This window comes from Leucopleurus acutus (assembly GCF_964270905.1).
Source record: "Leucopleurus acutus genome assembly, chromosome: 1".
NCBI classification, from domain to species: domain Eukaryota; kingdom Metazoa; phylum Chordata; class Mammalia; order Artiodactyla; family Delphinidae; genus Leucopleurus; species Leucopleurus acutus.
In genome coordinates, this window is record NC_139142.1 from 73390979 (window position 1) to 73459563 (window position 68585).

The 68585-nt window shown below is 53.5% G+C and overlaps 4 protein-coding genes across 5 annotated transcripts; 1 reads left to right on the forward strand and 3 right to left on the reverse strand.

Annotated features, from left to right (window-relative positions):
• Window positions 1-8940: 8940 nt before the first annotated feature.
• Window positions 8941-10608, forward strand: NRL (neural retina leucine zipper; the record flags this gene model as incomplete). The annotated part of the gene is given in 3 exon segments (XM_082857470.1): window positions 8941-9339; window positions 10277-10577; window positions 10580-10608. Coding segments are annotated over 3 exon segments (711 nt in total). The 5' UTR covers window positions 8941-8958.
• Window positions 10609-14048: 3440 nt separating this feature from the next.
• CPNE6 (copine 6) lies at window positions 14049-20153 on the reverse strand (the record flags this gene model as incomplete). Its single annotated transcript, XM_082850135.1, has 16 exons — window positions 20065-20153; window positions 18613-18813; window positions 18007-18186; window positions 17579-17653; window positions 17353-17427; window positions 17110-17193; window positions 16930-17019; window positions 16479-16583; window positions 16168-16254; window positions 15870-15929; window positions 15471-15604; window positions 15340-15394; window positions 15196-15247; window positions 14734-14867; window positions 14385-14621; window positions 14049-14186 (listed from the first exon to the last, which is right to left on the reverse strand). Exons 2-16 carry the CDS (start codon window positions 18778-18780, stop codon window positions 14049-14051), a joined length of 1674 nt encoding a protein of 557 aa, XP_082706261.1. The 5' UTR covers window positions 18781-18813; window positions 20065-20153.
• Window positions 20154-22750: 2597 nt separating this feature from the next.
• On the reverse strand, window positions 22751-39216 carry CARMIL3 (capping protein regulator and myosin 1 linker 3; the record flags this gene model as incomplete). Its single annotated transcript, XM_082836303.1, has 39 exons — window positions 22751-22881; window positions 23053-23227; window positions 23319-23437; window positions 24860-24949; window positions 25054-25132; window positions 26087-26215; window positions 26548-26863; window positions 27493-27596; window positions 27992-28200; window positions 28305-28368; window positions 28648-28785; window positions 28927-29014; window positions 29803-29978; window positions 30429-30542; window positions 30732-30860; window positions 31294-31392; window positions 31481-31574; window positions 31785-31853; window positions 32082-32254; window positions 32335-32389; window positions 32538-32634; window positions 32763-32844; window positions 33285-33354; window positions 33449-33565; window positions 33633-33709; window positions 34270-34347; window positions 34473-34582; window positions 34793-34879; window positions 35107-35201; window positions 35648-35736; window positions 35817-35892; window positions 36126-36199; window positions 36303-36373; window positions 36603-36700; window positions 36904-37019; window positions 37105-37164; window positions 37269-37319; window positions 37630-37724; window positions 39177-39216. 39 exons carry the CDS (start codon window positions 39214-39216, stop codon window positions 22751-22753), a joined length of 4134 nt encoding a protein of 1377 aa, XP_082692429.1.
• Window positions 39217-40076: 860 nt separating this feature from the next.
• LOC309971860 (dehydrogenase/reductase SDR family member 4) lies at window positions 40077-51761 on the reverse strand. Of its 2 annotated transcripts, none has more exons than XM_082855261.1 (8): window positions 51627-51761; window positions 50378-50555; window positions 45965-46066; window positions 43574-43644; window positions 43427-43478; window positions 42989-43123; window positions 42488-42543; window positions 40077-40620 (listed from the first exon to the last, which is right to left on the reverse strand). In XM_082855261.1, exons 1-8 carry the CDS (start codon window positions 51755-51757, stop codon window positions 40506-40508), a joined length of 840 nt encoding a protein of 279 aa, XP_082711387.1. In that variant the 5' UTR covers window positions 51758-51761; the 3' UTR covers window positions 40077-40505. The 2 variants fall into 2 exon arrangements, with proteins under 2 accessions (XP_082711387.1, XP_082711388.1); XM_082855262.1 differs by having other exon boundaries at window positions 40496-40620; window positions 42936-43123.
• Window positions 51762-68585: the final 16824 nt, after the last annotated feature.

The window sequence follows — 68585 nt, forward strand, 5'->3', positions numbered from 1 at the left end:
ATCTATGTTGGTTCAATACTGTGTACATACCTATATTTTTGAATTAATCACACTTTATTGTAGTAGTTTTTGTATCTCCGTAATCCTCACTGGAGTGTTAGCTACTTGAAAAAAGGACCCAAATTTCATTTTATTTTTTAAATATTTATTTATTTAATTTTGGCTGCATCGGGTCTTAGTTGCGGCATGTGGGCTCTTTGTTGTGGTGAGCAGGCTTCTCTTTAGTTGTGGCACACAGGCTCCAGAGCGTGTGGGCTCTGTAGTTGCGGCACGCAGGCTCACTAGTTGTGGCACAAGGACTTAGTTGCCCCACGGCACGTGGGATCTTAGTTCCCCGATCGACCTGGGATCGAATCCACATCCTCTGCATTGGAAGGCAGATTCTTAACCACTGGACCACCAGGGAAGTTCCAAAAGGACCCAAATTTTAGTCTTCTTTTTATTCTAGCTCCTAGAAGAATCTGGCCCATAATAATTAGGCACTTAATCAACACTGGTGGAGTGAAAGAATGAATTAATCCCACATTTCTTATCTCCCCCCATTCTTCCTTAACTTTAGGCAGACTGAACAAGGGGCTCCCTTGAGGGTTTCCTTATCCGATTCCCCTTATGTGCCTCACAGTTTTGCTCCGTTCTCTAGCCCTCCTCCTAGCCTGGTCCACCAGCTGGCCTAGTGTCTGCGGCCACCACCAGGGGGCAGGGTGTGACCAGCCTTGCCTTGGTCCGCGTTTTCTGATCCCCAGGGCCCTCTGGATCAGCCCTTGGATGTCTCACAGACCCGCTGCAATGGGTGCTGGGGAGTGTGGCCCAGATCCTCCCCTTCAGGATCAGGGCATTCATTGAAACTGAGCAGAGCCCCGTGGAGCCCTCCCAGGTACAAATCCTTTTTGTGTCCCTGGTTTCTTAGTTGTAGGAAAAAGGCTTCAGCCTCATAGACCTTCCCCAAAGGGCAGATTCAAACAGTTACTAATCAGGGAGGGGAGGTAAGGCAGAAACAGAGGAGGAACAGTCAAAAAACAATAGTGCAGCGATCAAGCAGGGCCCTGGTTCCTCCTCAAGGGATATCCATAACAATATCTTTGAGCTCTTCTGCAGGAACTAACGCCCCCACCCAGGTGGAGAATGGTAACTTCCTGCTGAGCACAAGATCCTTGGAACACTGCCCTGTTATCTCACCACCAACCAGCCAGAAGAAAAGTCACATACCCTGCAGCTCCCACCCCAGATTTTGCCTATAAAAACTCCCAGAAAACCACTGGGAAGTTTGGGGTTTTTGAGCACAAGCCACACTTTCTCCTTGATTGGCCCTGCAATAAACCTTTCTCTACTCCAAACTCCAACGTTTCAGTTTGTTTGGCCTCACTGTGTGTTGTTGGGCACGCAAACTTGTGTTTGGTAACAGGGGCAGAGTGTGACCAGTTTTGCCTTAGTTTGCATTTTGTCCTCCCCAGGGCCTTCTGGGCTCAGCCATTGAACGTCTCACAGACCCCCTGCAGTGGGTGCTGTGTTGTGCGGCCCAGATGCCCCCTTCAGGATCGTGTCCCAGAGGCTGAGTGTTGGCTGCTGCTGGTGCCAAGCTGAGCACTTCCCTGAGCACCACCTGTGGCTGAAGGGAGCTGTCTTGCCAAATGCCCCCTTTCCTGGTGCAGCTGGTATCCAACGACTGGTTGATGCAGGGCTCCAAAGTCCTGGCCCCCTTGCCTAAATTTGGGACACTCTGAAGGTCCAGCCCAGCTTCAGAGCTCCTAGGGGGTCAACTGAAGCCTCTGTTTCAGCTGTAATGCTTTTCAACTCTTCCCGCTGCCCAGTCCCACTTCTCTCACTGACTTGGAAAATCCTCCCAACAAATCACCTGTACACAAGTTTCCATCTCGGAGAGTTTTTTGTTTTTGGGGTTTTATTCCAGCTTAAGATATCCCCCCAACTCGACTTGGATAACTGCATTAATCCCCTAATCTGACTCTGATTCCATTTTGGCCATCCTCCACCCTAGATCCAAAGTGATCTTTTCAGACACAACCTGATCATTCCACATCCCTGCCAAAAATCCTTTAGTAGCTTCTCATTGCCCTTTGAGTAGAGCCCCCACATCCTAAACTTGGCCTACAAGGCTCTGCGTGATCTGGCCCCACCCTCAGCTACTGCCATTCTTCCCACTTTCCCTGGTATCTGCTTTCTGGTTACACTGGGTCTTTTTCAGTTTCATGAATGTGTCTACCTCTTCCCTGCCCAGAGCCTTTGCGTACATTATTCCTGTGGCTTGGAATCTCCATCTTCTCCACACCACCAGGCACGGTCACTTCTTACTCCCCTGACCAGTCTCAGTTTAATGTGACTTCTTAGGCGAGCTGTCCCTGCAATGCTACCCTCTCCCCTGCCCCCACATTAGATTAGGTCCTCATGAAATAAAGTCTCATAGCCCCCTGCCCTTCTCCTGCATAGCACCCATCTCATTATGTTAGGGGAACCACTGACCGAAACTGCCCACCCTGGCCAGGCACCACACTAACCCATTTGCATGAGCTGTTTTATGACAGGAAGTCCTGGTAAGGAACATGGAACAAACAAACCATCACCAACCAGAAGAATCTGGGAAAGGTGAAAAGGTGACGCCAGTCCATATGTCCTACCAACCTCCCAGAATCCTCCTCGCTGGAATCCATCTTGGCTGAGTGATGCGTGCACCACCAGGAAGGACCCTGAGTCAGAATGATTGGCCAGAGACAGCCCAGGAACTAATCCCATCACCGTAAAACTCGAGACTGCGAGCCACGTGGCAGAGCGGTCCTCCTGGGTACCCTTACCCTCCTGTTCTCCACCCAGGTGCCCCTTCCCAGTAAAGTCTCTTGCTTTGTCAGCATGTGTGTCTCCTTGGACAATTCATTTCCAAGTGTTAGACAAGAGCCCATTCTTGGGCCCTGGAAGGGGTCCCTCTTCCTGCAACAGTTATAATGGTTTTTTTTTTAATAGATTTTATTTATTTATTGGCTACGTTGGGTCTTCGTTGCTGCACACGGGCTTTCTCTAGTTGCGGGGAGTGGGGGGCTACTGTTCTTTGTGGTGTGAGGGCTTCTCATTGAGGTGGCTTCTCTTGTTGCAGAGCACAGGCTCTAGGCACGCAGGCTCAGTAGTTGTGGCGCACGGGCTTAGTTGCTCCAAGGCATGTGGGATCTTCCTGGACCAGGGCTCGAACCCATGTCCCCTGCATTGGCAAATGGATTCTTTACCACTGCGCCACCAGGGAAGCTCTAATGGTTCATTTTTATGCAGGCCCATCCCTAGCATATGTAGGGCCTGGGGCAAGAGTACAGATAGAGGCTCACAAACCTTGTGTTTAAATATTTTAAATGTATGCCTCAAGCTAACAAACTATTAAATAAAATATATTCTATCCTTCTACCTTGACAAATATACACACAGTGGTCTGGAATTTTGTTCAAATTTGGATTTTGTTTGGAATCCTCAAGATTCCACAGCAGAATGTGGTGGTGTGGAGAGAAGCAGCTTTCAGCCACTGGTCTTCGGGCTCACTTCTTTTCCCACCTCTGACACTGTAGAAGTATTCTACTTCTACACCTCATGTGCATGCACGTGGACCTCCTGTCTATACATCCCAAATCTGTACACAGCCTCCGGCAAACAGCCACCCCTTGGCCACCCACTGGGTCTAGAAATGTGTGTACAAGTAGTGTGATCTACCCTCGGGAGGGCAAACCCAGGAAAGAGGTCCATGTGGGCCCTAGAAGTGGGCTTGGGGATCTTTGGACAAGGAATTCCTAAGTATCTGGAGTGTGGTCCAGAAGGGGTTTGGGGTGTGGGCAGGGGATGCCTGGACCCCTCACTCCAAGGGACACAGCCAGAAGAGGGCCAGAGTGGAGCCTTTCAAAGCACAGGGCTTAGGGCACGGGTCACTCCTGCCTGGGCCTAAGGGCAATAAATTGACTTTTCTCTGGTTCATCAGTCTATAAGCTCCATGAAGACAGGGCTGGTGTCAGTCTGATTTACTGAGGTGTCCCTAATGCCCAGCACAGTGTCTGGTGCGTAGTAGGTGTTTAATCAATATTTGTCCAATGAATGAATGTATGAGGTAGACCAGGAAGAGGTCTGAGGATTTGAATCCATTACTGAAGATCTGGATTCCATAAGCCAGAACTAGAAATGAGAATGGGTGGTATGGGGCTGCAAAAATGGGGGTGCAGACAAAGGAGAATGGAATCCTGGATTACTGACTCTGTCTCCCGTCCTCTCCTTCCTCTTTGTTTTCTACCCCACTTCTCCAGGCCCTTTACCTGCCTGGCCCTCTCTCCCCATGATCCAGCATCCCTCTGTCCATATCCTTTGACCTTTTTGTCCTTTGTCCATTGCTCTTTCTCTATGGCCTGACCATCTATCTGTCTGTTCTTCTGTATTTGGTTTTAGTTCTCGGTCCCCAATCTTCTTTTTATTTTTAAATTTATTTAATTTTATTTTTGGCTGCGTTGGGTCTTCATTGCTGTACGCGGGCTTTGCCTGGTTGCGACGAGTGGGGGCTACTTTTCGTTGTGGTGCGCCGGCTTCTCATTGCAGTGGCTTCTCTTATTTCAGAGCACAGTCTAGGTGCGTGGGCTTCAGTAGCTGTGGCACGTGGGCTCAGTAGTTGTGGCTCATGGGCTCCAGAGCGCAAGCTCAGTAGTGGTGGCGCATGGGCTTAGTTGCTCTGCAGCATGTGGGATCTTCTGGGCCAGGGCTCGAACCCATGTCCCCTGTATTGGCAGGCGGATTCTTAACCGCTGCGCCACCAGGGAAGCCCTCGGTCCCCAATCTTACTTTCCTCTCTCCCTTCTTCTACCACTTTTGCTCTTCTAGTCACTTGTTCCCATCACCTCTTACTCCCTCTTGATCCCCTTCCAGAAGATTTCTTCTCTCTTTTAGTTCTCCATGGGCCTTTGCCCATCTCTTCCATGTGCCTATGTCCCTCTGTCTCCCTCAATCCAGATTCTTGGGGAGCCCCTGACTAGTTCTGCCCTCTCTCCCAGGTCTACACCTACAGCCTCCTTAGCTAAGTCTTCTTGCCTCTCTTCCTCTGGTTTGTCCTTCACAGAGTCCACCTGGTTTCAACTTTTTCATCCCCATTTCTCTGTCCCCAAATGTCCTTGAGCCAGTCAGTCTCAGCCTGCGTCCCCCCCCTGCCAGGAAAACCCATGAACCACTTCCTGGGTCCTCACTGACCAATGTGCTTCTCCTCTCTGTGTCCTTGGTCCTTTCCCCTGGTCCAGCCCTCACCCCTCAGACTCCTTTCCCTGGTCAGTGGTGCCTGGTCTGAGCCCCGAGTGGCTCAACTCGCCTGAGCTTGTTTAGTCTGACTCCTTCAGCCCATTAGCAGCTTAGCCCTCCCACGTCTCCTCTGAGCGCTCCAGTAAACAAGAGGATCAGTGCAGACCTGACAGCTGCTGGGGGGCCAGTGTCTGGCTAGACCAGACCAGGCCTGCAAAAGGGGCTGCAGTCAACACTTGCTATTCCTTCTTCACCGGGGAAATTCTGAGGTCTCTTTCCTGGGTATTTACCTTAGAACCACATTCTGTGCGCATGTGTTGGGCTCTGGTCTCCATGGTCCCCATTCCCATTTTGTGGCCTTGTTCCTAGGCCTTGGGCTTTTCAATTCTTCTGCAAAAACAGCACTAGATTCAGGCAATCACACCGAGAAGCCTTTCCACTTGAATGATGACAATGGTCTCTGCTCTATAAAATGGAGGCCAAGTGCGGGAAGAGAGATGTCCTCTGACGTTGGTCTTCTTATATGTGTGTAGAGAGCATGGTAGGAGAGACCAAACACACACATACACACACACCAAAGGAATCTGAGTTGACTATAGGCACTCTGTAGATCAGGGGTTCTCAAACTTCAGTGTTCATCAAAATTACCTGGAGAGCTTATTAAAACATAGATTTCTTTTGGTCCCATCCCCAGAGTGTCTGATTCAGTAAGTTTGAGGTGAGGCTAGAGAATTGCATTTCTAGCAAGTTCCCAGGTGGTGCTGCTGGTCTGGGGACCCCGGGCTGAGAACCACTGTCTTAGATCATCTGAATCTACCAGCTCTTTACCTAACATCTAAGGCTGGGACCAGGTTAATTTTTATCATTGATCCTTGGGGCTGATGGACACCCAGGTCTCTCTCTGGGTTGGGAAAGAGGACCTGTTAACCCCAGGGGAGTGTTTGGATGTCCTTAGAATGTAGGAAATAGCTTTTAACTCCTGGAGTTCTATTCTAGTACAGACCCTATTTAAACAGCTTCAGACAGGTTTAAACATCTCCTTGGCTAATTCCTAGTATCTCTGTTCCAACTTCTACTTGGGGATGATAGCTCTAAGAAGTGTTAGGGGATTAGGCTGAAAATGTAGGTCACCCCCCAGCCATCTGGGAACCAGGAGGAGTGAGAGAGGAAGAAAGAGGGACAGAGACACACACAAGGAAAAGGTGAGGGGAAGCAGGGGGCAAATGAGGACAGTTACAAAAGTGTCTCTGATGGATTGGTGGTGATTGGATTTCAGTGTCCCGAGGTATCCTGGAAGGAAGGGAAAGTGTTCCTCATTCCCCCTTCTGCTCCTGAACCCAAGCTGGCCTGCCTGTCCTGGGGCTGGGTCCTCAGGAATTAGAGAGGCTGAGACTAGGATGGGCAAGTTCTGGAGGGTTGTTTATCTTTCTGATGCCATAACTGTGAGGGGCATGAGGCCAGATAAGGTGGGAATGAGGCAGGGAGCAGAAATGTGAACGTTCCTGAAAACAGGAAACAGACCCAACAGGCCAGGTGAGAGTGGGCTTAGGAGAGCTTATACTCCCCTAAAACACCCACAGGATGCTGCGGAGCCTTGGAGGGTAAAGGTGCTGGAAGCTTGTCTGGCCCTCTTTTCCAGTCCCGGGCTTTCAGTCACCAAGGGCTGAGGGTTGTGTCCTCATGAGGGTGCCGGCAGGGGCCAATGTGGCACTCTGTACTGGGGAACTGAGAACGGTGAGTCAGACCATCAGTGAGGCGCTTTGTTGGGGAAGACGCCCCCTTGCCTTCCTTGAGAACAGGCAGACTTGTCCTCTCCTCTCATTTCCTGCAACCCCTCAGGCCAATGAGATATGCAAATGATCCCCTTACCTCATTGGTTGGAGGCCTGAGAACCATGGATGACCTCAGAGAGCTGGCCCTTTAAGAGTACCCAGTGGGCTGTGTGCCCACAGCCCCCTGTTCTGAGCACAGAGGCACCAGACCCTGCTCAATGGGGCCTCCAGTCTCTGGGGAAGTTGTGCCTGCCTGGCTTTGACACTGACCAATCATCTCTGCCATCCCTAAAGTGAGTATGTCTGAGGCCTTCTTGGGTGCCAGGCCTCTCACCTAGAGCCCCCTCCTCTGACACCTGCTGTCTGCTTTCTGTTGTTTGTTTTCAGGAATCTTCACACTTCGGTCCCCTGCTCTACTCCCACCCTAACTGGCTTTATGTCCCTCACTGCTATCACATCACAAAGATAAACAGCCCTCCTCACTTAGCTTTTCATCCAATTCTTTCTGGACACCTCTCTCTATGTCTCACCTTCTCCTCCCTGCCAAAGATCAATTCCTTCAATTTGTGTTTTTGTTCCCATCCCCTCTGCCTTCTCAAGGGTGAGGGGCTCAATAGATAGGGCAACACCTGGGACAGGAAGAGAGAGAGGACCTGTCCTTCCTGTCACCTCTCTGGGCAGAACCTGGGGGCCTGAGATGTGGTTGGAGAGTGGGTTACCTAGGTTTGGACATCGAGATGGAGCCAGACTCTAAGCCCTGGGGACGAGCACTTCCTGCCTTGTCCCTCTTGGGGTTGTTGGAACTGGGAGTTGGGCTCAAGCTTGGGACTTCCAGGCTGGGAAGGCTCTCCAAGGTCACGTAGCCAGAGGTGACTCAGGTGGGCACATGCTCCGTGGTTGATAACAGGGAGGAGGGTTCCTGGGTGACATAAGTTTGGGACACTGTTGAAGTTGAACAGATGGTTTACCGAAGGACTGCTCAGATTACTATGCTGCGGTGCTCTGTGAACCTGCAAGAGGCTCACAGGGATGGGAGACAGCATTTCTAAGAATGATCTGCACATAGACCCCTTCTTGGATATGTCTCAGACTTCATGTTTCACAGAACACTCTCTGAGAAATGTTAAAGTCTAACTACCTTCCTTGAACAGAAGGGGAAACAAGGGTCAGAAGGGGAAGGTGACCTGCTCAAGTTCATACAACATCGCAGGTCCTGGATGGAAGGAGGAAAACCAGTCTCGGTTGGTTTCCCTTGAAGAGATTAGACTTGGGGAAAGATGGTCACCACTCTGTCCTGCTCTTTCTAGAACTGATTCTTGAAAAGTCTCTTGCTTCTAGAAAAGGGATTCATTGATTAATCCATAGAATGAATGTGCATTGAGGGTCTACTATGTGCAAGGCATTGGCCTGGGTGTTCTGGGAGAGAGAGAGAGATTACAGCATGTTATCCATCTATTTTAAAATCCACAGCATGTGTGCCTTTCCATTGCCTTAAAATATACACATACTCTGTCACAGTTAATTAAGCAACATTTTTTAATTGCTTGGAAATGAAATGATGCCTCTTGAGATGACAGAGACGCTCAGCATGTCCCAGCACTAGAGTTGGGAGTGCTGCCACAGTCTTCTTGTTTTTCGTAGATCCCAGAGGCACCAGTGGGCCAGAGGCTCTGCTATCCTCTTCTTCACTCAGGCTTTAAGCTGCTTTCCCCCTGGTCAGGAGCCCCTGCCACCTAACAAGTTGTCCCTCAGCCCGGAGGTGACTGTGCAGGGAGCAGGCTGCACCATCACCCCAGCTTTCCAGAACTCTGTCCCCAGGGCACTTGGGCTTTGGGGGAAGCGGATTTTGGTCAAGGAGGCTGGCAGGCAGCCTCCAGGTGCTCCAAACCTGTCCCCTTTTTTGCAGGTGCACCCCTCCTAATCCAGCCCCAGAATGGCACTGCCTCCCAGTCCCCTGGCCATGGAATATGTCAATGACTTTGACTTAATGAAGTTTGAGGTAAAGCGGGAACCCTTGGAGGGGAGATCTGGCCCCCCGACAGCCTCACTGGGCTCCACACCCTACAGCTCAGTGCCTCCATCACCCACCTTCAGTGAGCCGGGCACGGTGGGGGCCACCGAGGGCACCCGGCCAGGCCTGGAGGAGCTGTACTGGCTGGCCACCTTGCAACAGCAGTTGGGGGCTGGGGAGGTGCTGGGTCTGAGTCCTGAGGAGGCCGTGGAGCTGCTGCAGGGTCAGGGCCCAGTCCCTGTTGAAGGGCCCCACACCTACTACCCAGGGAGCCCAGAGGAGACCGGAGCCCAGCATGCCCAGGTGAGTGATCAGCGAGCTGGTCTGGGGGGTGGGTAGGGTGAGGGAGGAGGCCAGCCCAGAGAGGAAGGAGAGTCCCCGGAGAGGGTTACTTATTGGGAAAGGGGTAGAGGACAGGAGAAGGGAAGAAGGACTTTTAAAAGATATCAGATAGAGAAAACTGTTTTCTGGCCCTTCTTTTTTTCTTTTTTCCAAATAGAGAGAAATGAGTAGGCTGAATCAGGAGGAAGAGGGAGAAGACAAGGTTAGAAGAGGATCGACCAAAAGGGGAGAGCTGAGAATTAAAGGGCGTCAGGAATGGTTGATTAAGGGAGGTATATAGATACTCAGTCTGGGGAACCACGGAAAGGGTTGTGCGTGGAATGGAGCAGAGCTGAGACTGTAGGAACCGGAGTGAAGTTGGCCTTTTCAAGACTTCGTGCTGCCCCAGCCCCCAACCTTCTCAGGAAGGATTGGGACTCATCCTATTAATTATAGACACAGACAGGGGTGTTGAGGGCATTAAGATGTAATCCAAATCCTTTGAGGGTCACAGGGTTGCAGCCTTCAGGACAGGGGAGCGAGGTGTGTTGGAGGGGAAGGGTCTGTCCGGCCCGAGCCCACGGGACACACGTGGGCCAGGAGCCGGATGCTCATGACCCCTCTAGGTCAATGTGGGGTTCAGGGGCGCGACTGGCTCGCCCGACGGTGGGTGGGACACGCAGGGACCACCCAAAGGGGTCGGGGACCCGTGGCGGGGGTGCGGGGCAGGGGAGGGCGTGTTGGGACCTGGAACGGGATGTAGACTGCGGGACAGATTCAGGGGAAGGCGCACATTCAGGTAAAGGTGGGAGCCGGGGGCGGAGCATTCCCGAGGGCGGGGCCTGGTGGGCGGGGCCACCCGAGCTTGGAGCAGGGCGGGAGCCGGCGCTGACTCGGGCTCTGCCCGTTCCCTCTGCAGCTGGCCGAGCGGTTTTCGGACGCGGCGCTGGTGTCGATGTCTGTGCGGGAGCTAAACCGGCAGCTGCGGGGCTGCGGGCGCGACGAGGCGCTGCGGCTGAAGCAGAGGCGCCGCACGCTGAAGAACCGCGGGTACGCGCAGGCCTGTCGCTCCAAGCGGCTACAACAGCGGCGCGGGCTGGAGGCCGAGCGCGCCCGCCTGGCCGCCCAGCTGGACGCGCTGCGGGCCGAGGTGGCCCGCCTGGCCAGGGAGCGCGACCTCTACAAGGCTCGCTGTGACCGGCTGGCCCCGAGCGGCCCAGGGCCGGAGGCCACGCCCCCTTCTTCCTCTGAGCCACTGGCCGCGGAGTGGTGGAGTCGGTGGGCGGGCGGCGCGCACCACCCGGGAGGCGGCTGTACCATTCACTAGATGGTTACTGAGCGCCTTCTGGTGCCAGACACTCCTTTGGATGACCACACAAATATCCCCAAACTTCCTGGACCCTCAAGGCATGCTCTGAGGTTAGATGCCGGTCATTTTCTGGAAGAGAGGTCCCCTTCCCTCACGCAGGACGTGCACAGAAACCCTTCACCTTCTGCTCCACTCTACATGACCAGGTCACTGAAGTCTGCAGGAGTCAGTGCCAGGCACTTGGGGGGGGGGGCGGGGCGCAAGGAGGTGTGGATGATGCACAGTGAATGGGAGGTGAGGGAATGGTGCAGCTCCCGGCTCAGCTTAGATTTTAATTCAAGGTTTTCAACCTGTAGTGCACTAAGGTGGTAATTAGCAATGAGGCTATGTTTTCATTCCAAGGCTTGTAACCTCCCCATTTGAGGACTACTGCATTTTCAAGATCTCAATTCCCAATATCAAGACAGACCAGGAACTCTATTCAAGAGGCTTTCTTGCAGAAAGCGCGTGGCCTCCAGGGCCCAGAGCAGCAAAGGCCTGAGGAGCTCTGGGGGTGGTTGGTGTGGGCTGGGAGAGAACCCTGGGCAGGAGCCTGAAGCCAGGGCTGCTAGTCTCAGCTCTGCCACAGGATACCTCGCAGTCACCTTGAGCAAATCACTTGCTCCCTGGGTCTCGATTACCTCATCTAATCCTCCTGTGAATTGGATGACTTCTGACACCTTTCCAGTTCTGGCCTCTCCTTAGTGTGGGAGCCCTAGTGGTCTCCCCAAGAAGCCCCGAATTCAGCCTCACCAAAGGGACTTTCCGTCCTGCTCCAGGTTGCTGACTGCAGCATAGGCCCATGCACTGGTCCTCTGTTGCTCCCTCCATGCTGCCTTGGCCTCCAGACCTGCATAGGGTGCCCCTGCTCCCTCCTGTCTCTGTGAGGGCTGAGGTGAGACTTCCCCCAGCCTGACAAGGAGCTGAGAGAATGCAGCTTTTGTGAATTAAACTTGAAGTCTAGGCACAACTGTACGCTATTGGCTAGATGTTCTTGCAATTTAACAAGTGTTTATTCTATATCCTTGCTCCAGGCCTCTGTGTGTGTGTGTGTGGTGTGTGTGTGTGTGTGTGTGTGTGTGTGTGTGTGTGTGTGACAGAGAGAAAGAGAGGGAGAGGGAGAAGGAGAGAGGCTGGATAGCCCCCACCTGGGCGGAGTGCAGCATCTCAGTTCTGAAGCCCCAATGAAAATGGGGGGAGGGGTGGGGATTGGGCCAGATGGAGCCTCCCCCTCCCACCTCCACTGCATAGAAGCCCAGGAACAGTAGTGACCCGGCCAGGCCTGCCTGTGGCTATCCTGGCGGCTCACAGTTGCCATGGTAACCCAGCCCTCTAGTTCAGCAGCCTACAGAGAGAGTGGGTGGGGGCTCTGGGCAGAACAGAGGCATTGGGCTGGGAGCAGTTACCTGGGAGCAGCCTCTGTTGTAGGTCCTCTAAGGGAAATAATAAATGGGGAGAAGGAGTTGGGTGTGGGGGAAGAGGCTCCCATATGTCTCTTTTCCTTTCTGCCCCCTCTACCCACCCCCTCCCCAGCTGTCTCTTCCCATCCCCGTTCTTGTTCCCTCCTCCCCCTCCTCTAGCCAAGCTCGTCCCTCCTCCACTCAGAAGACTGCCATGGGAGTCCTTTCCTCTATCTCCACCAGGATTTCTTTCTCTTCTCTCCCTTTCCCACTACTGGCTACTGGCCACCCTCTTTGACTCTGGCTCCTCTCTCTGAGTGGCTCACGGCACCTTTAGCCTCTCCTCCTCCATCCCCTTCCACGTGCATCATTGAAGAGAGAGGCTGGGGCAGGGAAGGTCCTTCTAGGAGCCCAGCTCTTCTTCCCTCACTCTGGATATCCCTCAGATCCTCACCTGCTCTCTACAGCTGTGATCCAGACCCACTACTGCTCTTGCCTGCCTTCCTTAACTGGCTGAGGCTCTGCACAGCACACGTATGGGCAGAGATGCCCATCCATACGCACCTCCACCCTACACGCAACCGGGCCATGTTTACACACGCTTGGGTCACAAGCTGAGGGTCACACGGATTCACCTCAAACAGAAGTTGCACACTCATGATTAAATGTGGGTCCTTTCGTCAGGTGGGCCTGGACTCAGGTTCCAGGCTTACCAGTTCTTCTTTGACCATATGGGTGAGCTTCAATCAAGGTTCATTTGCTTTGTCAGGAAAATGGGGAAAATAATGGTAACTACCTAGTGAGAGTGAACGCATTTAAAACACACTAAGTACAAAGCTTCACACATGCTAAATGGCAATGTTTGCTATTGTTGGCAATGTTATGGTCCAGTGGTTATGGTCCAGTGGCAATGTTATGGTCCAGTGGTTAGGACTCAGAGCTTTCACTGCGGGGGCCCGGGTTCAATCCCTGGTCAGGGAACTAAGATCCCACAAGCTGCAAGGTGTGGCCAAAAAAAAAAAAACAACAAAGTACACAGCTGGACTTCTGAACCACTAAAGGCCACACTCTGGAGAGTCAGGGATATGCAAAGCATGAACACACACACACACACACACACACGTACACACACACATTCACACACCAGGAAAACCAGGCTGCAAAGACCTTAGGTACCCCCTCTGTATTCATAATTCGCTAGCAGACCTGCTGCCCTCCTTCAGTCCTGCACCCCATCCCTCCCGCCCCTTCTCAGGCTGCCTCACAGCTGTGTGAGGGCTGGAGTTCAGCCCCTGGGGGGATCAGCTGGGCTTCTCTGAAGACAGCTTAAGAGGGCATCAACTTGCCCCCTTGACAGCCCCTTATTACCCCTCTATCTCTGGTAATTAACCCCCAGGGGGCCTGGGCCCCCCTGGGGTTGGGAGGTGACGGTAGGGACTCCTCAGATCTCACTGGCACATAGTTGGGGTGAAACTGCTGAGCCACCAGGCTGTCTGGGGAGCTCTGGCTCAGAATTCAAAACGTGCTGGTCCTCATTTCTTAATGGTGTGTGTGGGGTGCTATGGACTGCCCAATGGGCATCTGAGGCATGATGGGTAGAGGCTGAGGTGCTAGGAGTGGTTCCCTTTATTAACGGCCAGAAAGTCAGGATCACTGAAGGAAGTCACTGAGGGGCCACAAGGCTGAGGGGTATGGGGCCTGGAGAGATGGCGCAGGGCTCACCACTCACTTCCAGGACCCAGGGGACACAGCTGGTCCAAGAGGGAGAGGCACCGGTCACTTGAGTCACAAGGGTCAGGACAGGCACCTGGGGGAGAATGGGATAGTCATAAGCACCCTCGTCTACACCACACCCAGCCGAGATGGACTCCACCAAGATCCACCCCCCTAGCATCCCAGGACTCACTGAGAGACTGAGGGAGTGTCGGTCCGGTTGTCGGCTGTCACAGGCTAGGGCTGGGCGTCGTGGCTGGCGTGCAGGACCTGGGAGGCCCGGGGCTGATGCCCTGGCTGGCGTAGTACTCCACCACCTGCCGGGGCACCTCGGCCAGGACGCACTTAGCTAGCGCAGAGGGTGCGGCCTGGGATGGGGACGGGGGTGTGGTTAGGGGCGGGAGAGTGGGGGAAGGAGGGGCTCAGGTAAGAGGCGGGGCTTCGGGTGGCCGGCTGAGCTCCAGCGTCCTTCGCAGGACATCAATCAAGTGAGAGAGACTGGTCAGATTTGGGCGGCAGGAGGAGCTGAGGAGTCCTTCAGCAGGGAGGGGCCTCCGGGCACTCACGTCCTTGAAGTCCCGGAAGGGCACGAACTGGACGATGTCGCGAGCTGCGGGCACCCCTCGGGGGCAGCGCAAGGGACCGTCATCGCCGTCCAGCAGCCGCATGTCGGAGAAATCGGCGTTGCCCACGCCCACGATGATGATGGACATGGGCAGGCGGGAGGCGCGCACGATGGCGGCGCGGGTCTCAGCCATGTCGCTCACCACACCGTCCGTGAGCACGAGCAGCACCGAGTACTTCTGAGGGCAGGCAGAGGGGGAGGAAGGGTCAGCTCTGCGGCCTTGGCACCGGCCCCAAGCCCGGGCCTCACCCGAGGACACCAGGTTGCCCGCTTCAGCTGGGGCTCCTCACCGTGGCTTGGCCAGTGCTCTGCTCCCGCTGGGCTGGCGCCGCCACGCGGTTGATGATGGGGGCCACGTTGGTGGGGCCATAGAGCTGGATCTGGGGCAGGCAACGGCGATAGGAGGTGATGACCCCCGAGATCTCTGTGGGCAAAGAGGTGAGGAGGGCCGAGATTAGCGGGAGCCCTTCCTGAACCCCCTTAAAGCAAGGAGGTGCTTCTCTGTCTGAGGACTGCCCTGCCACCAAGTTCTTCACTAAGCAGGGGAGTTGGACGGTCCAGGCGCTGGCAGAGTTGGGTGGGCAGATACTGGGCCAGGGGCTGGAAGTCTTACCAAATGAAGGCGGGTGTTGGATGGGTGAAGGGGCAGGGAGCAGGGCCCAGGGGAATGGAGTCTGTGCTCCTGCATGGGGTGTGCAGGAGTAGGCAAGCTGCATGCAGGGAGGCGGGCTGGTGGGAATCTCCTCTCTTACCTTCACACTCAGGATTTTCCGGGTCAAAGTTGATAGCAAAGTCATGGGACACCTGTGAGGGTAGGGTGAGGCCAGCCAGGGCATGTTTTTCCTTCTCGTCTGACCCTCCCAACATCTGCTCCCTTCCCCTCGCACCCAGCCTACCTCAAAGTTGGGGGGGATTCGAGCCCCAAAGCCAAACGCTGGGAACCGTTTGTCACTGGGGAGAAGAAAAGTCTGTGGGGGCCCATTGGGCAAGGCGTCCCTGCCTGTCCAACACCCCGACCTCCTGCTACCTGTCGTAGTCCTGGCAGATGCCTCCCACTGCACGCAGGGCCTGCAGGTAGTGGTTGGGCTGGCGGGGGCTCAGGCAGTGCAGGGACTGGCTGCTCCTCGGGTCCCCGTTGGAGGCGGTGAAGTCAATGGCCACCTGGTGGAGATGGGGAAATTGTTATGGTGCATCCGTGAGCGCCAACAGAGAGGCTGGGCCAGAGCTAGGGCCTGTAGGGAGGCCTAAGGTGAATCTAAACAAGCCCACCGGTAGTCTCATCATAGAGTCGGGTGAGGGGAACAAGCTGACCACGCTAAGGCTCATGAGAGGTCCAAGGAGGGGCAGTGGGGATTCTGAGCTCTTTCTGTTCACTGTGGGCCTAGCCCCTCCCCCTTGGCCATGTCCCCGTCCCCTGGGCCTTTACCGTGAAGTTGATCTGGCAGCCGCCCATGATGTAATCCAGGAAGGTGTGCACCTTCTCCACCTGGTGGGAAGGGGGGAGTAAGGTGGAGGGATGGTCCCTTGAGGAGGAAGCTGGGTGGGGCTTCTGCAGCAGAAAGGGAGGGGCCAGAGTTTTTGAGGTTGAAGTTGGTGGTGGATAGGGCAAGGGTTCTCAGTTCCCAGGAGCAGAGAAATGATCTTTGAAATGAGGGCAGGGTTGAATCTGAGGTTGCCTCGGGGGTCGGGGTGGGGCAGGGCTGGAGGCGGGCACTGGAATTTACCGTGCATTGGGCCAGCACTACGGTCCCTGAGCTCTTGTAATTCTTCTTCTTGTCCCGGTACTTGGGGTTGATACAGTCCCACTGCATCTAGACCCCACATACCCCACAAGCCCAGGGTCACATCACGTGACCCTTCCTCCCCCTTCCGGCGGAGCCTCCCAGAGTGAGACCGCCATGGCTCAGTCCTCAGGCTGAGCCCAGGGCTTTCCACCCTCTCCACCTCCTATCACGTGTGGGGGGGCTCTTCAGCATCACCCTCGGGATTCTCCCAGGGATCTTGGTGGGGTTCTGGCTGAGGGTCTTTGTGGCACCTCCTGCCCAGGGTTTGCTGTTCCTTCCTGCATCTCCTGGAAGGTGCTGGTGAACTCGCCGATGAAGTCATGCTTCCCACTGGAGTCATAGTCATACACCAGGAACTGAGAAGGCAAGGAGGGTGGGGCGGTCAGGGTCGGGGAGGCTTTGCAGAGGTTCCTGGGGGCAGGAGGAGGGACTCAGGGTGGTAGGGGCCCAACAGTCACTAGGCCCAAACAGATGTCCTCAACCTGCCTAGAGAAGCCACTTGCTGAACTTCATCCTTTGTCTCAGTCCGGCAGGGACTTTGGCCTCTGCTAGAAGGCACACACATAGGAACATTGAGCTGTGACTGGTTCTTTACCCGCAGCGGGAAGGGGTATCACATGGGGGAGAGGGAGGGGGTGGGGGAACGGTCTCCGGCAAAGGCCGGATGCTCCAACGGGCCACCCTTGTTTGCAGGGGCCTCACCTTGAGAGGCCGGTGGACATCGCAGCTGCACAGCGAGTGCAGGGACAGACGGAACGGCTCCCAGCTGGGGTTCAGATTGTTCTTCACCACCTTGAAGAGGCACAGAGAGCTGGTCACCCCTGATCTAGTTTCCCCTGCTCTGCCCTTCCTCCTTCCTTCCTCCCAGCCCCAGGCACCAACCTCTGTCCTCCAGACCAGCTGGTCGCTCTGGTCCCCATTGGTCTTATAGATCTCCATGAAAGGGTCAGACTTGCTGAACAGATCCTGGGGACACGGGGGAAAGCGTCCATGAGCCTGGTGAGGTCTGAGGGGGAGGTGGCTAACACCAAGAAGGGAGCAGAGCTGGGACCTGGGATTTGTCCTGAGTAGGGGGGCTAGGCTCCCTAACAGTAGAGATGGGGACCTGGACTCTGGGTTTCCAACCTTGTTGTCCAGCTTGTGGGCTCTGAAGGTGAGCTGCACATAGTCATTGGTGCCAGATACCTCTTCGGCCACGATCTGCAAGGCGGACACAAATGACGGGATTCCCCCAACCCACTCCCACAAGGCCCTTTCCCTTAGGTGGGAGCTAGCCATGATGTCACCATGGATGTCCATGCAGGGGCATTGAATGCCCTGCCCGAGGGTGAGTACAGGTGACTTTGCCTACCGTGATGGTGGACTTGCCCGCGTTCTTCCCATTCTTCAGTAGCAGCGGCTTAGTGACCTTGGTCTGTGACACAACCTGGGGATGGAGGTGGAGGGGGGCCCAGCTGTGACACCCCCACCTGCTTTGGCCAGGGTACAAGGGACAGGGTAATAAGGGCCCTTTGAGCTCTCACAGGGGCTGCGCTTGGGCTAGGATTGGACTTAATTTCCGCAGCAACCTTAACGGGTAGGCACTGTGACCCGCATTGTTTAGATGAGGAAACTAAGACTCAGAGAGGTTAAATATCTAGCCCAAGGCTGCACAGCTGGTGAATGGTGGAGACGGGGTCCAAGCCCCGACTGAACTAGCTCCAGAGCTTATCCTCTGTCTTTTGGCTTCCAGAGGCAGAGCGATGGGGGTGGGGGTGGGGGTGGGGTGGGAATGCAGACCTGGCCCAAGGTGCACTCGGTAGAGCCGAGGAAGGTGTCATTGCGGGGGCTGGTGGCTCCGTCCTCGGCGTCAAACACGTGGAACTGCAGGGGTTGCTTCTCCTCAAAGAAGTACTCGAGGGCCAGCACCCGGGAGAAGACAGGGCTGGAGCAGGAGCGCAGCACCTCTGTGCGCTCCACCTGCGGCAGAGGGGAGCGTGTCCTCTGGGAACCTGGGCTGCTTTGCCTTGCCCTGGACCGCCCCGGGCTTGCCTGCCTTCCTCAGGCTTCCGCACCCCAGCGACTAGCTCTTCTCTCCCTGGGCTGGACCCCAAGCTCAGGGTGTTGCCAGCCCCCAGGACCATCAGCCCGCTGCGGCTGTCATATTTGGGAGCGGTGCCACTGACTTCGGGGGCGATCTCAGGACCCAGTGGGACTCTGTGGGCTTTGGAATCTGTAAAACGGTCTGTGTGCGTAATGATGGCATCCCCATCTGCGGGGTTACCCACACAGCCTGGAAGAGGGCCCTGGGAGTCCTGACAGTCCCCCACGAGGCTTCCACTGCCCCCACCAGCCTCCTCCCTCTCAGTCCCGGAGGTGAGTGAAGGAGATCCCAGCCGCTCTCACCTCCACCCACTGCTCATCGGAGTGGAGCTTGAGCAGCACGCAGGGGTGGGGCTTGGTGAGCGTGTCTCGGTCTAGGAGGCCGTGGCAGGACACCCGCAGCTCCACTCTCGAGGCCCCCAGCGTCATGGCTGGGGGCTCAGGCACCCATGCCATCTCCGGGTCGGACATGTCACTGTGGGGACAGAGCAGATGGCCTGGACACTGGAAGGGGAACCCCTGCCAGGGGCGGGGTCTGTCTCTGGGAGCCATGGCCCCACCCCTTTGCCCTTCTCCCTGAGGCCCTGGCATCTCATGGACCTGCTTCCCAGTGACCTCGCTCAGCTTCCCCTGAGCACTGAGCTGGCGAGGGTGGAGGACCCGAGCCCCCCACTCCTGCACAGTCCAGTGCTCCTGTCACCCCTGCTGGCCTCATATGCGTGGATGGGGCTGGAGAGGGCTAGAGGGCTGGGGGGGTTCCTGGCAGCCTTGCTCCGAGGCCATCAATTGATCTACACTTTCTGCTACCTCAGCACCTTCTGCTATTTCCTGACTGATGTCTGAGTCAGCGCTGCACTCAGTCTTGGCTCAAAGGAGCTAAACTGGGGCAAGGGGTCCCTGCCAGTCTGAAGAGGATGGTCAGGAATGGAGGCTGCAATGGGCAGGAGGAGGCAGATTGGAAGGTACCCTCCGGGGCTGTCCCCATCCACCTCCCCCGACTCACCTTCTGGTTGGCTGACGGAAAGGGAGGGATGGTGGGCTTGCAGAGTGAGAAGCAGAGCCCAGTCCCTGCTGAAATCTCCTCCAGGTTCCTGGCAGTGGCTCCCACTATGACAACGCTGGCTTTCCTCCCCACCTCCCCTGTTCTCACACTTCTTGGCAGCACTGGCACTGTCTCTTAGCGACAGGATTTTTGGGGAGCCTCGGCCCCCTCCATGCTGCCCGTGGGATGCACGCACGCCACCCTCCCCCAGCAGAGGCACCAAGCTTCGGGCAGCAGCAGGCAGGGGTCCGCTGGCCTGAGTTCATGGCGGGGCCATCCATCTATCTTTGTCTGTCCACATCTCAGGGTGAGGCTGTCTGATCCCATGTCGTGCTTCCCCAGCGAGTGTCCGTTGGTGTGTCTGAATGCCCCCACCCCGTGTCTGTCCCCTAGTCGGGTGTCGGTCTTCAGGAGGGTGTGACAGTTCCCCTACCTCCCTCAGAACTGGGACCCTTCCCTGGCTGGGTCCCCCCCTCCCCACAGCGTGTGCCTTTCTGGAGACGTGAGGGAGGGTCTGAGTTGAAGGGGTCCTCTGCATTCCAGCCACAAGTCTCCCAGCTCTCACAGGTCCCCTGAGTTGGGCAGGGGCATGTGATGGTGAGGGTATTGGGCAGGACTAGAGACCTCTCTGGAGGCTGGGGGCGATGTTGTTATGGAGACTGGGCCAGGCTGGACCGGGCTGGGGCTGGGCTAGGGAGGAAGGGTGGGCTCACCTGGGCTCTAGGCGGGGGCTCCTCTCTCCAGCTCTCTGGCCCTGGCCCTGACTCCTTTGGTGTTCCAGCCGCTGGCGCAGGCTCCGGCTCCGGCTCTGCAGCTATTTATGGGGCCTGGATGGGGAGGGGTGGGGGGGGCCGCAGCACCAGCTCCCCCCGCACAGACCGGTTGGGAGGGAGAAGAGGGGAGGGGCAGGGCCACTGCCTAGGAGGAGCCACAGAGCCGGAGGAGGAGGAGGGCGGGCTGGGGGTGGCTCAGACGCAGGACCCCTGCAGACAGTGACACACATCCTCCCCTTCATGCCACACCCACACCCCGCATCACAGAGATGCACACGTTGCGGTGGTGCGTGCACGCACACACATTCACACCGGGAAATGATGGAGACATATGCACACACGACTCACAGGCTCACACGTATCTTGACACAAACAGGTGCCAGCTCATAAACTCACTGTGACACCATGACAGTTACAGCCCTACGCATACACATAGGGAAACACACCCGGTCTCACAACACTCTCTGTATCACATTTGCTAAGGACATTCACAGTCCTATAGAAAAGAACACTGGGCTATACTTGTCACACACAACATACTCTCATTCACGCCAACCAACCCGAATACGACAGAATGGAGATCTTCACGTGCTTCTTAAAAACCATCATGTACCATGCTAAGGCTCATAACTTTGAGAATTCAAAGTTCCCTAGCCACCTTTTAACAGGGAGACGAAATGGACACAATCGCTTAAGGGAACACAGTGTCACATCCTGGTCGCGAAGCCCCCTGAAGATAGGGGGAGATGTGCTGGACTGATTCCTGAGGCATCTTCCTGGTACCCACAACTCCCCCCTCCACCCCGAGATTCAACTCATATGGCCACATCCTTGTGGGACGGGCCGTGCCACACACAGATCTCGAGGAAACAAGACAATCATTCTCTAGTGAGGCCAGGGGAAGTGAGCAATTGCCCGGGAAGCTGCATGCCACGAGTGAAGACATTTGGGTACATGGTGATCTGGGATGAGTATGACAGAGGGGTCACCAAGACGTCTTCACCCGCCATCCCCGAAACTGCTTGTGTATTAAGGTAGCAGCCATTTATTGAGCATCTCCTGGGTGCCAGGCACTGTGCCAGAGGTTGGGGCTACACAGGTAATTAAGACCCAGCTCCTGCCCCTGGGGGAGGTGCGTGTGTATGGAACAAAAATCACACAGAGATGATCAGCCAATGCACAAATGCAATGAGGTATGACAGGTGCAAAGTACGGACCTATTCAGGATGCAGCGGGCCACAAAGAGGGAGGGCTCAATTTGGATGAGTCAGGGGAAGGCATCAGGAAGGGCTTCACAGAGGAAGAGGCTATTGAGCCCAGTCTTTTTTTAAAATATAAATTTATTCATTTATTTATTTTTGGCTGCGTTGGGTCTTCACTGCTGCACGCGGGCTTTCTCTAGTTGCGGCGAGCGGGGGCTACTCTTCGTTGCGGTGTGCAGGCTTCTCATTGCGGTGGCTTCCCTTGCTGTGGAGCACGGGCATGGGCTTCAATAGTTGTGGCATGCGGGCTCAGTAGTTGTGGTGCACGGGCTTAGTTGCTCCGCGGCATGTGGGATCTTCCCGGACCAGGGCTCGAACCCGTGTCCCCTGCATTGGCAGGCGGATTCTTAACCACTGCGCCACCAGGGAAGTCCTTGAGCCCAGTCTTGAATGCCAAGCTGGTATTTGTTAGTACACTGATGAGAAACGATTAATTTTAATTATCGATCTTCTCCTGCTCTAGGCACTTCCGCTCACCTGCAGGCCACTCTACTGTTGAGATTTCTGACTACTGATGGTGCCCCCAGGATGACACAGTACCACTAATTCCACCATTAGTGAGCCTGCCTGTGCATAAACATATATACACACACACACACGGAGCACACTGCTCCCCAGTCTCTTCCTGGGACACTGGGATCTCCCCAATCCCACTGCACCTCCCCAAAGCCCAGCACACACTGGTGTTGGTGCCCCCGCTGCTCCAGCCAGCCCAGCCAAGACCCTGCACGTAACAGCCACCCTTCTTGGGGACTTCTGAGTCCCCTCCCATCCAGCAGCTCTCCAGCCTTTCCTACCTCTCCCCTTAGAGCTCTAGCCCCATCTCTGGGGGGGATGTTCCCCACTTTTCCCCACTGTGGGGCTTGAGGGAAGGGGAGCAGCTGGTGGGAAATGGGAGCAGAGAATGGGGAGAACAGCAGAGACGCGGGCAGGTGGTGATTTTGGTTTTTTTATTCTATACAAGTGGAGAGAGAGCCCCTGGGGACAGAGGGACAGATCTGCCCTCCCAGGTGAGGAGACACCGCCCACGCCCCAGGTCTGCAGAGCAAGCAGAACCTCTCTCTCCAGGCTGCTCCCTCCCTTCCTGACCCCCAGGCCTCATCCTGCTGTACTGCGTCCGTCCCTGGGACAGGGGCTGGCAGAAGGGCCTGGAGGTGCGGGGATGGGTGGGGGTCTGAGTCCTTGTGAGGCACATGTCGAGAGGAGGGCTGGGGGGGGGGGTGCTGCAGCGGCTGTCACCCTGTTCCTGGCTCGCTGGCTCCTGCTGGGGGAAATCCAGGGAGTCCTGTTTCCCAGGCAGGGAGAGCCAGCCACGCCGTGTGGGCGGCCTCGTCACATGGATGGGTGGGAAGGGGGACCACCCTCTAGCCCACCCCTCTGGCACCTGTGGGGTCAGGGGGCTGTCTTCTATCAGGCTCCAGCTTGTCACAGGACTGTGCCCGCCGTGTCCTCTTGGGCTTCAGGGGGGCAGTCCGGCGGCCCGGATCTGGGGGCCCTGAAATGACAGTCAAGGCAGGCCTGACCCATGAGTGGGGCTCACAGGCTGGGCACTCATCCAGGCTATGACTTCTGGCTGTCTGTCACTCATCCTGTGCCCAGGAAGGGACCCGATGTGGGCAGCAAGGCCCCAGAGGTGCCCCACACCCCCTTTAGCCAGGTGGCAGACCTTGGACCTCAGGCTCCTCTTGGTCCTGCTGGGAGCCCAGCCTCAGTCGGGGTTTGTTCATTCCTGGGGCCGCATCCCCAGTCTCAGCCTCCTCCGTGCCCCCTGGCTCCTGGGGGAGCCGGCGGCCCCTGTGCACAGCCACCGGCTTGGGGGGCCGCAGAGCTAAAGGAGGGTCCTGCAGCCGGCACAGAAGGAAGATGCTCAGTCAGTCAGTTTGTCCTTCTGCCTCCTCAAAGTGCCCTCCCCGCCGCCTTGCTGGCTCTCACCTTGGCGTTCCTGGCGGGAACCGTCCTCTCTGGGAACAGGGCCCCCTCCTTCTCCTCCTCCCCATCTTGGGATGCTGGGCTGGGGCTCTGGCAGCTGTGGTTGGGGGCGCTCTCCTCAGCTGGGGGATGGGAAGAGAGAAGAAACTGCAGGAAAAGACATTCTTGCACAGCCCTCCCTGTCCCTTGTTCCTGTGAAGCCCTGGAGGCCAGGACCTTCCCCTCCAAGCCCACTTGCTCCCATGTCTCTGCCTCGGATGTCCCCTTCTGCTCTCATGGTCCCCAGGATCCTCCTGAGCCTGTCACCTCTGCAGGGGGCTCTGGCTGACCCTCTGGAAGAGCAGGGACAGAGCCAGGGCCCGCGGCCTGCCGGTTCCACAGGCATGGCTGCCCATCCAGGGCTGCAGTGCCCCGGCGCCCTGCCAAGGCTGCAACCTGGCACTCCTAGAACGCTCCGCCAGTCTGATTTAGATGGTGAGTCTGGAGGAGAGGTACCTGGCACCCTCACCATTCCCCCTACCCTGCCTCCGTGGCTTTAGGCACCCTGGACCCCAGGATGTGCCACGTGTTTGGGGTTGTCCGTGTGTGTATCTGTGAGGTGCGGGTGAGGAAGCCCAGGAAGGTGCCGGCGGTTAGGGTGTGTGCAGGGAGCACCCGACAATCACCGTCTCCTAAATGAAGGACGGAGCCCCTCTTCCGGTGTCTTAGCTAGTCTGTGTGGGGGATGGGATCATCAGCGAAGAGGACCCCGGCGCTGGGTAGGCTTTGGAGGACGGGGCAGGAGCTCAGGCAGTGCCAAGCCTTGGGCCAGCCTGGCTCCGCACCGCGCCCTTATGCCCTAGCCCTGGGGTGGGAGTGGAGGAGGGAAGGGAGTGTCAGCCTGTCACTGTTGTTGGAGGGTCACCTTCCAGACCTGGGGGAACTGAGGCTGACGCCAAGCTGACTGGCTTTCCTTTAGCTGCTCCCTAAGTGAAAGGTGCTCTGAACCCAGCAGAAGGGAGGTGTCATACTATGATCCCCCCGCCCTTTACTCTGGAAGGTGAATAACCTGTCAACACTGTGGGTGGTGCCTGAGCCAGCACTTAACACCCAGGGTGTCTGACCTCCGAGGCAGGGGGCTCTTGCCCCTGCTCTGGGGTACCTTTCTGCGTGAGCGGAGGATGGCCTGCTGAACTATTTTGGGGGGAGACTGGAGTGTTGGAGGTGGGCCTGGTATGGCTGGTACTGCCCACCCTTTCCCCAGCTGGGGTGCAGAGAGAGAGTCCTTCTTTACAGAGGGTGCCGTTCTGCTGATGGCCCCCGCTCTAGAGAATTCCCCGAACCGCCCACGAAGTGTTGTTCCTTGTAGGCTAAGCCTGGCAAAGCCACTTCTGTTCTGTGGGACCTTTCTTTGGATTGGGTTGTTTCTTTTGGATGTAGTTTTGTAGCTATACTGAAGCATTTGCACAGTGTTGACATTTTACTGCTCCCCCTTAGTTGGCTTCTGTCTCTTTGGACATAACCCGGGCCTTCAGAGCTGCTGCCAGAGAAGAGGCTTTCCATACCTATGTGCCACGTGGCCTCTGCTCGGCGCATGGCACTGAAGCTCGGCTTGGTGCTTTGGGGTGGTGGTGGGGGCTTCCAGGCTCCAGGCCCTGGAGTGGAGGGAGGGGATGGGAAAGGGGAAAGGGGAAAAGGCATGTTAGCAGGGGCCCTGAGAGACGGGGCAAAGGAAGGACGTGAGGGCGATCATTCTCACCTGCATCGTCCGAGGAGCGCCGTTTCTGCCAAGGCTGGACGCTGCCCTCCAGGTCTGGGCCTGGGCCCTGAAAGGACAGCTGAGTCAGGTCATTAAAAAAGTCCCTTCTGCGTGGGGACTGCAGTTAGCAAGGGGCTTCTGCTCTAGCATCTCATTAGTCCCTAGACATTCGGACTGTTTTCCCCAAAGAGTGGCACTCATACCACCCCTAGGGGCATAAGAAATGGTTTACACGAACGAACATACGGTTATTTTAATATGTGTTTATTTTATGTGTAGTAGAAAAAACACGACTAGTACAACAAGCCTGTGATTCTAAAGATGATAATGCTTAGGTCCAGAATGAGTTTGAAAAGGTGAGTTGAGGGATTTCCTGTCGGCTCAGTGGTTAAAAATCCCCCTGCCAATGCAGGGGACACAGGTTTGAGTCCTGGTCCGGGAAGATCCCACATGCCGCAGAGCAACTAAACCCGTGCGCCACAACTACTGAGCCTGCGCTCCAGAGCCCACGAGCCACAACTACTGAAGCCCGTGCGCCTAGGGCCCGTGCTCTGCGAAAAGAGAAGCCACCGCAATGAGAAGCCCGCACACCGCAACGAAGAGTAGCCCCCGCTCGCCGCAGCTAGAGAAAGCCCGCGCGCAGCAACGAAGGCCCAACGCAGCTATAAATAAGTAAATAAATAAATTTATCTTTAAAAAAAGTGAGTTGATTTAAATAAAAATATTATGTAAATAATGCCGTGGTATGTGGAGAAGGTGAAAAGCAGTCATAAAAGTGGTAATCAAATCAAAATTTGGGAAACAGCTCTAGAGGTAAGTATTTTTAGGGCCACACAATTTATAAGGAAGCAGAGGCTCCAGAGTGAGTTGTCCAGGGTTGTGCGGCAAGTGTAGGGGCAGAGCTGCAGCTGACACCTTCTACTCCAGAGTATCGCTCTCTCCACTGACCTACCAACTGCAGGGCCGGGGGGAGGGGAGGGTGGTATGCAGGGACCCACGGGACCCTCAGTTCGCCTCCCCAGGTTCCGCTCACCTCTCGTTTCCCATCGAAGCTCCAACCCTTGGCTCTTCCCAACCCAGGAAGGGCGACACTGTGGACCCTTGGCTGCTGTGCTGTCCCAGGGGCCCGGCCCCCCTCCCCAGGCTCTGCCCCGTCGGTGCCCTGGAACAAGGTTTCGGGTTTAGAATCAGTTCCCGATGGAGAAGGGGCTCCACAGGCAGCAAGGGAGCAGGGGAGGCCCCCAACCCCTCAGAGCCCTCTGCCGGGGGAAGCCCTAACCAGACCCTCTGAGTCTTTCCACTGCCCTCATTTGCATGGTGGACTCCCAGCATGCGCTGCGTCACCAGGCTTAGCCCAAGGAGCCCAGGAGCGAGGAGCTGGAATGACCAAGTTCCCGAGTGCTAACAATCTCCCGTTAATTTCCTAACGTGGGGTGCGTGGATGGGCTATGTGTGGGGCAGCAAACCAGGACTCAGCACTCCTGCCTCACTTACCATCTTCTCGCGGAAGGAAGGCCCCCGGCCCCCGCCAAATGCAGGGAGGAGCCTGCTCTCCTCTTCTGGGCTCCAGCAGGGGGAGGAATTATTGCCGAGGCTGGGGGGATCTGGGCTGGGGGGGCTCTCCTGAGTCGGGGGCGGGGGCGGGGGCGGAGGGAGGAGGAGCCCGATGGTGGGGGACCCTGGCCCCCTGTCCCCCTTGAAGCTCCGGGGCCGGCGAAAGTGAAACAAGCCTCGGCGCCTCTTCTTCTGGAGTGGAGGGAGTGGCGGCTCCGAGGGGCCTGGCCGCAGGGTCCTCAGAGTCCGGGGGTAGCTGGGCAAGGTCGGGGTGGGTTAGTGACAAAGTCGTGGGGAGATACCTAGGTCAGATGCCGAGGTCGTTCAGGGCCCAGGGTGGTGCTGGCGTTAGGCCAGTCCTGGCTCTCCGGAACCTCCAGCTATCCTGTCTCATCTAGTCTTTCCTGCCGTTCCATAACCCTTTCCACCTATTCTCAGGGGATGGTGTCCTCACCTTCCCTGTCACAACCCTCCAGCAGCCTCTTCCCTCCCAGGCACCCCTCCCCCCATCTCCTCTCAGCCTCTCCAAGTGACCCAGTTCCTTCTGGAGAGATGCCGGGGAGTCTGTGCAGGACAGTGACAGAACACACCCTCCAGGCCTGGTACCACTAACCATCACCCCATTCCAGGGCCTGCTATCCCCCCAACCCCAATCCCGCTGTGGTGGTTCACTCTGGTCCCATTCTTTTCTGCTGTCATGAGGGGATTCAGAGAACATGGGAACTAAGGGCTTGGTGTGGAGGAAAGAGAACGTGGGGGAATCTCCCAGAGAGACTGGATTTGGAGCACTGCCATTGGAGAGGGCTCTCTGGGAGATGGGTGGACACGGGAGCCCTCCAGGGCCTCGGGGCCTGCTGAAATTGGGGGTGTGCCGGGGCACCACACCTGGAGCTTTCATCCATAACCCTTCGGCTGAAGAAGTCCTCCAGCCCCTCATCCAGGCGGGTGGCCGTCCCATTCTCCTGACGGGTCCCAGGTACTGGCACCTGCTGGGAGGAAAGTCCTGTAGGATATCCCATCTGGGTGAGGAAGCCCTCCTCCCATCCACTCAAGGCCTTCCCCTTTGGACTTGGACTTGCCTCTTCTTGGCCCCATGGAAACTTAGACCTCAGGATACCTGGGCATGTCTTAAACTTGGTGACTCTTGACTCTCTCTCACCAAAAGGAGAACTGCCACTGTCTAGCAGACAGAGATTTCCTATCTGTGACAAGGTCTAGCTCCATCCAATCCGGATAGCTCCTCTTCTTCTGTTCCATGGCCTGCCTGGGTTCCTGCCCAATCCCCCAAGGCTAGTACCTCTGGCACTGGTGTCCTAGAGCTAGAATCTCTGGCTCTGGCATTGCTAAGTGGAGTTGGTCCTCCTGTGAGGCTTTAGGGACTCACGCTGGGCCGACCAGGTCCCGGAGGGGTGGTCCTGGGGGGCCGGGGCCTCCCTTGTGTTTGATGCCTTAGTTTGTAGCCATGAGTGGGCAGCTCAGATAGACCTTCCCAAGAGCCACTAGCTGTGGGCTGGCTGCTCCCGAGTCCTGAGAACCAGCCAGGGGGGATCCCCAGGCTCCCCAGCTGGCTTTCCACATCCTGAGGGCTCCCACCTGTGGGGAGAGCAGCGTTAGAGGGACAGGGAGAAAGCAGGCTGGAGAGGCAGAGATAAAAGAAAGGGAATCAGGGCCATCAGTGCGGAGGCTGGAAGACTCACTGATGAAGGCAGACACTGGCCGGATCTTGCGGCAGCGTTTCTGCTTTTTGATGGCCATGGTGTCCTGCAGAGACGGAGGCATACGGTGGGGCCAGGTGGCAAATGCCAGGAGCCTCGCCTGGAGCCTCCCATTCCTCATAAAGCCTTCTCTTTAGAGTCCATCCCGCTTCCCTGTCCTTAGGCGGCTGAGGCAATGGGACAAGGGAAGAGGCTGGGCGGGATCGGGGCAAGGGGATGAGACCCGGCGAGGGGCAGAGAGTGGAGTCCAGGGAAGTAGAAGGGGACAGTGTTTTGCAGGGGCAGGGGCAGGACCAAGGTTAAGGAGGGGAGTGGGGGTGCTCACGATGTTGGTCCCAAGTTCATCATCTGTGGTCTCGTCACGGTCATGGTTCCGGCCTCGGCCCCGGGAGGACAGATCCTGTCCTTGGCACGGCCCCCCTGGCGGATCTGACAGTGTCTTTAGCTGGGCCAGGTGTCGGGCCTAGGGAAGGACAGGTGTGAACAGGAGCCCAAGGAAGCCGCCCACCGCCCAGGACCTTGACAGGGAGGGCCGGTGGGGGGAGGTGCGGGTGATGCGGGGTGGAGGACAGGTCTGGGCCTGGCTGAGGCCCAGAAGTCTTACCAGGCTCTTGTGGGAGTGGTACAGCTCCTGCAGGATCTCGTCTACTATGGAGTTGGTCAAGTAGGTGACAACTGAGAGCTTCACTTCACTGTGGGCACAGGGGCGTGGCTCAGCTCCTCCTTCCCTGCCCCTGAGCCTCTGCCCCAGCCTTCCCCAGACGCCTGAGGGAGCGGGCCAGCTGCCCCGGCTGCCCATGGAGAACACAGCTGCTGTATGAGGCACCTGGGATCCACCACCCAGCTCCACCCACAGCCCTTCCAGCCTAGGCGTGTGTGGAGGCGGAGGGTGGACGAAGACGAACTGAGGGGAAGGAGGGGCAGAGGGGCTCTGGGTCCGGCCCCTGGAGCTCCAGTGGAACAGAGCAAGGTAAACTGAGGTGTTGAGTGAATTCTGCCCGTCTCTGCTGTAAGAGCAGGAACCAGCACTTCTTGAGCTTGGCCATTTCACGGGTTTGTGTAATAATTTTCCCTCATTTTAGTGAGAGGTGGCACCCAGACTGGAATGAGAGAGAGCTCTAGGGGCCATGAAAACTTGGGGGGATGGGCAGCGCAGTCCATGCACCCCTATTCTTTGTCCACACCTCCGAGGAGGCTGTGCTCTGTTTCTAGAGGTCAGTTCCTGGGGGTATGTGCGCGGCTGTGTGTACGTGTACACGTGTGTGCACTGTTCGGACTCCTAAACCCCAGCTCAGCATTTAGACTGCTAGGGCAAAGATGAGTCAGACCCTAAATAGCAAGGTTGCAGTTGGTTAAAGATTCATCCCTCGTAATGTAGATTGTGTCATTCATTATTCATTGCTGATGGCTGGGCCCCCCAAGTCCCTAAGTGCTCCAGGCCTAGTCCAGCCCCCCCTCCAGTCCCACCCCCGCCTCTCACTCCAGCTTGTTCTGAATGTCCTGCCCCGCCTGCTCCAGCAGCGCCCCTCGAATGAAGTTCCGGGGCACAGTGACGCGCTCAGCCACATTGCTCAGCATCTTGTTGTGCCCTTCAGCCACCCGCATGGCCACGGGGCATAACTCTTGCGTTAGGCTGACCATGGACTCCAGGATCACCTAGTACGTGGGGAAAGGAGGCCAGAGCCCCAAGGAGGGCGGGGTCAGGGCTGCTACCACAGTGGAAGAGACTCCAGCCTGTCTATTCCAGCCCCCCGTGGGGAGACTGAGGGGCCGGCCAAGGTCACAGGGCTGGTTAGCAGCAGAGCCTTGGACACTCAGGCTTCCCCACATCCTGGTCAGTGTCCTTTTCATCCTACCACATGGACACATGGACAGGGGAGAGTCAGTCCAAGGATCAGAGTCCAGAGGGAGAGCTCAGGGTTCAGGGGCTAAGGTTGAAACGAGCAGCAAATATCTGAGGCCGGGTCTCTAGCAATGCCTTGGCACAGTGGGAGTGTAGGTGCTCTCAGCTCTGCAACTCCTTCTTGCCCACGGTAATCCTCCCGTGCTGGCCTCGGCCCGTGCTTAGGGCTTTGGTCAGCACCGGGCTCCCTCCCCAGGACTTGCCTGCAGCTCCTTGTCCACAGCCTTGGACACCTCGCTGGCTACTGACTCCAGCCTCTGCCTCACGGGTCCGTCGTTGGCCAGCATGTGGCCCAGCTCATAGAGGCTGGGAAACAGCTGGGGAAGAAAGGGGCTCTGATCAGAAGGTCACAGTCTGGCCTCGCTGGGTCCCCGGCCTAGGAGGCCATGAAAACTTGGGGGGATAGGCAGTGCTGGCCATGGGCGCTCCTGGGCCTGGACACTCCTGGGCTGGCCTTCTTGGGCTCTCTAGACCGTCAGGGGAGGGCGGGGCTGCGGAGGGCTCACCGCCCGGGAGTTCTTGGCATCCTTGATGAGGTCCCGAGCGTAGAGCAGCTCATCCTGCACGGGCTCCAGGGGGCACAGCCTCAGCGCCCGAACCTCCTCTTGCACCCGTCCGCACAGCCGCTGCAGCATCTGCACCACAGGCGGCAGGAGTGTTAGGGGGACTCCTGCAGCTTCACCTTCCCAGGCGGGCCCCCAGGCGCCCCATTTCTGGGCCCCCTTGGGCAGTGCTACTGGTGCTGCCACTGACAGGGGTAAGGGTGATGTCTCCCGATGGCCTGTTCCCTCTTCTTCTTGGGATGCCCCCTTGAACACTCAGTGGAGCTCCCACAGTCCTGGGACCCCTTGTCTGGGACCCCTGCTGTTTGCACACATGTTCTCTCATGTTTGGGGCCCACGTTCTGCACGTCCTGTCTTTTTGCTCTCCCACATGCTCAATCCACTTACGGGCACCACACGATGCCTTTCTCATGACCCCTCCCGCCCCGACCTGCGCTCCATCACATCAGCCCTGTGCCCTGCGGGCCCCACGTGTGCCCCCTGTGTCTCGGAGGGAAACGTTTACTTGCTCGGCGCTGCTGGTCACCAGGCCCTGCTGCAGCCTGAAAGCCTGTTCCTGCGGGCACGTCTGAGAATGGTTGTTCCTCACCAAGTACCACTGGATCTGGAGATGATGATGGGTGGGTGGGGTGAGGGCCAGGGGATGTGGGCGGGCCCCTGCCCCTCAGGTTCCACCCTGCTCAGGCCGCCACCTTCTGCCAGACGTCCTCGGTACGCTCAGGGGCGCTGCGGTAGGCTTGAGAGATGTCGCTCACGGGGAAGGACATGAAGCGCAGCGTACGGTTGCTGTGGGACAGAGTGGCTCAGCTGGGTGGGATAGAACCTCCTGCTCCCCAGACCCCACCTCTTGCTGACCATTTCCCTCTTCTGTGGTCCTTCCTAACACTTCTATGCAAGTAGGTCAGGTGGACTGGGGTGGGGCTGGTGTAGTTCAGGCCTGGTCCAGGTACAGGGAAGCTGGGGGCTAGGATCAGGGCAGGGCCCTGGTCTACTCACCTCTCCAGGGCCCTTGCAATGTCCAGAAAGCCTAGGGCAGATGTATTGTTCCGATCCCATAGGATAGTTCTGGGGAAAGGGTGAGCATTAGCGCATTACCCCTCCCTCAGGGTCTCTCTTAGGGGGAGGGGACACATCCCCCTCGGGAGCCTTCCCTCTTTTCCTGGGTAATGAGGCTGACTCAGAGATGGTCCTGGGACTAAGGGTCTCCTGGAAGCTGGGGTACAGAGCAGCGAGGCAGCAGGGAGGGCATGTATGTGCATGGGGGAGGGCTGGGGCTCCAGGTGTGGGCCCCACCTGAGGGAGGAGTTTATCTGCAGGGCCTTAGACAGCATCTTGGCCCCGATGTCCTCCATGCCATTGCCGCTCAGATCCACCTTCGCCAGGCAGGTGTTGCTGCCCAGGGCGTTGATGAGGATGCTGGTGCGAAGCTTCAGCCGGGAGTCTGCCACTGACAGTGACTGCAAGGACTGTGTGGGCAAGTCGGGGGTTTGGCCCAGTCCCTGCAGCCCCTGTCGCTGCAGGTCCCCTCCCAGGCCCAGGCACTCACACAGTCCTCTTCCTGGATTAGCTGCACCAGCTTGTGGAGGATCTCCTCCAGGGTCCTGCGGGGAGTCGGGGCTCAGAGTAGGAGGGGAGGGGGCTGGGGTCATGTTAGTGGAGCAGTGGAGAGGCGGTCAAGGGGAACACAGTGAGCCACAAGGATAGGTGATGATGGAGTGAGGGTCTGTGGGTATAGGCAGGGGCCCTCACTTGGCCTTGACGTTGAAGTTCTTGCCCAGGAACAGGTGCTTGAGGGACTTGTTCTTGCCGAGTGCGGGCACCAGTGTCAGGAGGTCCGAGTCGAACCCTGGCCAGTAGATGGGAGAGGCCTGGCCTTGAGGCCCGAAGCTCACTGGAGTCTCCTTAGGGCTTCTCCCCCGTGCTCTAGGCCCCTGTCCGCACCTGGCCCCCAGGAAGGGAAGCGCCCCCACTCACCATTGTCTGACAGATCCAGGCTGCCCACACAGGTGACAGCCCACAGCTGCTCCTGCAAAGCCTGGGCTCCAGCTGAGCGGAGCTGCAGGGACAGGGTGTGGGTGGAAGACAGGGCACCTTTAATGCTTAGAGATAAGAGGCGTCATGCCAGGATTCAAGGTCATACCAGGTCTTCTCGGGTGTGAAATCTGGAGGCCCCTGCTCTATACCAGATCCTTCCCTAGGGCTCTCTCCCCTCCCTTCAGCCAGAAAAATGTCCAGGCCGCTGCTCTGGAGACAGCTCGCTCCTGCCATCTGGTGGGAAAGCCTGGTATCTCCCACCCCAAAGCGGTCAGCGAGGAGATCTGGAGACTGAAAATGACCTCTAGAAAGAGGGCCGCAGACCACAGACGGAGAGGGGACAGTGGGGGTGAGGTTAGGGCGGGGGCGGGTCGCTGAGGGGTAGCGCGGAGGCAGGACGGAGCCAGAGCTTGACTTAGGGAAATGAACGGTGGGGTGATGGGTGAGGGACTGAGGGCTCACCTCACAGCTGCTGAGGTCCAGGTGCAGATCGCTGAGGTGACTGTTGAGGGAGAGGCCCTGGAGCAGCGCCCTGTGGGAGGAAGGTCAGCAGGCCCGCCTTTACCCCTCACCCCCTTCTCCCAGGGTTCCCCCTCGGACGCCCCCCAACCCTGCACCCACCCGACCTGAGGGCCTCCAGGGGCAGCCTCGTGGCCGACAGGTTGATGTGGCTCAGGGTGTAGGTGCTGCTGAAGAACTGCTTGAAGGCAGGCGGGGCCTCCCGGCCCTTCCTGCGGAGATGCCTGGGGTCAGCAAGGGAGGGGGTGCCCACGACTTGCCCCGCCCCTCCCTGCACCCCTGTGCTCCCACCTGTGGGAGCAGCTGTTGCGCGCCAGGTTGAGGTAGGTGAGGTGGGAGCAGCAGCCGTGGAGCAGGGCGCCCAGAAGCTGTGGGGTGGAGACAGGGTGCGTCTCATGGGGCTGGGAGGGCTGCCGGGAGGGGCGACGAGGACTCCCTCCTCCCCCGCAACCAAGGTCCTGGCGCTTCGTCCTCTGCGGTCAGTCTGTGAGGGCCCCGCTGCGCCTGCCTACTTAGCCTCTTCAAGCCTCAGTTTCCCCTCTGTGGAAAGTGGGTCTACTCCCACCTGCCTGGCCCCCAGGGGCTGAGAGGCTCATAGGCAGTGGATGTGTAAAGCCAGGGCGCCCACAAGCTCGTAAGGTGCCTGGTTCAAGTTAGGGAAGGAGTCCTTTCCTCCGGTGGACTCAGCGCTACGCTGGGGCTCACGGCTGAGGAACAGATCCGGGCTGGCTTTTAGGCACAGCCAGCACAGCCTTGGCGGCGCACGGATAAAGTGCTGCACAGGTGTGAGCTTTGGCGTTGATTTGTAACTCAGCTGAACCTGAAGCCATCCTGCCAGCTCTGCCCACCTCTGTACTCAAGGAGGGGGTGACCCACCCCAGCCTCCCCGGATCACCACAGGCTGGCTGCCCCGTCACCAGCCCCTCACCAAGTCGATGGCGCAGTCAGTCCCCGCCAGGTCCAGGTGCACCAGGGCATTGGGCTGGGCCAGGAAACTGTAGAGGGCCTGGGAAGGAAGGACAGAGGGGTTGCAGGTGAAGGGGTGACAGAACCCCTCCCCTCCCCAGGACCTCAGGCCCTGAAACCCGAGTGGGCCTCTGCAGGGGCTTGAGGCTATATTCGTGGACTCACGTTGGCCTCATCTGTGGCGAGCAGCCCAGGGTTCTTGCTCAGGTCCAGGTATTGAAGGGAGCTGGCAAAGGCCGGGTTGGCCCCGAAGGTCTGGCCCAGCGCCTGGAGCCCTGAGCACAGCGGGCACTGGGCTGGGTTGGCCACCCCCATGAACTCTTCCCCTTGCATACAACTCTTCCCCACTCTCCAAATGTGGCTCCTTTCCCTTCTTTGATCCCTGGGATGCCGTGTGAGTGTATGGGTACACCTCTGGGACTCGACACCCAGGCAGTGCTGGGGGAGGGTCAGAGTCAGAGGTCAGGGGGTCCCGGGGCAGGTACCTCGAGGGGAAATGGCAGTCTTGGCCAGGCACAGTTTGGTGAGGCCAGTGGGGAAGCAGAGGAGCTGCTGGCTCAGGCTGAGGAAACCTGGGGAGTGGAGAGAGAAAGGGGCCCACTGAGAGATGGGCAGTGGGGGCAGGTGGTGCAGAGCCAGACTGGGCGCTTGAGTGGGGTATGGGCCTGGGGTCAAGGATGGCATATTAGGGCAGGGGCTGGCATCAGGTCGGAGAGCCCCTGTTCAGACTGGGTTGGGCTCTGGGCTGGGATAGGGGTCTGCGTTGTGATGGGGGGTAGGATTCAGGGCTGGGGCTCACCCTTGTCCTCGATGGGGTTGTGGGACAGAGTGAGGGCATGCAGCACACAGCTCCCGTTCTCCCCAAACACCCCGGCCAGCTTCTGGACAAAGTCCCTTCAGGGAAGGGGAGGAAGGATGTGTTTGTCCCAGGCCCCGGGCTTACCCTCCTCCTCCACCTGCCTGCCTGGCTGGGGCTGCAATGGTTGGAGGCCCCCGCAGGTGGGGAGCAGCTCGGGGCCTGCCAGGGAGCTTGCCGTCACTCCGGAATACCTGGGAAGTTGTGCTGAGACAAAGCCCAGCTTAGGGTCCTCGAGACTGGAGCAGCGCACTCTGCTCGGTGGCTGACGGCAGAAGGGGACGGGGCATGGAGGTACGGGGGAAGGCTGTGGAGCTGGGGGTCAGGAGGCTTAGGCTGGCTTGCTCTGTGCCCTCTTTGGGCCTCTTCTGTACGGTGAGGAGCTGGATGAGATGGTGCAGAGGCCCGCATCATGCTCTGAGGTTCTGGGGCCCTAAGACTACATCAAGGGGGTACCACTGCCCAAGGAGGAGGCTGGCCTCACGTCTTAAGCCCGGCGTTGTCCAGCACCAGCTCTTCGAGGCTCCCCGACTTGCTCAGGGTGTGTAGCACCTGTTCTAGCACTTCAGAGCCCTGAGGACAGAGGGGGTCATGTGACCAGGAGCCAGAGAGGGCAGTACTCTCCCCTCCCCACTGCCCCTCCTAGACCCTACCAGCCGCAGGTCCTTGCAGTAGAGTTTGGTGAACCATTGGTTGTAGGCCAGGGCTGCCACCATTAGGGCCAAGTCTCTGTGGGGAGATTGAGGGCGGCAGGCAGGTGGTGAGCAGGTGGCTAGGGCCGGGAGGAAGAGACTAGGGCTGGGGTGGTTGGGCTGGGGAAAGCCTAGATGGGTGGAAGGCAGGGGGGTGGGGGCTGGGAGACACAGCCTGGGCTGTGGGTAGGACCAGAAGGGAGAGCCTAGAAGGGCCAGGGCTGGGCTGGGGCTGGAATGGGGGCTTGAGTCTCTACCCCATCTGCTTACCGGCTCTCCAAGTGGCTGAAATCCAAAAGATTGAACTCCCGGTTATCCTCGGCATGATAGATGGTGTCCACATCCTTGGAGAGGTGGAACTGGCTCACACCTGCTTCCCTCCTCCTCCTCCTCTGCCCCCTCCCTCTGGGTCCCACCTGCCCGCCTGCCGGTCCTGGCCCAACGCACCCATTGCACCTCCTCACGGCAGTGCAGCCCATTGTAGTCGCACAGGGCGGCGTAGGTCTCGGAGAAGCCACCTGTGGGGCAGGAGATGGGCTGGCTCCTTGAGCGGTAAGGGGGTGGGGAACAGGCTTGGAGTTCAAGGAAAGGTCAAGGTCACTTTATGCACCAGTGTCCTGGGTTCATGAACCTCTGAGGTCTGGGAGCCGTGGAGTCTCAGGGCAGGCAAAGGCCCATACACAGAGGACTCTGAGCAAGGGGCAGGGTGGTGTAGGCCCCACTTTCCTCAAGTCTGCCCCTGCTCACCGCAGACGCTGTGAGCGGTGGACGTGGAAGTCTCAGAGTTGGGGGACGTGTCTCGGGGCCCTTCTGGGGTATCTGCATTTCCACGCCGGATTAGACTCCTGGAAAATGAACAAATCCATCCCAAGATGGGTGGAAAGAGGCTCTCAATTCTTACCCTGTTATAGCTTCTGGATCCCCAGGAAAAGCAGGAATAGGGACACAAGAGCTCTTCGCCTTGATGTCTCGGGGGCCCAGGGGAAGGAGGGAGGGAGGAAGGAGGTCTCCTTGTCTGACCCCTGAGAGACTCTCCTCTGCCACTCACCCAGGGCCAGGGCAGACCTTGGAGAGGGCAGAGCTCACATGTCGCGTCACCTGGTCCACACTCTCGGCCGATGGCAGCCGCATGCTCACCATGCCACGCTCTGTCTCCACTAGGATCTGGGGGAGAGGAAGCAGCAGGGCCTCAGGTGCAGGCTCCCTCCTCCCGCTGGCCCAGGAGTGGGGCCCGAGCCCTGGTGCTCACCTGGTTCTGACTGAGCGTGTTGAAGGCACGGATCTCCAGGACATTGAAGGAGCTCTCCACCTGGGGGGAGGGGACATGGGGATGTCCAGCTCATGGTCAGGGCCTGGCTGCCAGGCTCAGAGGGGAGCACGCCAGGTGCTCTCCGGCTCATCGGCCCAACTCACCTTGGCTGGGACTTTAAGGGGGAAAAGGTGGAGGCGCCAGGAGGTCAGGGCCTTCAGAGAGGGGAAAAGAATGTCAGCAGCAAACGGCAGCTTCCTGGGCCCTAGTCACCCTGCCCTCTGTTAGCCCCCTCAGCCTGTGTGCACCCCCTGCCAGCTGACCCTCTGCTCTGGAAGTCCCCCCTCTCTCACATGCCCCACCCTAGGCTCCTAGACATCCACCCCGTCCAGGCTCCCCCTGCCCCCAGGCTATGTCTTCTCAGCTCTCCCTCCACCTCTGTCTCCCCTGCCTCCCCAGGCTCCTTGCCCTCACCAGCCCAGGTGCTCTTGACCCCCCTCCCCTCCCCCGGCCCAGTGTCCTCACCAGCACTCGGTCCTCGAACTTCTTGGGCTTCGTCTCCAGCTTGACACGATGTTGTTGGAGCACAGCCGCTTGGCTCAGGGACCTCCGGATGCTGTCTGCAGGTGGGTGGTGGGCTGCTCAGAGCTCCCCTGACCCTGGCCGCCCCCGCAAACCCGAGGCTCTCCAGGGGCAGGGGCAGAGGAGAGGAGAGAGAATCAGAGAGAGACCGAGAAGGACAGGGACCGAGACCTTTCCTCCTTGGGTAACTTTTCTCTTTCTATTAGAAAGGCAGTGGGGTGTGGAGAAAACTCTGGCTCCTGACGTTCCTGAGTCGGGGGACAGTAGCTGAGTGACACTGTGGGAGAGTGTGAAGGATTTTTCCAACCCGTGCACTCCAGCAGCTGTCAACACATACAGAGTGAGTCAGTGTGTAGGGGTGTGGAGGGTATCCCTTCGGCTGCATTCTAGGTGGTCTGGGTGTGAGTGTCTACCTTTTACTACGCATGTAAAGAAGATGCCAGGGAGCCCGTGTGTGGCATTGGTGGGGATGGGTAAGTGTGAATGAGTATGCTGTGTCTGCAGTTGTGAAAGGGGCACAGAGCCAGCCAGCTCTGGTGTGGGTGGGAGCTGCGGGGTAGGAAGGAGTTAGTGTTTAAATGAGTTCCATACCCATCTGCTGGCAGAATCATCCAGATATCCCAGTGTGTGTGCGTGTGCGTGCGTGCGTGTGTGTGTGTGCGGCTTCTGTAAAGATGTGTGTACACACATCTCATGATTGTGTTTGTGTGCCTGTGGAGCTGTGGGAAATCGCCACGGGGCAGCGTGCCTCTGAGTATCCTTGAGCGTCCTGGTCTCTGCGTGGGCTAGCCTGTGCTCCTGCCTCTGGGGGTCAGGGTTGGCAGTGCTCGGGGGTCGGGCCTTGGTTTGGTCTGAGTCTGAGAACCAGGCAAACAGGAGAGGCCGTGAGGTGTGGGTGTGGGGTAGAGAGAAGGGGGCAGGCTGGGATGCGGGCTGTGGTAGATGAGCTTCAGTAGACCCTGCTCCTGGTTTTAGTTCCAGTCCAGGCCCTTTTCCCTGACTCCCTTCTTTGCCCCACTGGCCGGGGCGCTAGGGGGGCTCTCGAGCCAGTTCCGGGGCCGGGCCCAGAGGAGGGAGGGTGTTGAAGCCAGAAGAGGTCAGGACCTGGGGCAGCTCCCATCACCCGGCAGGGCTGGCCCGGCCCCGCCCGGCGGGGAAACGGGGATTCTCCGGAGGGGACACTGGATGCTTCGCCGAGGGATGGGCCAGAATCGCTGAGAGTCGGCCCCAGGGGGCGTGAAGGGACTGCACCTGTCACTGAAGATCAGGACGGGCGGCTCTGGGACACGTAGGTCCTGACGGGGTGAGGCGAGGGGCAGCGGAGGATGCTCTGGGACAGCGATGCCCCGAGCTGGGATGCAGGGGCAGGGAGCTGCCTTGGAACGGGATGCATGAGGGGCGGAAGGCACCGGGGTGTACCGCGGGGAGGAACGCACTGGGTCTGGGAGGCTCCCGGACGGGGCGTCCCGGAGACCACCGCAGCCTCGTACCTTGCAGCTCGCGGGTGAGCTCCGCGCTGGACTTGGCCATGGCGGCCGTTGCTGCCGCTGTTGCTGCAGAGGAGCCGCCGTCGCCACCGCCGGGGAGACGCGGCACATGCTAGACCCGGCTCCGGCAGGGCCCCGGCGCTGAGCGCTGCAGCAGCCGCTGAGCCCGCTCCTGTGAGGGGCGGCTGCGCGAGCGCTACTCCCCCCGCCTCGGAGCGCTGGGTCTCCCGCCCCGCCCGGAGAGGTGCCAGACTGAGCATGCGCGCCGCGCCTCCGAGCCGCGTGAGACCCTGAGAGCGCTCGCGCCCACCCCTCCCGCCGGCTCTAGCGTGCTACGCCCTGTGCGTGTCGCCTACAGCCCGGGCCATCTCCCGGAAGGGGGGCAGCGTCCCCAATTTCCGTGTCACTCACTCCTCGGGCACCGTGAGCAGACCCCACTTCTTTTGTTCGTAGGCCTGGGTACCCCTCGCCGGGTCATCTTTGCAAGGCTCCTCCCTTTTCACTGCTCGCTCGGGACCCGTCCAGCGCGTCATCGCTGACCCTCGAAGGAAGAAACTCTAGGCCGAGGGCGATGCCGGCAGAGGACATGGTTGAATGTGGGGGACTTCGTCCTTCGTTTTCCGCTTGCCCAGCCTCGGGGATCCCTGCGGTGTTCTTGGCACCATCCCCGCGGGTGTGAGGCTGAGAGCAGCACCTGGGAATTCCCGTGCCACTTCCTCCCAGCTGGCAGCTCTGCAAACACCTCCACACCCAGCATTACGCTCAGGTCCTGGAGGCAGGGAGGAAGGTTAGGAGGATCCAGACTTAGTATCTGGGGGGATCTTAGGGGAATCCAGTCCACTCACATTTATGCTCTGTGCTCGGCTACCACACCTATGCACCCTACACTGAAAAACGAACACATTGATTCAAAGCATCATGATGACCTGTATTTTATTTGGACCTCATTTGCGAGTTGTTAATTTCCAACCCTGTTCCTTCCACTCCAGGTTCCTTCTCTCCCATCTCCCTCAAATTCCTCTGATGCCCAGAAAAAAAATATTAGTTAGTCTTTGCCGCCGTAGACTAAGCCCTCTCAGCAGGCCTGCCCTGTGCTCTCGAGGGAAGTCTTTATCCAAGGCCACAGCAACAGTGAGAATCCTCATAACCACACCTTGACCCCAGAGAATGCTGGAGCTTTTCACAGGGCAGAATTGATATGGGGGGGGGGGTGGTTAAGGTGTAAGGTGAGCAGTACGCTAGGCAGAGGTGGGAAAGGCCAGTAGATGGATGCTGGAACAGGACCCAGGAGATGGAGCCCAATCTCTGTGCTGGTGGATGTTCTCCAGGTCCTCAGAGGCGGGATGGCATCCCTCCAGCCACCACCACTGTCTCCCCAGTGATATAGCTGGCGTCTTCGGAGCAAAGGAAAGATACGATGCCCGCACAGTCCTCTGGCTTGCCTATCCTGGGGAGGAGGGGAAAAAAAGAAGGGAGTAAAAATCAACCTGGGAGTGAAATTTGCTTAATCAAGAAGTATCAGGTGATTTTTCAGGACCAGTGTACTGCCCATAGGGTAGGGGCAGTAATAGGGTTACCATGAATATAAGCTGTTATAGTTCAGTATAAGCATTAATACTGTACTCTGCAAAAACCACTGCACGTTATATTCATATAATATAGAGATACTTTGTTTTTTAGAGAACTCAGGACACCAAAATCCAAAGCTATATAGATAACCTGGTGAGCAGCTATTTCACTCTTCAGAGAATTTGTTTCACATGTGTGCATACTATTCGAATGTCAGGGAGTCTGTGAGATGGTAAATGATTTGTTTAAAACGATTCCATTTGTACAGCTTCCATTCACAGACACCTTTTTCAGGAATCTATTTTTGTCCCTTAAAGTCATTTTGTGAGACTGTGCTAATTCTCAGTGTTTGTATCAGTGATCGCATTGTTAGGGAACACTTCAACCTAACTGCTATAGAATGCTCTAGAGGTGGGTAGAGTGGGTACCTCAAACCTAGAAGGCCTGGATTAGTGGTTCTCCATCCTAGCTGCACACTGTAGTCGTCCGAGACGCTTAACTCTCCCCACCCCCACCCCCGCCAAAGATGCCTAGGTTCTACCTCGGACCAATTGAAAAAGAATCTCTGGGAGTGGGGTCTGAGCATCTGTGGTTTCACAAGCACCCCAGCTAACGTGCATCCAACACTGAGAAGCATGGGGCCGGATCATTCACTGCGGCTCAAGGGTGACAATACCCTGACTTATTAATGAGTTGTGAACTAGGCCAGCAGCTCATGCCTGACCTCAGAATGGCTTTGGGAGCACTTGAGGGTGTCTCCCCCCTCAAGCAGGCATTGCTGATGTGTGTCCTTGAGGAGACAAGGCGGAGGAGCTAAAGACAAGAGAGTTCCCAGAAGCCAGAAGCTGGAGAGAGGCAGGGAACTTAGAGGAAAGAGAGCCAGATGAAGGTACCTGAACAGTTCGGCCAACCCTTTGGGGAAGAGGCTAGCTTTCTTAGGCAAGGGGAGTTTGGGGACTTGGTAAAGCTCTTCATTCCTTTTATTTGGATTGTAGGATCGTTAACCTGAGCTTTGGACACATGACTTTTTATTCAAGGGGAACTAACAAAAGCATGTTTTGGTTTTGGTTTTGGTCCCTCATCCTTAGGGATGCCCAGAGGTGGAGGCAAACACCCAGGTGGAGAGAGGGGTCAGGGCCTCCCCCAGGGCTCTGCTCTGCTAAACCTGGATGCCTCTGTGTTTCGTTTTTTGCAGTGGAAGCAGACTCCTTGCACACGCCACTGTAGTGATGCTGTGTTCAAGAGCTTGTGAAATCTGTGTGTTTGAAGCAGAGGAAAGCATGCCTGTGTTGTCTGCAGGACTGAGAGTCGGCAAGCCGTGGGCTGTGAGGGACCATCTTTATCCCTCCTTGCCCTCCCCTGTGACAGCCTTACCTTTTTTTTTTAAATTAATTAATTAAATTTATTTATTTTTGGCTGTGTTGGGTCTTTGTTGCTGTGCACGGGCTTTCTCTCCTTGCAGCGAGCGGGGGCTACTCTTTGTTGGAGTGCGCAGGCTTCTCATTGCAGTGGCTTCTCTTGTTGTGGAGCACAGGCTCTAGGCGCGTGGGTTTCAGTAGTTGTGGCATGCAGGCTCAGTAGTTGTGGCTTGCGGGCTCTAGAGTGCAGGCTCAGTAGTCATGGCGCACTGGCTTAGTTGCTCCGCAGCATGTGGGATCTTCCTGGACCAGGGCTCGAACCCGAGTCCCCTGCATTGGCAGGCGGATTCTCAACCACTGTGCCACCAGGGAAGCCCCCAGCCTTACCTTTTGATCTGCATGGTTGCTTTTAGGCTCTCCAGTGTTTCCTGGTCATCCCACAACTGCAGGAAAAAGGGAAACCTCTTCCTGTGAGGGACGGCGAGGGGAGAAACTGCCTGCCCTCACATCAATTGAAAGGGCGATGGAGAGGCACCCCCTTCACTTCCTAGACCTTCCCAGCTCCCAGTCTCTACCCTCTTCCCTCTTCTGCTCCATTCTCTTCAAGTTCTAGTGAGGCATTTTCCTGGGTCGCCCCAGGTCTCACCTACTTAAGGAGATATGAAATGGCCTGAGTGGTATCTGAATTCCTCAGTCTCACTGTGCACCTCAGGAAAGGATCCTGTGGGGGTCTGGTCTGGACACATGGCTGGTATGGAGTGGGGATATGGAAAAGTGCAGAGATGGGGGGTAGAAGTGGTTGGGAGCTCAGGACCAAGGAGCTGGGCTTTTCTACCTGAGAAGATGCCTTTTAGGGTCCCAGTGGGATGCAGGACTCCCCTTCCTCACCATACGGCTGAAGCTAGTCTTGATGAGTCCAGGTGCCAGGCAGTTCACCCTAATGTTGCTTTGGGCCAGCTCTACGGCCAGGTTCTTGGTGAGGCCCAGCAAGGCTGTTTTACTAACATTGTAAGGGCCCAGGCCCTGGGGAAAGGAGAGAATGGGGTATTCTCTTCAATTCCAGTTCATTCTTGGTTCTTAACATAAGATATAAAGGGTTATAAACAGATAATAGGGTATCTCTTGTAATGGAGGGTCCCAGTTAGAAAACTGTCTTGTGATTAAACCTCCCCTTGGTTAGTGTTTGTGGAGGCAAGGCCTCTATTTTGTTGGAAGGTACTTGGTGATGTGATTCCAAAAGGGGACACAAATGTCTTAGGGTGACTGGAAGGGTAGAAGGTACAGGATGGAGGAAGGGATAAAAGTAGCAGAAAAGGAGGTGCTTACAGGAAATGGTCTGTAGGCTCCTACGGAGGCCACGATCACCACTGAGCCGCCTCTGGAAAAAGAACAGAATGACCCTCTTCCCATGGACACCCTCCCCTCAGCCTTCATGGGGCCCATCGAACACAGGCTCCCTCTTGCTCTCTGTACCCTCGTTTCTCCATCTCTGGCACCACTGCCTTTGTGATCAGGGCTGTGGCCTTCACATTAATGTCCAGAATCTGCAATAGAGAGAAGACGGGGAGCGGCATGAGGGAAGAGGGCGGCACAAGGCAGGGCAATGGGGAGTGAGAGTGCGGTTCCCAGGATCTGTTTGTTAGGGCTGGCAGAGATCCTAGGGGTGATCTACTTGGCCTTACAAGTGAAGAAACCGAGGCCCAGGGAGAGGTGGCTTTCCCCGGTTTATTCAGTTAGAGGATGACACATTAGGTTCGGGTGCGGAAGAATGGAGCCCGGTTCAGCTTGTTTCCTAAGTATGGTTTGACCCAGAATGGGGCTGAACTCTCAGGGCTGCCTTGGACGTGAGCTGGATTTTCGGTGTGTCTTCCAACTAGGGAGAGCCTGGAATTGGACGGCTTCCTGGACCTGCCCCGGAGTGCGCCGTGTTTCTCAGGGGAAATGTGGCCGGACCTCAGGCACTTGGGGCCGTTCCAGCACTTTTCTGGCTTCTGAGCTTAGGGAGTGAGATGCTCTTGGCCCTCCAGGATGGATTGTCTGGCTGGACATGTATTGGCAAGTGGGATCGTGAGGAGGCACTTCTGGGGGAGCTGGAACATAGTCTACAATCAAAACCCCACATGTGCAATTGAAAACAAATGCGTGACCCTTGTTTACATTGTTCCAGGCACTGCTGGGATAGTCCCCTCCCATACCCCCCATGCAACTTCTTATTTAGAAAATGTTCACTCTTACAGAAAAGTTGAAATAGAAGGACAATGAATATCCAGATATCCTTTACCTACATTTACCAACGGTTCACATTTTGTACCATTTGCCCTAGCTATGTACCTATGCAGTTTTTTCCTTCCCCTTGGAAGGTAAGTTGCAGACATGCTAATGCTCTAGCCCTAAAGACTTTAGCATTATTTCCAAAGACTAAGGATGTTCTTCCACACCACCATCCATTATCACACCCTAGAAATTTAACATTGATAATCATGATTTTACCTAATATACTGTCTATAATAAAACTTCCCCAATTGTCCCCCAAATGTCCTTATTTTTTTTAAAGTCCAGGGTTCAATCAAGGATCAACCATTGCATTTAGATTTGATATACTGTGATATTAAAAAAAAAGCCAACTAAACCGGTTTGCAGGGCAGAAATAGAGACACAGATGTAGAGAACAAACGTATGGACATCAAGGGAGGAAAGTGGCGGGGGGTGGTGGTGGTGGTGTGATGAATTGGGAGATTGGGATTGACATGTATACACTGATGTGTATAAAATGTATGACTAATAAGAACCTGCTGTATAAAAAATAAAATAAAATTCAAAAAAAAGCCAACTAAAAAGAAAAATTACTAGTTTTATAACTGATTTTCATGTGGTCTCTGTTCAGACTGCTCATGAAAGATGTTTCTCTACTTTGAAGAATATCAATCAGGAACTGATTCACTGAAGAGCATTTTGGCACTTTGGTCTCTATGTCTGTGAAACACTGATAAACGAGAATAGTTTAGTATCCTTAAACTTCAGTGTTGAGAAATTATGGATGACGTCAGGGTAAAAAGCAAAACCATGGGAGATCATGAAAAATTTAGCATTTTCAAATCAGGTGGGAATATTAACCTCAGTAAAGAAAGACAAATATTTTAATTAAGGCTTTATAATTAAAGAATGTAGGTGTGTGAAATATATTATAAATATAATGTAATTGTACACATTCACATGAAAACTAATATTCTCGTTCTTGAATTTAGACATCTGGATCTCAGATGTTCTAGACATTGGAGTTAAAAAGGAAAAAGCGCTGGTCTTTTTAAAAGGCTGTATGTTATAAAGCAGCAACTTAGTTAATTTCACGAGCATTGATATTTCACTTAACTAGCAGCTATTAAAGTTTTCCAACTAATGAAAAATCATTCTTTTTTGGCAGCTGAAAAGGGGAGGGGTGGCGGGTAAGTCTGAGCGTACTAGTTATTGGCATATTAGCTGCCCTGTCTGCTGGAAATAAACCAGGAAGAAGAGCCTGGATAAGCCCACGGGGTCGGGGGTGGGGGAGATGGGGGAGGGAGGCAGAAGACGGGTTAGCAAGGAGCAAATGAAGACAAAACTGGGGAGAAGCAGAAATGAAAGAGAAGGGCAGGGACAGAGGAAGCCCCCCACCCCGCCATTCGCCCTTTACCAGGTGCACTGCAGGCGTGTGGCAAATTGCAAGGATCCCTCACATTTACACTGCACTTGACAAATACATTCTAAAAGCAGACGGAGTGTGTGTCTTCTGAGGCCCACCCCCTGCTGCTCTCATCCCGTCTCACCTTGTCCCATACCTCCTCGGTGACATCCATTAAGTTTCCAAAGAAAGGCATGACGTCTCACCTTGTCCCATACCTCCTCGGTGACATCCATTAAGTTTCCAAAGAAAGGCATGACGGCAGCATTGGAGACCAGGATGTCCACGCCCCCGTGAAGGTTCACAGCCTAGAGAGGAGTAAGGTCTGAGTTAGGGCTGCAGGACAATAAGGGAAGTGCATTTATCAGTGTCGATAAAGAATTCCTTCTTAGGAACAGTTGTCAAAATGACCTCTTTTCCTTAAAGCATTTTCTCTCCAAAACACCCCAAGCTCTGCTGCTAAAACATTTAAGGTCGTCTCATTTCTTTGGCAGTCTTTTCTTCCTGCCCCCACTTCTGAGGCTGTCACTGACCCTTTTTTCTTTAGACTTTCCCTTTGGGAGCTCCTTTATTCTCATGGCCTCAGCTCTCACCTCAAAGTCCATTTCTAGACCCTTCCTCTTTTTTCCCAGCCCCATTTCTCCCAGTGCTTACTGTCCAGTTCTCCTTGAATGAGTTACCATTATCTCAAACTCAGCCTGTCTACACGTACCTGAACGGAGAAACAAGTTTAAATAGACCTATAGGGACTTTCCTGGTGGTGCAGTAGTTAAGAATCCGCCTGCCAATGCAGGGAACATGGGTTTGAGCCCTGGTCTGGGAGGATCCCACATGCCGCGGAGCAACTAAGCCCGTGCGCCACAACTACTGAGCCTGCGCTCTAGAGCCCGCGAGCCACAACTACTGAGCCCGTGTGCCACAACTACTGAAGCCCACGTGCCTAGAGCCCGTGCTCTGCAACAGGAGAAGCCACCGCAATGAGAAGCCCATGCACCACAACGAAGAGTAGCCCCCGCTCGCCACAACTAGAGAAAGCCCGTGCAGTCACGAAGAATGAATGCAGCCAAAAAAAAAAAAAAAATTAGACCTATAGAAAGTTGCCACTCGGGCCTCTGAGATCACCTAGCCCAATGTCCTCATGGTGAAGGTGATGAAACTGAGGTCCAGGGAAGTTAATTTCTCAAGGTCATATAGCTCAGTAATGACATATCAGGGCCAGCTAAGAAGAGGAGGCCTGCTCATTCAGTCTCTGGGAAAGGTGAAGTGATTTGCTCAGGGCACAAGGCTAGTTAGTGGTGGCAGAACTTACACTCTAACCCAGAGCTAATTCATAAGAGTCCTTCAAAAGTGCGTCGGGGTCACTATGAAACTGGCTACCCAGGAGAGCCAGGATGGAGAGGATGCCGGCCTGGGCTCAAAGCAGTTTCACACTCGGTTATGAAGCCATTCCTCCCTTCCCCCCACCCCTTGCTTTTATTTTTTTGGCCTGGAGGCATGGAAGATTCAAGGCAGAAACTGAGATTTAAACTGGGAAAACTAAGAGAGGCAACATCTCACCTCCTTAATAAATTGTAAGTATGTGGTGAAGACACGTGCTGGAGTAACGAGTAGTCAAACAATCTGCCAACATTATGCCACGCTGCAACCAGACTTCGCATTGGCCCAGAATTGGGAATTTTGATGCCTTGGGCAAGCGGCACTAAATGGGCCCTCCACCAACTTTGTGCTTCCGGATTTGGCACACAGAGGTGTGTTATTAACAATCTGCTAGCTCCTGTTTTAACTAATTATTCTTGCTAACTAGGTGCGAAGCTCAGTTGCTTCCACACTGCTGAGGGGATGCCTGGGCTGTCAACATGTAAATTGAACAAATTTTAAAATCACATAATCTTTGCAAACCTGTATCAATAGTCTCTTGGCACTCTCTAAATTTTGATGTCCCAGCACAAAATCCCAGTCACCTGCCTTGGCTCTGTGTAAGTTTCATGATGAGGAAAACACGGTATGCGTTAGAAAGTGATGTGTGCTGGGCCGTGTGCGGGTGTGTTTGGGGGTGGGGAGATAGTGGATTGCAGCAGAACCGCCTGGAGCGCTTTCCCACTTCTGCTGTGTATCCTGTCCCCTTCTTTTTCTAGGCCTATCAGCATAGAGAGGAGGGAAGGCTGGCTTTTGCCTGAACAGACAGAGAACACTGGAAAATTAATGGCAGAGCTACTATGACCACCCAGGTGTCTTCTAAGGCTTGCTCTAAATTGTGTGATTGCTGCTCTGTGTTCTGACAGGTCCATTTTTTATTTTTTTAATAAATGTATTTCTTTTATTTATTTATTTTTGGCTTTGTTGCGTCTTCCTTGTGGTGCACGGGCGTCTCATTATGGTGGCTTCTCTTGCTGCAGAGCACAGCCTCTGGGCCTGCGGGCTCAGTAATTGTGGCCTGCGGGCTCAGTAATTGTGGCATGCGGGCTCTAGAGCACAGGCTCAGTAGTTGTGGAGCACCAGCTTAGTTGCACGCGGCATGTGGGATCTTCCCGGACCAGGGATTGAACCCGTGTCCCCTGCACTGGCAGGCGAATTCCCAACCACTGCTCCACCAGAGAAGCCCAGTTCTATTTTCTTTAAAAAAGTAGAATCAAGTGGAAAAGCAGCTAATCTGGTTTCGGCTCATGACACCTTTGAGAAGCTTTGAGGTGCAGATTAGGAGGCCACTGGGGAGTAACCATCCTCAGGGCAGCAGCTTCCCTCATCACAGGTAGTGGCTGGCAATAGGCAGGACGCATCTCAAACTGCTAACAAGTATCCTATCATTCTCCACTCGACACTGGCCATTCAAACTACTTGAGAGTCAATTTTTTTTTTTTTTTTTGAGAGTCAATTTTGATTCATCCCTCCTATTTCCTATTTCTTGACACCGGCCAGGAAAAAAAAAAAAAATCTTGGTTGGTTCCCACTAAATGTCTCTTGGGCGCATCTGTTCTGGTCCTACTGCCACTGCTCTTACCTAAGTGACAGCACCAGCTTCCTCCCTGATGTCCTTGGCTCAGAGTCTTCTTTCTCCAATATATCCTTCCTCCCAGTGCCAGATTATTGTCCTTTAATAACCATTTTCACCTTGCTCAAAACCTCACATGGCTTCTTATTTCCTCCAAGAATGTCTAAACTCCTTTGGGAGGCCACAGAGGCCCCTGTCCCCCATCCTTCCCACCCGGCCCATTTCCTACCAGCCCTCTCAAGCCTGTGGTCTCTCTCTGCTGTGGGTTCACAATGCTCCCCTCTCCCCTTCCGTCCCTGCTTGGCTGTCTGCTCATTTTGCAGGGTCATCTGGAATCCTGGCCCTATGCCATCTGCCCAGCCCCACGCACTCTTCAAGGTCTAGTTCAAACCCTGCTTCTGGGCCAGAGCTGCAGGATGGGTAAAGTGGACCTGGTGAGGGTCCAGAGGTCATTTTCCCAGCAGGATTTTGACACTAAGTGGCCACATACATGTCATACAGCTAGTCACTAGTTGGCCCAGGATCCCAGGTGGCTCCCTCACCCTGAGGATCAAGGTCTCAATCTCAGGCTCTGTCCAGCTGCCTATGCCAGGCAAGGTGGCTTTCTTGGAACCCCTGTTGGCTCTCTCCAGTGCACATCCGAGCATTTGCCAAATGACTCCTGACAAATGGAATAACCTTATGCTGTGTACTACACCACCACCTACCATCATTTCATGTCTTCCTTGTCTAAGATTACCCAAATTATTTCACCATCTTTCATTCTGTTAGCACAATATCCTTTGCTTTCCATTCTCGGGCAGATTCTCCCTTTTACTCCAAGAAGTAAAGGGTGTGCCCTGAGCCTAGGGAAGAGCAGCCTCCTTTGCAAAATGTTCATATTTTCTTGCGCAGCTGGAAGACTGGTGCCAAGCACCAGCTCTGACACTGGCTTAGACACTGTCTTTGAGGCTAAAGTCCAAGTGGGCACCTAACGCCTGACCTGATGGGGAAATGCCTGGTAGTCTGTAGGTAGCTTGGCAATTCTGGGTTGGCTCACAGCTCTTCTCTTACTAACTGTGGGACCTTGTGATGTTGATCCAGCTTTCTGAACCAGTCTTTAAACAGGGAGACTAATCCTGGCCTTGCTTGGGTTGTTGTTTGGAGAGAACCTGCAAAAGGCTCAAAACAAAGTGCATGGCACACAGTAGGTGGTTGAAACCTGATGGGCTGCCTCCTGTAGGTTCCCGGAAACTCGACTTTATAAGCTGAAAAACAGGGAGTGATTGTTTATTAGCTCAGAGTGGGAATACCTATTTTGCAATTGTATTTACCCTTTTTACCTGCCCAATTAGATTGGAAAGCCAGGACCAGCTGTTTTTTTTGGGGGGGTGCCCCAAGGCACAATGCAGGGTTGAAACAGTAGCGTGGTTTTTTGATTCTCTGACTGAGATGGGATGATTCTCGGAGGCAGGACAGAAAGGCACACAATAAAAATGTGCTGGTGGACTGGAGTGGGTATGCAGATCGCACTGGTGTGTTTTAGTTAACAGTGCTGGCTTGGATTACACCTGTGTTGTCCAGGAAAGTCTGCTCAGGCTGGCTCCCTTCTGCTACCTCCTGGCTCTGCGCCCATATCCTTGCTGCTCACCGTGGCTACCAGCCGCTCTCGGTCTTCGCCCTTCCCCACATGGCACACGGTGCCCGTCACACTCAGCCCCTCCCCGCGCAGCATTGCCACTGCCCGATCCACATTCTGCTGCTTCCGGCTGCTGACCACCACGTGGGCCCCATCCTGGGCCAGACGCCGGGCGATGGCGAAACCGATCCTGTGGGCAGAGAGAGATAAGGACTTTTAAGTTGGTACAGGAAAAGAGCGTGAGAGCGTGGGCTCCTGAATCAGACTGCCTGGGCTTTGAATTCCAGCTTTCTCTCTGTAGGACCCCCATGTGTTATATAGGGTTAATGACACGGCCATTACCATACAGATGGACATGCTTAGCATATTTTTGGCACTGGTTTACTTATTTTTCTTATGGTTTTGGCCTTCAGTCTAGGTTCCCAGGAAGTGATATCACCTTCCACAGGTGCCACCACGGGTCACAGTCCCCATACCCTGTAGGGACTGAGGAGAGAGAGATGAGCTAGGGGTATAACAAGCAGCAGCTATTTCCGTGACTGGAGGGTCTCAGGTACATGTGAAACTGGGGGTCTCCGGTTACAAACGTAAATTTTTTACATACTCCCCTGGGAGAAAGGGTTACACATTTTGCATTTAGCCATTAGCATTTCCCATTCACTTGCATTTTAGATTTGTGAAGAGCTGGCATCTAGCAGGGTTCTGTGGGAGTGAGAAACAGGGTAGACAACAGTGGTTGGTGAGACACGGGCTGGGCAAGAGAGGCCAAAATGTACTGAACTAAACAAGAATGTGGACACAGGGCTTTTGTGTCCCCTCTAGGTCAGGGGCGCAGTTCTATGAGACTAGTGGGGTGCCAAAATGGGGTGTCTGGAACATTTCCACCGTCGGTGCCGGCAGTGGATAGGATTTTTGGAATCTGGACTGTCTTGGATTTCCGGCGTCTGGTCTTCCCAGACTCTAGGTGGGGCTAGTTGACCCGGGCAGCCCAGAACCCTGGGAGATGGGATTGACGGGGGCGGGCAGCACCCAGGTGGCACAGTCGAGCCAGAGGCAGCAGTGACAAGAGGGCCGGCAATTGCAAGGTTAGGGGGGGAGGCGATTCCGAGGGGACTGCAGGCCAACCACGTAGTTCCTTTCTTCCCGGCCCGACTCTGGCCACACGTGACGCCTGAAGATGGGGCACGGGAGGCCAAGGACAAGGGGTTAGTACCTGTTTGCAGACAGCGGGGGCCTCCGAGACTCGGGCTCGGGCACTCACCCGTCAGTGGAGGCCGTTACTAGGGCCACCTTATTCTCAAGCGGGTTCCGGCGCGCCACCGCGGAGCTGGCCATCCGCACGGACTTCCACATCCGCGCACAGGGACGCAACAGTAGCCCTGCCTTTTGCATGGAGGCGGCCGGTTCAGGGTTCTGCGCCGCCTAAGGGAAGTGACAGGGGGGCGGGGCGGGGGGCGGGGTGAGGGGCAGGGCGAGGGGCGAGCCACCTTCCCGCCCCGCTGCCCGCTTGGAAGCCAGATCCCCTCCCCGCTCCCAGCTCCCCAGCAGTCCTAGAGCGGGACAGCTCGTCCTGCTTCGCGCGGGCCCTTGGCGCAGGGAGCCGGCTGTGGCCGCGGCGCCCCTCAGTCCCCTGCTCGGCCCGGCCGGCCGGTGTGAGACGGTTCCGTCGGTTCCGGTTCCCTGTAGGGCTGCTCCCGCCTCCGGGAGTCCGTTAGACTTCCCTGTCCTCCCGCCCCTCCTTCCACATCTGCTTGCCCACGTCTTTTCTTGGGGGAGAGGGAACTTTGAGTTGGTTGCTTTTCCTTCCCAGAACCTCAAGATGGACTTTGTTTTCCAAGAAAGTCTGGGTCCACATTTGTGACAGCCCACAGGAGGGCAAATATTTTGAGATTGCCCATGGGGGTGAGACCCGTAGCCCCCATGGAGCCCACCACGTGAGGGTCTCAGGTGAGGCTGCAGGAGCCTGGGAGAGACACGAAGTGGGGAGCAGCTGGGTAGGCCTGCCCTGCCCTTCACTCTGGCTCAAGTTCTCCTCCATCCCCACAGGCCTGGAGGGCAGATTCTGATCACCAGTGGTAACCAGCGTGCAGAATTAAAGATCCTGATAGGACAGGATCTCTTATACCCTCCACTGCAAGAGGACTTCTCCATTTTCAGGCCCCAGTGGTAGCAAGGAGGCTAGAGAGTCCCCCAACAAGTGGTGGAAATTCGGAGAACTCAGGACCACTCAAGTTCTCCATAATCACTATGTCCTCAGGTCTTAGCCTCCATTCTAGTTCAATAAATATTTGTTGAATGTAAAAGCACTTTATAAACTGTAAACTACTAAACACATAAGTAATTATTGCCACCATAAAATAATTATTATGTCTGCCACAGGCCAGGCTCTTCGTTTGTAAACTGAGGGTGCTGGAGTAGATAATGGATAAGGTCCTCTCCAGCTATAAATTCTGTGTCCGAGACTTCAGTCTCCGCTTCTGCCAAGTGGGCTGGAATGATCTCCCTCCTGGGTTTCTGGGAGAACTAATAAATCTGTATGGCTTACGATACACTGTAGAAAGGCCCCGACAGACCCAGTGTCAGCATCGGAATTGGTTTAACCCAGTGGCCTCCAAATGCCAGCCTGAGAAGTTGTGCAGATCCATGGCAAAGTTTTCACTAGTTCAAGGCAAAAAGAGAAAAAGACAATATAGCGTTTCATAAATCTAAGCTTATATAACTTAACAGGTAGTCCTTTATTTTGGGATATGCTTTTGCGCCTTTTTAATTTTTTTGGTGTTAGTCTTTTTGTTAAGAGAAGATGATGAAAGCAGATGGGTAGGTTGAGAAAAGTGTTGTTAGTTGGTGAAATCACCAGTCTCACAACCCGATGTCAGTCCCTACAAATAGAGGAGAGAGAATCCTGGTTTGTGAAATTCAGTTCTGGGGATCGCTGCTTAATAAAATTCATACTTGCTAAAGATTTGTTTAGTATACACGTAGGTCAACTGAGCAGCCGAAAAGGATTTCAGCATTCAAAAGGGGGTGTATGAGCAGCGAATGATATAACAAGCATGCACTGGATCTATAGTTTATTCCTCAAACTAGATGTTACAGCTGTGGTACTCAGCTCATCCTGATGAGATAAGAGAGCTTGAGTCTAATTTTCCCCATGTCTGGGGAAAACTGACTCTCTGACTGGTGCCCCTCAGTCTGAACCTCATGAATTATTGACAACAGAGGCTGGATAGCATGACACTCCTCTTCTTCCTGACCTGTTCAGAGCTAATGCACTGTGGGAACCCTTCCCAGTGCTCTGCACCTGCCTGTGGGGCTGGGGGAGGGGATGTAGGAGGCCTGGAGCAGAGCCTCTCAGGGTTTTAGTTCAAAGGGACAGGCCTGCAGGGCGTATTTGATCTCTCTTCACCTCCTGTCCAGAGGTGGGCAGCCAGATCCAGGGTTTGAGGTTGGCAGTGGGAGGCTGAGGGAGACCACACCCCAAAGAGCAAAGCGTTTGGGGAAAATAGAATTCTGGTCTGTGAGCTCATGAACATCACATGGCCCCTCCCTGTCTGGGCGGGGTTGATATTTGGCCTCCAGCACCATTTCTTTTGGGAGAACACAGGGGACATGAGGGAGGGGATCTGTGAACAGAAAAGGGTAGAGGGAAGGCAAGAAGAGTGGGAGTCTCCAGCTCCGACTACACATCAAGCTGGTTTGTGGGAGATGAGGGTAGGAAATCTTTGGGGGAAATCCATATGTGTGTAGGAGTCTCTTTGAAATGGGGATTTTAATAGGTAATGGGATTGTTCTTTTATGGAGGTGGTACCATCTGCAGATCTTGAGGAAATGCCTCCATGATTGAGGACTACACTCCCATCTTCTGCAAGGGCTGTGTTGACTTAAAAAAAAATGCACAACATGAGAGTTGCGAGTTAAGTTTTATTTGGGGCAAAATGAGGACTGCAGCCCAGGAGACAGAGTTTCAGATAGCTCTGAGAAACTGCTCCAAGGAGGCGAGTGGAGGAGCCAGGATATATAGGAGTTCTGCAACAAAGGGCAGGTAGTCGGGAATGTCAAAGGATTATTGTTAATTAGAGAAAATCAGATATCTCAAGTTAAGTAATTTAGCGCTTTTCTATGTATGGGAAGATGCAAGAGTCTGGGCTCACTGAAATCATTCCTTTGATATGCACCTCAGCTATCTGGGGCCGGTATCCTGTGTTTTCATATCTTGAGTTTCCTCAGGTCTCAGCATAGGGAGTGGCTGCGGTCTGTTGGCTGCTAGATGGTATTCTTTTCAGCCCTGAGTTTCCTCAGGGCTCACCGGCTCCTGTTGGAGGGTTACAGTCGTTGATGACTGTGACATCCTCTGTTTACTGATATGGCAGGAAATATTCCATATATAAATATTCCATTCCATTTATAAATATTCCATTTATCAGCTGACTGCAGTCTGGAAGGAAATTCACCTGGGTTGGAATTTAAGTCTTGCATCTTGCAACAGCCATTCCACATTAGTCATTGACTCATGCAATATTGACACAAGTCAGGCTTGGGTGGTGTAGGAGGGCTGTGTGATAACGACTTTTATTGAATACTTACTAAGTGCCGACAACTGTTGGGTGATCTTTATAAATTTTATTGAATGTGTCTAATCCAGTGAGGTAGGCAGTTTTATTTCTATATATGAAATCAAAGTGAGTTATGACAGCCTGACCTGCTGTCAATGTTGAATAGCTACTTTTAATTTTTCTGACATTGTTAGAGAATGACAGTTTTCTTGGAAATTAATTTTCTCTTAATTGGAATTTTACTTTCTGCATCAATTCATTTTTGTTTTAATCATATTTTTTAAATTACAAAAATAACACATGTTCACAATTTTTAAAAGAGACACAAGGTTATAGAGTGAAAAGTAAAAAAGTAACTCTTCCCTATGCTTCCTTTACCTGCTCCCCATATAGCTCTTGGTCTTGTGTATCATCCTTCCAGAAGTTTCCTATGCATTTACATACATATTTTCCATTTAAAATGTTTCCCATGAATGGAATGACACTATACATAATGTCCTTCAAATTGCTTGTTTCTTTTCTTTCTTCCTTTTCCCCACTTCTCTCTTTCATTTCTTAAAATACATTCTTGGAGAGTGTTCTGAGTCGTACACAATAGATCACCTTTATTCTCTCTCTCCCTTTTAAAAATAGCCGTACAGTATTCCATTGTGTGGATATTCCATAATTTATTTAGCCAGTCTCCCACCGAAGAACGTTTAAGTAGCTTCCAGTGTTTTGCCATTTCAAACAACGCTACAATGAACAACCTTGGATGTATGTGTGTGTGTATATATATATATATATATATATATATATATATATATATTTTTTTTTTTTTTCGGTACGCAGTCCTCTCACTCCTTCTAGAAAGGACTCACTCTGGCTGCTGGGAGTCTGATTAGCTGTCAGCTGCCAGCTGGCAGTTAACTCCTTCCAAGGGTGGCCCCAGCCAGTGACTGAGCAGGATGGTGGTACCAGAACCTCACCACTTCTGCCTAACATGGGGCTCCTCTAAGGGGCCATCTTTGCTTTGGAGCTTCCTATTGGGCTGGCGTTGGGCAGATCTGCATCTCAGGATCTCGCGGATCCTCCTTCTCAATCCTGCTTCCTCCCTTTTCCTTTCACAGATGTTACTCCTGAAACCATGCACCTCAGATTGGGACTTGAACCCACGTGGCAGGGACTCAAACCCGGCCAAAACCCACCGTCTTCCAACTGACATCACACACCTGGTTTCAGGACTTAATGAAGCTCAGGTTCTTGATGTCTCATCGCAGAAAGAATTCAGTGAGAGACAAAGTGATAGGTAAGAAGTGGATTTATTTAGAGAGAAACACACTGCACAGACAGAGTGTGGGCCACCTCAGAAGGTGAGAAAGGCACCAGGTATGGGGTTGTCAGTTTTTATAGGGGTGGGTAATTTCATAGGCTAATGAGTGGGAGGAGTATTCCAACTCTTTGGGGAAGGGGCGGGGATTTCCAGGAATTGGGCCACCGCCCACTTTTTGATCTTTATGGACAGTCTGGAACTGTCATGGCGCCTGTGGGTGTGTCATTTAGCTTGCTGATGTGTTACAGTGAGCGTATACTGAGGCTCAAGGTCTAGTGGAAGTTGACTTGTCTGCCATCTTGGGCCCACTTGGTTCTAATCAGGTTTTGTCATGCCCTTGGGCTATGTCATTCTTTCAAAGGTTGTGTTCTGTCCCCCTCCCTCTTGTTTCACTCCGACTAAACCCTTTGGTCTCCTAATTCCATCTGAAACCGATAGGTGCCGTGCTGGGGGGCCTCCAAGGTGTTCCAGTCCTTTATGTCTCAACGCAGAAAGAAGCCAGAGGGAAAGTGATAGATAAGAAGTGATTTATTAGAATAGACGCTTGTGAGGTTTACAAGTGGGTGGGCAAGAGGTGCTGCCCGAGAACTTAGTGGGGTACAGTTTTATAATCAAAGGAAAAGTGGGGAGGGAGAAAAGACCACCTTCTTCCTCATTCTTTTTTTTAACATCTTTATTGGGGTATAATTGCTTTACAATGGTGTGTTAGTTTCTGCTTTATAACAAAGTGAATCAGTTATACATATACATATGTTCCCATATCTCTTCCCTCTTGCGTCTCCCTCCCCTTCCTCATTCTTAAGTAGATGTCATGCTTCCATCATCAGCTCCTCCTCCAGGTTGGGCAGGGGAGTTTTCTTGTCCCTACATGGTCAAGTTAGGACTATCATGGCACTATGAAAAAATTATTTTAGGTCTCAGTACAATGAGAGACTTTCACTTTGAAATGTCACCTTTCCATAAATTATTGCTTTTTCTGTGTACAGAGAACATGTCTTAAGGGTCATTAACTTACTGAGCTCACTGGGCAGGATGTGGGTCTCATGCCACCATTGTTTTATTGTTTTGGGGTATGTCTTGTGCTTCTGTTGCATGGTTTTGTTGTTAAGCAAGCCTGTTTGGCTTTGTGGTTAAGCAAATCTGCTTTCGTGAGTAATCATTAATTTACAGGGGTGTCCCATACTTTTTTCTGCTTACAATCCCCTAGTGAGATTAACTATTTAATCGCCTACTTTGTCACTTTACTCTATCCCAATCACAACCAGGCATCTGCTTTGCTGGGGACTCACAGTTTCTTTCCTTCAGAATCTTTCCAGTGTACACCCCCACTCTCAACATACAGGGGATGTTCTCCTAGAGGATCTGTCCCTTCCCCCCAAATCAGAGCATCAGTGCGCTCTGAAGCAAGAATCCTCTGTAACTGCAGTTCCTGCCCGTTTAAATTTTTCTGTGGGGGCTTGAGTAGAAAATTGCAGGGTGAGCTTTGGCAGTGTCAGGCCAGCACAATAGTGCAAGGCCAGTCCCGGAGCTCCACATGCTTTCCTTGAGATCTCTCCACTGGTATGAGATGAAGAAATGTTCCCTGCCCGCCCCCCACCTCTGAAGTATTTCATTTTCCTGTAAATTTCTGGATCAACTGAACACACACACACACACACACACACACACACACACACACACACACCCCTTCCAAGAACCATCAACAATTCCTAGGGACAAGGCAGTCTAAATCCACAAAAGAAAATGAACCATTTCCCTAGAGGTGCCAGCCTGCCCTCTCTGGAGATAACGTTTGCCATTATTATGCAAAGCAGTTTCACTTACCCTGTCCTGCTTTTAGAGCAGCATAAGAGGCCTGTGGTATGAAATGAATAAGGCCTACCGCAAACCTTGCTGAAAGAAAGGACAGAGCAATCTGCTTCTGAGGGCTCTCTCTTTGTTGGGCCAGATCAAATTCTTGAGCAGCATGCATTCTTTTTAATCTCTGCAAAGGAAGTAGGGGTACTTTAAGAATTTCTTCTCCTTCTGTCTCAAGCAAACCCTTAGGAGTGAAGGGGGTGGGTGGGGTTGTCCTTCTAGTTACATATGCTTTTCTCACTCATTTTGAATTTAATGACAAAGGGACTGTTCTTACCTTTTGATATTTTGTAAAAAAACCAAGGAATCACACAATACACACTTTCTGCACCTTTTTTTTTTAACCTTTTTATTTCGAAGTAATTATAGTCTCACAGTAATTATAAACTCAAAAGTAATACATAGAGTCCCTATGTACCCTTCCCCCAACTTCCCCCATGGTGACATCTTACAGTGGGAACATCTGTAGTACAATGTCAAGACCAGGACACTGGCATTGGTGCAATGCTGTTAACTAGACTATAGACTTTATTTGGTGTCCATCATTTTTTATGGGCACTCATTTGTGTGTGTCAGTGCATGAACGTTCCCTAGCTTGTTGGCATGTGTTGGAGATCTTTTTTTTTTTTAATTTTTAAATTTTATTATTATTACTTTTAATTTTATTTTTTTTTGCTGTGTTGGGTCTTCACTGCTGTGCGCGGGCTTTCTCTAGTTGCGGTGAGCGGGGGCTAATCTTCGTTGTGGTGCACGGGCTTCTCATTGTAGTGGCTTCTCTTTGTTGTGGAGCATGGGCTCTAGGCATGTGGGCTTCAGTAGTTGTGGCACGTGGGCTCAGTAGTTGTGGCTCGCAGGCTCTGTAGTTGTGGTGCACGGGCTTAGTTGCTCCGTGGCATGTGGGATCCTCCAGGACCAGGGATTGAAGCCATGTCCCCTGTATTGGCAGGGGATTCTTAACCACTGCGCCACCAGGGAAGTCCCTGTGTTGGAGATCTTTGACCAGCAGTCCATACTTCATCATTATTCCTTCTTTCATTATCTGGATAATCATTTATCCAGACAATCATTTATCAGTTACCCATTGAAGCCCACTTCAGTTGTTTATGCCTTTTCTCTGTCGACTTAAGAAATATTGCACAACGTGAGAGCTGCGAGTTGTTGTTGTTTTTTTTTTGGTACGCGGGCCTCTCACTGTTGTGGCCTCTCCCGTTGCGGAGCACAGGCTCCGGACACGCAGGCTCAGCGGCCATGGCTCACGGGCCCAGCCGCTCCGCGGCATGTGGGATCTTCCTGGACCGGGGCACGAACCCGTGTCCCCTGCATCGGCAGGCGGACTCTCAACCACTGCGCCACCAGGGAAGCCCCAAGCACATATTTTTTGTAGAAGTTTTCTGCTAGTTGCGTGAAGGTTACTGCTAGTCATGAGGAGCAGACGTCACCATGAAGGATTTTAGTGTTTTTCTAGGTATGAGGAGATACAAAAATTAAGCTCATAAAATCAGCTCCTGAAAATATTTAACGATCTGAAGACCTGTTCTGCCAGTTTTTCCCAGAGCACAGAGGGCCTCATCTCTGCTCTCCACCCTCCACACTTTTCAGGGGGTGTTGAAAGTCAGCAGCTGCAGCAGCGCATGATTAATCCTTGTAGAGGTAGATGGCGAGTGCCCATGGTGAGTGGCAATTGTAGTTGACATCGCCCATGAATATGATGTTGCAATAGCATCTTTGTTCACTTAGGTAGGATAACTTGTCTGTACGTGCCCAAGTAAATAGTTGAAGCAATAGGGCAGAGGGTATGTGCCTTTGACATTTTGAGAGAAATTGCCAGTTGCCCTCCAGACAAGCTGTGCCCTATTCCAGTCTCAGACACCCTTCCTGAGAAGGCAGTTCTGTGTGATGGTATCCATTTCATCCCACCCTCATAGCACTCAGTTTCACCAAACATTTTAACTTTTGCCAATCTGGGCGAAAAAACTATTTTTGATTTATATTTCTTTATTAAGATTATTTTTTCATATGTTTACAGGTATTTGTATTTCTTGTTTTGTAAACTACTTGTTCATGTCCTTTGTCCACTTTTATTGTTTTCTTGTTTATTCTTATAAACGCTTCATGAAAGGAAATTAACCATGTGACTGTCACGTATGGCAAATATTTTTCCCAGTTTGACTTTGGAGTTTATGTCTTTAATGTCATGTAGATGTTTTAAATCTTTACGGAATCAAACTTATTTGTCTTTTCTCTTATGGCTTCTGAGTTTTATGTCATGCTTAGAAAGGCCTTTCTTACTCCAAAAATATAAAAAATTCACTCATGTTTTCCTATAGTTATTCAATGTGGGTTTTGTGTGTGTGTGTGTGAGTGTGTGTCTGTCAAAATCTTTGGGCCATCTGATATCTGCTCTTGTATGGGAAATGAGGTAGAGATCCAGGTTAATTTTTTTTCCTAAAGGGTTAATCAGTTATCTCAGCACTGTTTGCATTATCCCTCTATGCCTTGATTATTTTTATTATTCCCATATGTATTTAAGCCTATTTCTGGATTCTGTTTCATTCCATTGATTTGTCTATTTGTTCCCATGTCAGGATTTTAATAGATACTGCAAAGAGGTAAAAGGAAAGTGGAAAAAGTTTTATAAAATAATTTCAAATAGAATAGCATGTCAATTCAGAGGAGGGAGAGAGTGTTTTTAGTTGGGGTGGTCTGGAAAAGCTTCATGAAAGAGGGACATCTAAGACAAAGCTTGGACAATGAGTGACATTAGTCAAAGGGAATAAAGAGCTGAGGCATGGAGTCAGGAGGTGGTGAACATTTGTGCAGATGCCCGGTGTATCTCTGCAAAGGAGCCCATACTCCACTACTTGTGTTTTTATGCACGCATGTCTTGAATACGTCAAGAACATACAGACATTTTTGTATTACTTTTTCCAGGTATTTTGAAGTTATATTTTTTAATCATAATAGCTACAAGTGGAGCACCTACTGTTTGCTAGGGATATCTATATCGATTCTGATTTTCATCACAATGAACAAAGTTGATAGTTATTCCCATTTTAGGAATGAGGAAAACCCTCAAACAGGTTAAATAACAGCTCATAAGTGGCTGCACTGATATTCAAATCCATGGCCAACAAGTTAAAGAACAAAACAAAACAAAACCAGAGTAGAAAACATCACAGATTATCACTCATGTTTAGGGTGTTTGGAGCAGGTGCTGTCCCTTCTGCGACCGTGTCACCTGGGATTCCTTTACCTTTTCTTTTTTTAAATATTTATTTATTTTCTTTATTTTTTGGCTGTGTCAGGTCAACTGCAACTAAGGTTGCAGCACGCGGGATCTTCGTTGAGGCATGTGGGATCTTTCGTTGCTGCGTGTGGTCTCTTCATTGCAGCACTCGGGCTTCTCTCTAGTTGTGGTGTGCGGGCTCCAGGGCGCGTGGGCTCTATAGTTTGTGGCACGCGGGCTCTCTCGTTGAGGCACGCGAGCTCAATAGTTGTGGCGCGGGCTTAGTTGCCCTGTGGCACGTGGGATCTTAGTTCCCTGAACAGGCATCGAACCCACATCCCCTGCATTGGAAGGCAGATTCTTTACTACTGGACCACCAGGGAAGTCCCCCTTTACCTTTTTTAAGAAAAAATTTTTTTAGAGTTTGGTCTAGGAGAGAAACTATTTTTGTCTTTTTTTTTGTCTTCACTGAGTGGCTTGTGGATCTTAGTTCCCCAACTAGGGATCGAACCCATGCCCCTTGCGGTGGAAGCGTGGAGTCCTAACCACTGGGACTTTCCAGGGACTTCCTGGAAAGAATTATTTTTTAAAAAATATTTTATCGAAGTATAGTTGACTTACAATGTTGTGTTAGTTTCAGTCTCTTTATCCTCTTTGTGCGCATCAGCTGAATTCCAGTGTGCGTGGCCCTTGGCCAATGACTGTTGGAGACGGGGATGCACACACTCCAGCTCTATTGCCCTCTCATTGGGATGATTTTGACTGCAAGTCATTGTGACCCACAGTGCCCCCCAAGCCCTCTGTGGGAATGAGTCAGAATTATCCTCCGTGTGACTTGGCTTGATATAGCACCCTTACTCGGCCCCTTCCTGGTCCAACTTCCTCATTCCTCTCTTTCCCCTGGAAATATTTCCTAATAAATTATTTTCACATGCATCTTCCTCTAAGGCAGCATTGTTTCAAGAAACTTTTGTTTCAGTTATGTGGAGGGGTGGGTGGGTGTGTGTATATATGTGTGTGTGTGTCTGTCTGTCTCTCTGTGTGTCTGTGTATTGGGTTGCCATATAACATGCATTTCTTACTATGAAGCTAAAAAGTTTGAAAGCCACTGTCCTTTACCACATTAAACTGTCTTTCTATTTAAGTATGGTTCATAGAGCTGGAAAGTCTCCTAGACGCCCCAGGATCAGAACTACAGATCAGATTTTAGGTCTTTTTTTTTTTTTTTTTAACATCTTTATTGGGGTATAATTGCTTTACAATGGTGTGTTAGTTTCTGCTTTACAGATTCTAGGTCTTATTGCCTGTTTGAGCACAGCGACTTAAAATATACTGTATAAAAAATATCTTAGTCACGTGTCTAGAGAATGCCATCAACTTTGACACAACTGGCTAAGCTGTTCTTTGAACTTCTTTGGGCAGTCAAGCCTGCCAATTAGCTTTCAAAGTCCAGATTTCCCTTTGCTAAGGGTGATAAATGTGGTATAAAGGTCACGATGGTTGATTATTAATTTTTTGTGGACCAGCAGAAACAGGAAGACCAAGTTTGTCTTGTAGCAGAGTCAGATGGTATGCCTGACCACGTGGCAGGGTTGCCATCCCAGAACCCTGGCCCTAGGTTTGGCTTAGATGGGGAGAGTGGAGTGTTCAGAATTGCTCTGCATTTACCTCCAAAGACAGTGCAGTTAAAAAGGAAAGAGAGCACAACACACATTCACTAACAACCAATGAGACCTAGCTAAGAGGTCAGGCAAGTCTCTGTCGGTCAGATCTGCAGGAATCCTGGCGCAGGCCTGGCTGCAGGGATCCACTGGAGGCCATGAGTGGAAGGCAGAGAGCACCGATACCCTAAGTACAGTGGCAATGAGTTCTGGAAGGCAGGGCAGGGGAGAGGGCAAGACATCCATCTTCCCAGGAAAACCTTTCAAGCCCTGCCATCATCGTGTCAGCTGAAGATCCTTATTTGTCAGTACATATGATGTAAGATTGGTTCCATATTTAGAAAACAACAAAAATATGTTGAAAACCCAATGGCATGATTAAGGAAAAAGGAGGCAACCTCAGCTTATCAAGTTTAGGATGAAGACTGCTGTGAGTTAAGAAGAATTCATAGGGTCTCTAGTGTTGTCCCAGGGAAGAGCCGTGCTTTCTGGACGATGTGACACTCTGGTTACCCCGAAGGTGTGCTGCAGTGTGGGGAGTGGTTGCTCGTCAGCACGGTCAAGGTCTGGTTGGAGGACCCTCAGATCTCTCCTGATTCCAAACTCACTCCGCTGCCTTCTGATTATCACTCCAGGTAGGAGGTACGGATCACGGACAACTTTTTCTTATCACGGCAAGGGCTTGTTCCCTACCAAGCCTGAGTCCATTGGCTTTTGAGACTAAATCCATTTCATGTGTGTTTGGGGTATGAGCGTCAGTACCACATCCCCCTGAGGTGTTGACTCTCCAAGTTCCTGGCTGACCAGTCTGAGAGCCACGTGGGGCTCAGGACCCTGTGGGACTTAGCCCGAAGTGGGCAGTCAGATCTCACAGGCTCCAAGACCGTGGAGGAGTGCCAGCTCCTGCCTCATCCTGTCTGAGCTGAGACCCCGGGGTTCGGCAGTACATGCTGATTCCTGACTGGAAGTAGTAAACCTGGACTGTTGGCGAGACTCTGAAGTCCAGCACGAAAGGGGTGTTCACATGGGGGTGGGTGAGAGAGACCTTTGACTCTTGGTAGCAGAGCAGGAGTGGAAGGAAGATGGGGTGGGGTGGGGGTCAGTTTTGTCCTCAGTTTCTGTCTGGCCTGCCGTTTCTAGAAAGTTAGGTGAGAAAGAAGTCTTCGGGCTCTGTCTCCAGGGGAAACTCTGCTCAGTTTCAGTGGTGATGAACTTCTCCCTTATTCAGGCTTCCATGTCAGATGTCCAGGGTGGGGTGGGTGGCTCCTATGAGGCCCCGTACGGGGTGATGTGAGGAGATCCTTGTGTCGTAGCACACAAGTAGTCAATGTTTTATTTATTTATTTAGGGCTGTGCTGGGTCTTCGTTGCTACGAGTGGGCTTTCTCTGGTTGCAGCGAGCGGGCGCTACTCTTCATTGCGGTGCGCGGGCTTCTCATTGCAGTGGCTTCTCTTGTTGCCAAGCATGGGCTCTAGGTGCACAGGCTTCAGTAGTTGCAGCACACGGGCTCAGTAGTTGCGGCATGCGGTCTCTAGAGCACAGGCTCCGTAGTTGTGGCTCGCGGGCTCTAGAGCGCAGGCTCAGTAGTTGTGGCACACTGGCTTGGTTGCTCCGTGGCATGTGGGATCTTCCCGGACCAGGTCTCGAACCCGTGTCCCCTGCATTGGCAGGCGGATTCTTAACTATCCAATACTTTCAAATAAACCTTACACTGTAATTGTTGCAAGGATACACCATTTTTTTTCCCCACCAAAGCAGATTCTAATTAATCAACAGTATGCTGATGAAGCATCTGTAGGAGAAGCGCTGGGCTGAACACTGTAGTATATTAAAGATTTACAGCATAAACAGTCCTTGCGCTCAAGGAATTTACAATCTAGCTGCAGAGATCGGACATGTCAATGAAACACCTAGAAAACAACAGTTTAAAAAAGTACTCAGCTAAGTGTTATTTGCATCTCCTTTCCACCCTTTCCACTGCATCTGCCCCATGGGGAGGCTCTCCCTTGCCCCAGGTGGTGGAACCCTGGAGACAGTGGGCAGATAATAAGCATCTTCCCTCTGTGCCCCACCCCCTCCTCAGGCTGTGGGACTTAGTCTCCTATCTTCCCATTGAGCTTAGCACCCATGGCTGAGAGTAGGGTTTTGTGTGGAGAGAATTCCAGAAAATGGACCCTGCAAAGGGGATCCAGCCCAGATGAAAATAGGTTTAATTCTTCGATCATCTTCTGTTAAAATTGGATGGGTTAGCCTAGTTGAATGGTCAGAGGGACAATAAAAGGCCATCAGGAGACCCAGGTGGGGACTTCTTGGGGGCTCCTCTGGTTGTTTTGCCATGTTCTCTCACTATGCTTTAATACCCATATTCTTAAAATAAACATCTCCCCTCCCCCACTTGTGCTCATGCTTGTGGGTGGCACCTTTTTTTTTTTCCGGCCGCACCCTGCAGCTTTTGAGATCTTAGTTCCCATCCAGGGATCCAACCCGGGGCCCCAGCAGTGAGAGTGCCGAGTCCTAACCACTGAGCCACCGGGGAATTCCCCTGGGTGGAATCATTCATGTATGATCCTTTGAATCAGACGGGTTCAAGAGAGTGACCAAAGCATTACTGGGACCAGCTTCTGCTGTTGGGCCAGGCTTTCTCAACAAGGGTTCCGGGAGAGAATGAAAGTTTATAGAATATTATGAGAGTGACTATTTTCTCAATTCTCCCAAGGACAGTACATAGCTGGTACCATTCCGGAAGCATAAGAGGTACAAGTTAATTCATTACATATAATAGATGCCTTAGGGCTTAGTTCTCTCATGGAACCCAGATTGAGAAGGGCTGCTCCAGGCCCACGTGCCAGGGTCTCAAGCAACACCTGAGCTCCCTCCTTTTCTTGGCCTGCCTTGGTTGCCACAACTGACCCATAACGGCTTCTTGAGTCATGAGTTTTGATGGTGTAGATTAAGTATAATTGGAGTTCGAAGGAGAGACCAGAGACCTGTGGGTGGTAGTATGCTGAGTTACAACGTTTTTAGATGTGCTAAGTTCCAGTATTGACCTACAGTAGGCAGTGAGCTGGGAGTGGGGAGCAGATCCTCAAACTTTGCTCTCTCCCTCCTTCCACACTGGGAGCTCCGGCAAGGCAGGGTGGCTCTGAACGGCCGTGCATTTGAGTCATGATTTTCCTCTATAGTATGGAATTGGAAAACCTCCATTTAAAAAACACACTTTAGATCTGGTAAACAGTGATTTAAGTGGCAAGAATGAAGAGAGTATGCCTCTCCCATCTGACACATAAATCCAGAGCTTTTATGATTTGGCAAGAGGAGCCCAGGTGTTGAGTAAATCTGGAATTCTTCAGGATGGAGGGGTAGATGGAGAGGATGAAAGTGCCATGAGCTCACCAAGGCACGAGTAGAAACCTGTTGGGACAAAAGAGCACAGCTGGCTGGCCCGCCTGCTGGGGGCAGTGCTAGGGTGGGAAGAGGCCCGGGAAATACTGGAATGTTGGAGCTTAAATCTTTGGGAAGGCATTTTCTCTGAATCAGGCTTGGCCTGGACATTGCCTGACTCCTGTGCTTTGGAGGTTGCCAGGGGGACAATACATTCCCCCAAGATTCTGGTTTCTCCCCTGCCTGGACCAGGCAGAGCCTAATTTTCTTGGACTCCTGAAGGCTGCTGGAATAACTCCATCTCTGCTTCTCTGCCACGACTGTGCACTGAATCCTGCTTGAAACCCCTGACTTTCTTCTTTCACTAGGGACCCTTTCTTTCTCCCCTGCTGGATCCAGGAAGGGTGAGAGGTAGCATTAAAACTTGCTGTGCTGCAGCCACAGCTCATGGGGCTATGTCTTTGTGTAAAGACCCATTGACTTAGGGTTTCTAGTGTCACCTATAGAACTATTCTTATTCTAGGTTAGGTCTCTCTGCTGTATGTTCTTATATACTTCTCTTTTGAAATACTTATCGTGCTACTGATGGCTGGTTTAACATTTGTTTTCCCTGATAGACTATGAGCTCCATGAGATCTGGAATGGAGCCTGTCTTGCCCACTGCGATATCCTTATTACCAAGTACAACAAAATCATCCTGGGCATTTCAAAGAGGGAATTTAAAACAGGGAATTGACTACACAGGAAATGCACAGAGGTGAGAAGCTGAATGCTACTACCACGAGGGCTTGAAGGACACAGGAGAGGGATGGTGTCACCAGAATCAGAGGCTGAGGCTGTCCCATGGCTGGGACTGGCAAGGGCCCTGGAGGGAAGGGCTGTGTGATGGGGAGCTGGAACCACTATAGGAAAATGATGCTCAAAACAGAGAGAGAGGGCCAGCAGAAAGAATCTGGCTTCTCCTTACTTCTCAACCTCCAGCCTCTTGCCAGTGCCTCCCACTGGCCATTCTTGCTGGAAGATAGCTGGCAAGGATAAACAGGAAACTGTTTTTAGGAGAAGGACAGGGAAGAGATCTGAGAGCAAACAGGCAATGACTGGTACAGTATGAACTAATAAGTATTTGTGGTTTGCATGAATGAATAGGCATAGAGACGTGCATTAAACACTGGCTGAACAATAAAGTTGTCACAACTCTCCCATTCTCAGCCTGTCAAAATAATTCCATACCTCACTTTTCTGCTACTAGTTGCCACAGATATCTTCTTGAGATGTGAGTTTGGACAATGTAAACGAAGTGTAATTGAAGTTCAAAGGAGAGACAAGAGCCCTGAGGCTGGCAACTTCATTCTGAAGCACTTGAATTTAAGTGTTTTTCTTCTGCTGGGAGAGCCAAAATACTAGTAAATATGTAGGCCATTTAACATTACCCAGTTTGAAATCCAGCCTAGTTTTCTTGAGCCTCAGATCTAACGGCTGCAGGGATGGTGTGCCTCAGAATGACTCGAGGCACCATTTGCAAGGCAAAGACCTAGGGTTTCAGGTCACGGGTGCCTTTCTGGATGCAGAGAAGGCTGCAGTTCCTCAGTGTGTCCACGAGAGGGCCGCAGGGTCTCCCCTCGCAGAGTCCAGACTGAGCTGAGACTTGGTGCCCCATCCATGCCTTGGCTGCCTGTGGTGTCTACTCTTAGGTACCTCGTGTGTTGGAGTACATCTGGGGATGCAGAGGCTGCCCTGATTCCAGAGGGAGGAATTTCCTATTTAATTCCCTTATTTTCCCTTTCACTGGTTCATTTTATGTTTAATAACAGTTGATTTGAAAAATGTACAAGTGGGGAAATCGAAGTAGGCCTGTGGGGCGTGTGTGTGTGTGTGTGTGTGTGTGTGTGTGTGTGTGTGTGTGCGCGTGCGCACATGCACACAGACCCATATGTACATTTTGAAGGTGGGATATCAGGAAGTGGGGATAATTCTGGTTACCAATTCATGCTTGAATCTGCAGCTTAAGTATTATTTAATGTAGAAATTCAGAACTGGAAAAAGACCTTGGAAATAATTTAGCACCCCCCTCATTTATAGCTAAAGAAACCAACCAGCCTTTGCTGCTTGCAAGATGCCTGGAAGGTTCAGAATGCAGTTAGTAAGTAGAGCTATTAAGGGGTTCGTGGTAAGATTTTATTTCAATATTCCATCCTTGCTCCCCCTTTCTTGGGCCCAGCCTGAGCCTTGA

Excerpts from the sequence above, each read along its gene's own strand:
- LOC309971860 (XM_082855261.1), bottom strand. The coding sequence starts at position 51,757 with ATGCAAAAGGCAGGGCTACTGTTGCGTCCCTGTGCGCGGATGTGGAAG. Across the intron at positions 46,067-50,377 it reads GAGAGCGGCTGGTAGCCACG|GCTGTGAACCTTCACGGGGG; the intron begins GTGAGCAGCAAG and ends ACTCCTCTCTAG. Across the intron at positions 43,479-43,573 it reads CCAGAGATGGAGAAACGAGG|AGGCGGCTCAGTGGTGATCG; the intron begins GTACAGAGAGCA and ends TTCTTTTTCCAG.